The sequence below is a fragment of the Mustela erminea genome, chromosome X (genome assembly GCF_009829155.1).
Source record: "Mustela erminea isolate mMusErm1 chromosome X, mMusErm1.Pri, whole genome shotgun sequence".
Taxonomy (NCBI): Eukaryota; Metazoa; Chordata; class Mammalia; order Carnivora; family Mustelidae; genus Mustela; species Mustela erminea.
The window spans coordinates 85,376,980-85,449,068 of record NC_045635.1 but is presented as its reverse complement, the minus strand read 5'-3'; the positions used below and the strand labels follow the sequence as shown (position 1 = coordinate 85,449,068).

General features: G+C 38.7%; 2 long non-coding RNA genes across 4 annotated transcripts; both read left to right on the top strand.

The window, feature by feature from the left end:
• Window positions 1-25,357: 25,357 nt before the first annotated feature.
• LOC116583542 lies at window positions 25,358-61,911 on the top strand. Of its 3 annotated transcripts, XR_004282771.1 has the most exons (4): window positions 25,358-25,523; window positions 36,964-37,053; window positions 37,693-37,851; window positions 61,870-61,911. It is a non-coding gene; the product is annotated as an uncharacterized LOC116583542 (long non-coding RNA). The 3 variants fall into 3 exon arrangements; XR_004282772.1 differs by lacking the exon at window positions 61,870-61,911 and having other exon boundaries at window positions 25,358-25,519; window positions 37,693-37,874; XR_004282770.1 differs by lacking the exon at window positions 61,870-61,911 and having other exon boundaries at window positions 37,693-37,874.
• On the top strand, window positions 39,884-45,997 carry LOC116583541. Its single transcript, XR_004282769.1, has 3 exons — window positions 39,884-39,956; window positions 45,270-45,398; window positions 45,960-45,997. It is a non-coding gene; the product is annotated as an uncharacterized LOC116583541 (long non-coding RNA).
• Window positions 61,912-72,089: the final 10,178 nt, after the last annotated feature.

Here is a 72,089-nt window from a genome sequence, read left to right as displayed (position 1 = left end):
CAGTAGAAATTATTAACTATTTATGATCTCCAATTACTATGGGTAGTGGGACACAAGAGATAGTCACAGGATGTGGTATTGCCCTCTAGAGAATGCCACCTGTATGCCAGGAACTGTGTTAGCTACTTTATCTTACCTGGTGTGGAATTCATTTACTTATTTATTATTCTTTTTTTCCTAAGATTTTATTTATTTAGTTGACAGAGAGAGAACACAAGTAGGCAGAGTGGCAAGAAGAGGGAGAGGGAGAAACAGGCTCCCCACTGAGCAGAGATCCTGGTATGGGGCTCGATTCCAGACCCTGGGATCATAACCTGAGCCGAAGGCAGATGCTTAACCAACTAAGCCACAGGCATCCCCAGAATTCATTTATACCTGATAAAGGAACTCACACTTCAAGGAAGCAGAATGATTTATAAAGCTATATGCTTAACTCAGCATGGAATTGGAATAAGCGTAGCAGGAGGAATAAAACACAGAGATCCCACAACATAGCCAAGTATAAAGGTTTTCAGTGTGTGATAAGAATCCATCTCTGGTCAGTAGAGAAAAATAGGTTATTATGGAAATTACCTTTGTATAATTAAATAGTTAAAGAAAAAGGAAGATCCTTATTTTCTGACCTACAATCAAGTTCTTATAGGCAAGTACAATGAAATAAAAGGCTTCCAGATTACAAAGAAAGAAAAAGCTCCTTTATGTGCAGATGGTTTGACCTTGTATATAGAAAATCCCAAGAAATCCACTAAAGAGCTATGAGAACTAATAAATGAGTTTAGATCAATATATAAAAATCAATTGTATTTCTATATGCTAGGAGTGAACAATTTGAAATTGAAAGTAAAACATTTCCATTTAAAATAGCATCAAAAAGAATAAAATACTTGGAAATAAATTTATTAAAAAGTCTAAGACTTGTACACTGAAAGCTATAAAATTATGTTCAAAGAAATTAAAGAATAATTAAAGGGAAAGATATCTTATATTCATAGATTGCAAGACCTAATATTGTTAAGATGGGTAACATTTCCCAAATTGATCTACAGATTCAACACAATCTCTGTCAAAATCTCAGCTGCTTTGTTTGCAGAAATTTACAAGCTGATCCCAAAATTCACACGGAAATGCAACAAACACGGAATAGACAAAACAATCTTGAAAAAGAAGGGCAAAGTTGGAGGCCTCACACTTCCAGATTTCAAAATTTAATATAAAATTATAGGAATCAAGACAGTGTGGTACTGGCATAAGGGCTTACAACCAATGAAATAGAATTTAGAATCCAGACATGAACCTTCAGATTTATGGTCATGGATTGTCAACCAGAGTCCAAAGAAAATTCCATGGTGAAAGAATGCTCTTTTCAATAAATGCTGCTGAGACAACATGCAGAGATGAATTTGGACCTCCACCTCATACCACATAGAAAACTTAACTCAAAAATAAATCAAAGTTCTGGGGGTACCTGGCTGTCTCAGTCAATAGAGCATGCAACTCTCGATCTCAGGGTCCTGAGTTCAAGCCCCACTTTGAGCATACAGCTTACTTTAAAAAATTACATTACATTAAATTAAATCAAAGTCCTACATGTATAAGCAGAAACTATTAATCTCTTAGAAGAAAATAGAGATGTAATTCTTCATGACCTTGGATTAAGCAATTGTCTCTTAGATATGACACTAAAATCTCAGACAACAAAAGAAATATAGATAAATGGGATTCTATAAAAATGTAGAATTTTTGTAATTCAAAGGACAACATCAAGAAAGTGAAAAGACAACCCACAAAATGGAAGACAATTTTTGAAAGTAATATATCTGATAAGGGACTTATATTCAGACTATATAAGGAACTGTTGCAACTTGATAAAGAAACAGACAACCCAATTTTACTTTAGGGATTTTGAGGTTTTTAAAAATTGAAATATATTTGACCTATAACATCACTTAAATTTAAGGTGTACAACACATTGATTTAATAAAGTATATATTATACTATGGTTGCCACTGTGTTGATAATTAGCACCTCTATCATGTAACATAATTATCATTTCTTATTAGTGGTTGGAATAATTGCAATCTGGCTTCTTAGTAAGTTTAATGATTATAATCTAACATTGTTGTCTATATTCACTATATTGTGCATTAGATCTCTAGGACTTAATTACTATTCACTGTAAGTTTGTAGCCTTAGACAACATCTGTCCTATCTCCTTACCTCTTAGGCCCTAGTAAGCACCACTTTACTCTCTATTTTTACAAGTTTGGCTGTTTTAGATTCCACATATAAGTGATATTGTACAGTATTTGTCTTTCTCTGACTTGTCTCACTTGGCATAACGTCCTCAAGATCTATCCATCTTGTCACAAATGGCAGAATGTCCTTTCTCAGGGCTGAATAATATTTCATTGTATAAATATACCACATCTTCCTTTTTTTTTTTTACCACATCTTCTTTATCCCATTCATTTTCTGCACAGAAAAAGAAACAACCAACAAAAAGAAAAAACAGCCTACAGAATGTGAAAAAATATTTGCAAACCATCCATCAGATAAGGGGTTAATATACAAAATATATATAGAACTAATATATCCAAAATATATAAAGAACTCATACTATTCAAAAACAAAGAAACTCAGACAATCCTATTTAAAAATGAACAGAGGAACTAAATAGATATTTTCCCAAAGAAAATGTCCAAATGGCTAACAGATACATGAAAAGACACTCAGCATCACTAACCATCAGGGAAATGCAAATCAAAACCCCAGTGAGAAATCACCTCACACCTGTTAGAATGGCTATCATCAGGAAGAGAAGAGTTAAGTGTTGATGAGGATGTGGAGAAAAGACTTGTGCACTATTGATATAGAAATGTAAATCAGTTCAACCAGTATGGAAAACAATGTGTTAGTTCCTCAAATGTTTTCTAGAAAATTAAAAATAGACTAGCATATGATCCAGCAATTCCACTTCTGGGTATATACCTGAAGAAAATGAAAATGGGTTTATAAAGAGATATCTGCACTCACTTGTGTATCACAGCATTATTCACAATAGCCAAGATATGGAAACATCCTAAGTACCCATCAACTCAATTTTGAAATGAGGAAAGGATCTGAATATATATTTATGCAAAGAAAATATACAAATGGCCAGTAAGCACAATGTGTTCAATGTCATTAGTCATCAGGGAAATGCAAATCTAAACCACAATGAGATAACACTTCATACTCATAAAAAGACAAATAATAGCATGTGTTGACAAAATATGTAGAGAAATAGGAACCATCATACTCTGATGGTGGAAATGTCAAATGGTGCGGGCACTGTAGAAAATGGTGAAAGAACCCAGTCACAAAAGACTACATACGGCGATTTCACTTATATGGGGAATTTAAGAAACAAAGCAAATGAACAAAGAAAAGAACAAAGGGAAAAATAGAGAGACAAAAAAAAAAAAAAAAAAAAAAAAACCAACCCAAAACACCCAGACTCTTTTTAAGATTTTTTATTTATTTATGCAAGAGAGAGAGAATGAGCGAGAGAGCACATCAGCAGGGACAAAGGGAGAGAGAGAAGCAGACTTCCCTGCTAAGCAGGAAACCTGACGCTGGGCTTGATCCCAGGACCCTTGGATCATGACCTAAGCTAAGGCAGGTGCTTAACTGTCTGAGCCATGCAGATGGCCCTGGGCTCTTAAATATATGGGATAAACTGGTGGTTACCAGAGAGGAGATAGGTGGGGACAGGTGAAGGAGGTTAAGAGTACCTTATCATGATGAGCACTGAGTAATATATAGAATTGCTTAATCACTATATTATACATCTGAAACTAATGTAACAATTGTACATTAATTATACTAGAGATAAATAGATTAGATAGATAGATAGATAGATAGATAGATAATTATAACCTCCCAGGCACTCCACACTAAAACAAAAAAATAAGACGACATAGGGTATGATTCTATTAATATGAAACATCTAGACTAGGCATATTCTTAGAGACAGAAAGATTAATAGTTGCTTAGGGCTTGGTTGGAATGATGAATAATACACTTTCTTTTTGGGGTGATGAAAATGTTCTAAGATATTGGTGATGGTGGCACAACTCTGAATAACTAAAAACCAATGAATCGTGCACTCTAAATGGATAAATTATATGCTATGAGAATCGAAGCTGTTATAGAAATCTGTCATAATTTTGGTGATTTCAAAGTATTTTATTCTATAGATTTTCTATCCAACAGGTTGAATTAAGCTCACATAATTTTTTTTTCTCTACTTGGGATGTTTTTGTATTTATATACTGGTGTATTTCTCTGGTCATTTTCTTTGGATTTATTCTTTTTTTAAAAGTAAACTCTAAAAAATAAAATAAACTCTACCCCTGATATGGGACTTGAACTCATTACCCAGAGGTCAGTAGTTGCATACTCTACCAACTCAGCCAAACAGGCACCCCATCTTTGGATTTATTCTAAGAAATTGAATTGGAAGATCTAAAGTTATGAAAAATTTAAGGTTTCTTGACACACATAGCTAGAACTTAACTAGTTATTAATTATAAAAATTTCAGGGGGGGCACCTGGGTGGCTCAGTTAAGCATCTGACTCTTGATTTGGGCTCAGATCATGATCTCAGAGTCCTAAGATTGAGTCCTGTGTGGGACTCATCGTTCAGTGAGCAGTCTGCTTGCCCCCTCCCTCTACCCCTTCCCCTGCTTGTGCACTCTTTGTCTCTCTAAAATAAATAAATAAATCTTCTAAAAGTTTTCAGAAAACATAAACATATATAATGTACAAAGTAGCTCTGCATATTATGTATTAAATTTTTTATGCTTATTTCATACACATAATTTCTATATTTAGTGAAATTATATCATATATATTGTTGGACTACTTGATTCTTCCACTTAAAAGTATATCTTCAGGAAAGAAAAAATGAAAGAAGATGGGATCGGAAGGGAGACAAACCGTAAGAGACTCTTAATCTCACAAAACAAACTGAGGGTTGCTGGTGGGTGAGAGGGTAGGGAGAGGGTGGTTGGGTTATAGACATTGGGGAGGGTATGTGTTATGGTGAGTGCTGTGAAATGTGTTAACCCTGATGATTCACAGCCTGGAACAAATAATACATTATATTTTTTTAAATATTTTATTTATTTATTTGATAGACAGAGATCACAAGTAGGCAGAGAGGCAGGCAGAGAGGGAGAGAGGAGGAAGCAGACTTGCCGCCGAGCAGAGAGCCCGATGTGGGGCTCGATCCCAGGACGCTGAGATCATGACCTGAGCTGAAGGCAGAGGCTTTAAACCACTGAGTCATCTAGGCGCCCCAATATATTATATGTTAATAAAAATAATTTTTATAAAGTATATCTTCAGCACATTTGCATGTCAGTATACATGGAACTACCTATGCATTTCAATTGTTGCATGTGATTCTACTCTTTAGATTTATCACATTTTATTTAATCAAATTCCTATTAATATTAAAAATGTTTCATACTTTCACTATTAACATTGCTCCAATGAATACACACACACACACACACACACACACACACACACACGCACATAAAGATAGCCTTTTCAGAGAAAGAACTGCAGGCCATAGAAAAAAAGAACTTGGGGTGCCTGGGTAAATCAGTTGATTTAGCATCTGCGTTTGGCTCAGGTCATGATCCCAGAGTCCTGGGATTGGACCCTGCAATGGGCTCTCTGCTCAGCAGGGTGCTTGCTTCTCTCTCTCTCTCTCTCTCTCTCTCAAATAACTAAATAAAATCTTAAAACAAAGAAAAACAGAACTACATTTTACGAGTCGGCTTAATTTCTATCATACTAATTACTGTTGCTTTAAAAGGCCTATGTTTGTCAATATGACATACAGATGTTTTACAACGTTATCTGTCATATTGGTCCCACACACATTGTATTATGTAAAAAGTCATTTTAAGAACTTGAATCCATTAGGATATGTGTGTGAGGGGGGCTGCATATGTGTGTGTGTGTGTGCGGTGCATGTGTGTGTGTGCCCGCTGTGGATGTCTTGCATTTGTAATTTCAGATATCAAATGAGAGCACTAGGAGAACAACATTAAAATGCACCATAGGGATGCCTGCTGACTCAGTCAGTTGAGTGGCGGCCTTCAGACCAGGTCATGATCTCGGAGTCCTGGATTGAGCCCCACATCTGGCTCCTTGCTCAGTGGAGAGCCTGCTTCTCCCTCTGCCTGCTGCTCCCCATGTTGTGCTCTCGCTCTCTCTCACTCTTGCTCTATCTCAAATATGTAAAATCTTTAAAAAAAATAAAATGCACAGTAATTGCGCTGTGGATGGGGCACTTGGAGTGGAAGTGTGAGAGACACCTATGAAATCTGGGGAAGAGAAAGGAAGAAGAAGTTTGATGTTGAAGACCAGAGTGGGAGTTGAGTACATCTGATTATTCCTATGAGTGGATGATTGAGGTAAAAATTACCTAGTGAGCAATCATGATGTAATGCTGTGGTTATTTTTTTTAAGATTTTATTTATTTGTCAGAGAGAGAGCACACAAGGAGGCAGAGAGGCAGGCAGAGGCAGAGACAAAAGCAGGCTCCCTGCTGAGCCAGGAGCTCGATGCGGGACTCCCAGGACCCCGAGATCATGACCTGAGCTGAAGGCAGTGGCTTAACCCACTGGGCTACTCAGGTGTCCCAATGCTTATGGTTATTGAGATGAAATGAGGGAATGGCTACTGCTTCACTGACAAATTATAAGCAACAACACGGGGAAAATAGCAGTAATAGGACAGGCATATACAAATCAAACTTTTTCAATGCTATTCATATTGTGAAATTCTTTGAAAAGCATAAGCAAGGACCCAAACTCAGTATGCAAACGTCTAAATCTGAAAGTTCAAGAAACAACAGCTATTCAGGACCCTTTCCAATGGAATGCTACTCTTAACTCATTCAGTTTTATCTGACTTTGTTCTTTTCAGGTTATAAACTTTCATTCTTGAAAGGTCAGAACTTAATTATTTACAACATTATGGGTATTATGGAGCATCCAATTGAAGCAACCACATACAATTCTGAGTCGGCCTCTGGTGGACCTACAGCCTCTGAGCCACAGCCATTGGCCCTCCTATGTATGAGGAGGTGTCTTAAGATGAGCCAGTACATGTCTTCCTTGGTTATTCCACCTGGGAGACTGAGGGGGAAGCACCTCTGATTCATTCTTTCTTTCTTTCTTTCTCTCTTCCTTTCTTCCCTCCTTCCTTCCTTCCTTCCTTCCTTTCTTTCTTTCTTTCTTTCTTTCTTTCTTTCTTTCTTTCTTTCTTTCTTTCTTCTTGTTTTTTTGTTTGTTTGTTTGTTTGTTTGTTTTAACGAGCTCAACCTGTTTGTTATTAAATTCAACAGCAATAAAGGCACTCAGTCAGATTGCTATTGAGGTTTGTAAATGCTTCTTTCAATATCTGTGTTTATGCTGTTGTGGGAGGCTAACAGTTTGTGGATCCGCACCAGCCCAGCGGGCACATTTTGAGTAGCAATGTGATGGAAGATGAAGCGACTTGCCTGAAGGATGCTGGGTGTGAGCATCTGAGGAGGAGCTCAAACCCAGGTTTTCTCACTCCAGGTGCAGAAAGACTCGCTCCTCCTGCAAGCCTGCCACTGCATCCACCTGAAGCCTGTCTTGCCCTATAGCCATGGACAGAAGGAGGTCCCTGAGGTGGGTAGCAGTCCTTCAGACACAGCAACAGAGACGTCACTGTCCATTCTCCCCATCTCCCCCACTATAGGCAACCGCTGTATCTGTTTTGGGTCTCTGCAGATTTGCCTGTTCCGGACATTTCATAAGAATGGAATCACGCAATACACAGTGTTTTCTGACTGGCCCCTTTCCCTTGCATCATTATGCAAGGTTTGTCCATGTTGTAGCTTGTATCAGTCCTTCATTTGTTTTTATGGCGAATAATATTCCATTCATGCCACATCTGTTTATCCATGCATCAGTTGCTGGCCATTTGGGTTTCCCCCACTTTGGGGATATTACAAACAATGCTGTTATAACCATTCTTTTATAAGGTTTTATGTGGACATAGATTTTCATTTCTTGTAGGTATATATTTCAGAAGGAATTTCTGGGTTACATGTTAACTCTATGTTTAACCTTTTGAGGAGCTGCCCGACTGGTTTACACAGTGGCTGCATAATTTTACTTTCCCATCAGCAACAAATGAGAGTCTCATTTTCTCCTCATCCTTGATAACACTTTGTTATTATCAGTGTTTTTGACTATAGCCATCCTAGTGGGTGTGAAGTGATATCTTACTGTGTTTTTGATTTGCATTCCCAGTGACTAATGATGTTGAACATCTTTTCATGTGCTTAGTGGACATTTGTATATCTTATTTGGAAAAATGTGCATTCAGATACTTTGTCTGTTATTTCATTGGGTTATTTGTTACTTATTACTGAGTTGTAAGTATTCTTTATATGTTGTAGATACAAGTCCCTTATCAGATATATGCACATGTACTTGTAAACATTTCCTTTATATCCTCACTGACACTTCATATTTCTTGTCTTTTTAATTCTGGCCATTATGCATGAAGTAAGGTGATATCTCATTGTGATTTTGATTTGCATTTCTCTGATGATGAGTGATGTTGAGCATCTTTTCATGTGTGTATTGGTCATTGTACGTCTTTTTTGGAAAAATAGTTATTCAGGTCCTCTGCCCATTTTAAATTGGATTATTTATGGGGTTATTTTTTTTTTTGCTGTTACATTTTATAAGTTCTTTACATATTTTGGATACTAACCCCTTCTTGGAGAGCCCCGCGCGTCCCCGCGCGTCTTCTTGCATTCAATTGGTTGTCTTTTTGTTTTGTCGATGGTATCCTTCACTCTACAAAAGTTTTTTTTAATTAATTAATTAATTAATTAATTAATTTTTAAAAGATTTTATTTACTTATTTGACACAGAGAGAGAGAGATCCCAAGTAGGCAGAGAGGCAGGCAGAGAGAGAGGGGGAAGCAGGCTCCCCGTTGAGCAGAGAGCCCGATGCGGGACTCAATCCCAGGACCCTGGGATCATGACCTGAGCTGAAGGCAGAGGCTTTAACCCACTGAGCCACCCAGGTGCCCCCAAAAGTTTTTTTTTATTTTGAGGTAGTCCTGATAGTTTATTTTGCTTTTGTTTTCCTTGCCTTAAGAGATATATCCAGAATATTACTATAGCTTATGTCAAAGAAATTACTGCCTATGTCCTCTTCTAGGAGTTTTATGGTTTTAGGTTTTACATTTTGAATTAATTTTTGTGTGTAGTGTAAGAAAGTGGTCCAGTTTCGTTCTTTTGAATGCAGCTGTCCAGTTTTCCCGGTAACATTTATTGAAGAAACTGTCTTTTTTCCATTTTATATTTTTGTCTCTTTTGTCATAGATTAACTGATGATATAAGTGTGGGTTTGAGAGAGGAATGAATAAAGAAAATCCGGTATATATACAGTGGAATATTACTTAACTATAAAAAAGGGATGAAAGTTTGTCATTTGTAAGAACATGGATGGACCTTGAGGGTATTAGGATAAGTGAAATAAGTCCAACTGAGAAAGATAAATTCACTCGTATGTGTAATCTAAACAGCAAAACAAATGAATAAACAAACAAACAAAAAGCATAATCAGACCTATAAATACAGAGAACAAACTGATGATTGTCAGAGGGGAGGAGGTAGGGGGATGACAAAATGGTTGAAGAGGAATGGGAGATAGAGACTTACAGTTTTGGAATGAATAAGTCATGGGAATAAAAAGTACGGCATAGGGAATACAGTTGATGGTTTGTTTTTTTTTTAGTTAATGGTTTTATAATAGCATTGTATGGTGACAGATGGTAGGTATACTTGTGGTAAGCATAGCATAAGGTATAGAGTTGTTGAATAACTATTGTACACCTGAAACTAATATATCATTGTGTGTCAACAATATACAAATAAAAATAAATAAAATGCCCCTCTCCTCATGACTTTTTTCTGAGGTATGTATTTTTCATATTAATTTACAATTTAGCTTTATATGCTGTAATGGGTATTTTATTTTATGTTTTAAATTAATTAAAATAAATATACTAAAATTCTCAATTTTTATATTAATACAGTAAATTTTGATAGATGTAACCTACATAAAAAAAATTTAAACTCCATAATTTTTAAATCTTAAAGTGCTCTGAGACCAGAACTGCTCCAGGTATTGTTTGCAGTATAATCATATCACTTGGAAATAACTGGTCTCTTTTTCAGTGGTTTTTCTGCAGGAGGATCTGGCTATCCCATCCCTGCCCTGTAAGATAACGTTCATTTGCATATTTGTAGCCTGGGAATTATTTCCACTGCTCTCAGTTGTCTAAAGCTTGCAGTTATAAAATAGTTCCCATTGAATCAGAATCAAATAACACAGAATGGTGTACTCATAATTTTCCTTTGAAGAATAGTTTTCCCCTATCATCTCTCCTCCAGTTTTGATAAACAGTAATCTCAAAAATTATTCTTTTTTTAAAAAGATTTTATTTATTTATTCATTTGAGAGAGAGACACAGTGAGAAATGGAACACAAGCAGGGGGAGTGGGAGAGGGAGAAGTAGACTCCCCACTGAGCTGGGAGCCCTACATGGGCCTGGCTCCTAGGACCAGGAGATCACGACTTGAGCCAAAGGCAGACCCTTAACCATCTGAGCCACCCAGGTGAACCTGCATGTTTAATTTTTGAGGAAACACCATAATGTTTTCTTTAATAGTTGCACCATTTTACTTTCCCATAAGCAAAGCACAAGGTTTCCAATTTCTTCACATCCTCAACAATAATTGTTTTCTGTTTTTTTTTATAATGTCATCTTAATGGGTATGAAGTGGTAGCTCATTATGGTTCTGATTTGCATTTCCCCCATGATTGGTAATGTACATCTTTTCATGTGTTTGTTGGTCATCCGTATATTTTCTTTTTTTTCTAAAGTTTTTAAAGATTGTATTTATTTATTTTTAAGGCAGAGAGAGAGAGAGAGAGAGAAAGAGAAAGAAAGAGAGAGAGAACACAAGCAGGGGAATTGGGAGAGGAAGAAGCAGGCTCCCCTCTGAGCAAGAAACTGGATACAGGGCTTGATCCCAGAACCCTGGGATCACAACCTGAGCCAAACGCAGACGTTTAATTGACTGAGGCCACCCAGGCGCCCCCCATCTGCATATTTTCTTTAGAGAAAAGCCTATTCAAGTCCTTTGCCTATTTTTAAACCTGGTTACTTGTTTTTTGTTGTTGTTGAGTTGTAAGAGTTCTTTATATGTCCTGGATATTAGCCTCTTGTCAGATATATGGTTTACAGATATTATTTCCCATCAGTAGTTTGCCTTTTCACCCTCTTGATTACTTCCTTTGCCGCACAATTTTTAAGTTTGATGTAGTCTCATTTGTCTATTTTTGCTTTTGGTGTCATCTCTAAGAAATAATTGCCAAATCTGTGTCATAAAAATATTCTCCTATGTTTTCTTCCAGGAGTTTTATAATATCAGGTCTTAAATTTAGATCTTAGGTCCATTTTGAATTAATTTTTATATATGGTATAGGGTAGAAGTCTAACTTCATTTTTTTCATATGGATACCCAGTGTTCCCAGAACAATTTGTTGAAAAGACTATTCTTTTCTTATTGAATGGTTTTGCCATTTATGTCAAAAATCAATTGATCATATGTGTGAAGGTTTATTTCTGAGTTCTCTGTTCTATTCCATTGATCTAAAGGTCTGTCTTTATGCCAACGCCACACTGCTTTGCTCACTGTAGCTTTGTAGTAAGTTTTAAAATCAGGAAGTGCGAGACCTCCAACTTTTTTTTTTTTCCCAGAATATTTTGATTCTTCAGGGTCCCTTGAGATTCCATATGAATTTTGGGATAAATTTTTCTATTTCTGCAAGAAGTATCATTGGAATTTTGATAGGGATTTCAACAATCTGTAGTTCACTTTGAGTAGTATTGACATCTTAGCAATATTAAGTCTTCCAAACTTGATTTTTATGTATTGGTTTCAAATCCTACAACTTTGCTGAATTAGTTTATTATTCTAACAGGTTTTTTTTTTTGTGGAGTCCTTAGGTTTTTCTACATATTGGAGCATGTCATCTGTGAAGAGATGATCTTACATCTTCTTTTCCAATTTGGGTGCTTTTAATTTATTTTTCTTATCTAACTGTCCTGGATAGAAATTTCAATACTATGTTGAACTGAAGTGGTGAAAGTGGGCAAACTTTTCTTGTTCCTGGTCTTAGAGGAAAGGTTTTAGTCTTTTACCATTGAGTATGATGTTAGCTGTGGGTTTTTCACATTGTACTTTTAAAAGCCTCTTATTAATTATTTACCTATCCTAAGGCTAGCAAGAAAAGCCAAGAGACTATCTCTCCCAAACTTCACCTACAAGGTGTATAAATTGGGGAAATTCTTTTCTCAAGGTTACCAAACTATCTCAGAGTTCCTGACCAGCCTATTAGGCTGAGTTCCTTTCTCATCTAAAGACTGGAGACCCTGTCAGCCAAGTATCAAACCAGTTTTCTTCAGTGGGTTCTTTAGAGTCAACCTTAATGCTCTAACTATAGCAGGTCATACTCAATTAAATGAATATCATTCTCAAATATGGTATCCCAGGCAAGGCCTTAGTTACATAACCAAAGTTTCTAATTATATCCTGTTAAAAAGGAGCACACATTTTTTTGGCTGGTCTCCAGAGCATTTATTCTTTCCCAGTAGAGAGGGTATAAGGGTCCAGTGGTCTGAGGGATCCAGGCCCCTACATGTACCACATGAAGCCATAGTTGGCATTGAGGATCTCCTTGTTCATGTATAGCCCATGATCTCACCTGTCACGGGAGTCACCCAGTGCACTGTGTAGAAGACAGACTTGCCCACATCCCAGTCAGGCACATCCTTCAAGATGATGGCTTCCTTCTCCAGACTCTCCTGAAGCATCATCAGGACCCTCCCATCCTTCTCTGCTTGCAACAGTGGCATCAGCATGATTCAGTCCTCTAAGTTCTCAATTTTCAGTCTCCTGCCTTCCTGGTTCCACTTTGTCGTCCTATAGTATCCTAAGAGCAATGTCCCAATGCCCACAGCAATGGGTTCATCTGACGGGTTCTACTTGTAGTTGATGGGGCCATAGGGCACCCCCCCCACTGGCAACAGACAGGGGCCTGTCCTATTTCACCTTCATTGTTACCATGCTCCAAAGAGTACATGTTATTAATGAATCTGTGCAAATCATTACATTGTAATTAAAAGTAAGAAGACCCAATTAGGGTTTGTAAATTCTACATAGGGTTGGGGGGGTCAGTGAGAAAAAAAGTCATTTACAAATGTTTTATTTCAATTTACAAGTGCAGTACATAGTAAATTGTTATGGGTTGTAGTTAGTGTCAAAAAGATCTAGGGCCACATTGTATATCCAGAATATAGATGAAAACAGTATCAACAATATTCTAAACAAAAACTACAGTCATCCCTCATCAGGTCATTTAGTCCTATATAGTTAACTCTTGTTATGCTGGATCTTGGGTTAGTAGTCTCATGGACCCATCTGTTTCTGAACTAAAAAAAACATCCTGGAAGTCAGGACTCAGTCCATTGGTATGGTTTAAGTTGCTGAAGCAAAGATTTCAGAAATCCATATCCACAAATGTACTCTTTCAAGTGTCAGTAGGCTAAAATACCTAGCATAGTCCTTTTTTGGGAAAGAGCTCCTTTCTAGCACCACAACAACTTTGCATGTATCCACATTGGCCTTGTAGCCTAGACTCGAACATCAGCTCATCTGAATCACTGAAGAATGCCTTTTGTTGTTTTTCCAGAACTTGAGAGCATGGAAGCCTCCTGAGAAGCTGTTACCATAGCATTGCCCACTCACCTCCTTACCTAGCAAATTATCTTAAGAGTTTTTTCTTGCCTCCTGGATTCTGATGAGGTGTGAATCTTTCTGCCTCTCTCTTTTGAGGTAGAGCTATAGGCTATAAAACTGTTGAGCTGCAGGACAGTATTGACTCCCCAGAAACTGGGTGCCCTATAATCCATTTGCAGTTTTCTGGCCCCTTTTGCATTTTTTCCCCAATGCTAGGGACAAGAAGAACAGTTACCTGCAGCTACTCAACCTTTTAATATCTGTGTAAGTAATGCACTGTCTGAATCTTTTTCTTTACTAAGCATATTTTTATCCTCTTTGTGTTTAAATAGATTTCTGCCGAGCTCTGAAGCAGTCCCTCTTTACTGAAGACATAAACTCTGGCCTATAGCTGATTTTGGGCTGAGTCTTTGGGCAAGCATCAGAGTAAAACAAAGCCTATTTATAGATATGACATTTTGATTTATGATAAGAAATATGTATTTATTTTTTGTCTCTGTTCCAAGCACAGAGCTCCTAGAATCCTTGGAGTTTCCTAAGTGCAGAGAGCAATAATAATATCTTTTGTTATGTTAATGAGGCAACCTGGCAAGACCTGAGAAGGGTGGGCTGGTTGCTAGGGGAACTGATCCTGTGCTTAGAGCGTTGGAACTTTCTGTCCCATCCCAAATCACCCTTTGGGGAAGGGAGAGGGACTGGAGATAGAGTTGGTGGCTCGGTCAGTAGGGGAAGAGATTCTTGATCTTGGGGCTGTGAGTTCAAACTCCACATTGTGCGTTGAGATTACTAAAAAAATGATTTAATTAATCGTGCTTACATAATGAAGCCTCCATAAAAACCCAAGATAGGGCCCAGAGTTGTTTGGGTTGGTGAACACAACGGAGATTTGAAAAGGGTGGAGCACTTGGAGATGGTACCAAAGCTCTGCACCCTTTTCTCTATACCTTCCCTTATGCATCTCTTCCATCTGGCTGTTCCTGAGTTATATCCTTTTATAATAAACCAGTAATCTAGTAAGTACAATGAGTAAGTAAAATAAGTAGATAAAATGTTTCTCTGAGTTCTGTGAGCCAGTGTAGCAAATTAATTAAACCCAAGGAGGGGCTGGTTGGAACCTCCAAATCTGTAGCTTATCAGTCTGAAGAATAGGTGACAGCCTGGACTTGAGATTGATGTCTGAAGTGGAGTGGTGGTGGCTATCTACTCCAGGTAGTTAGTGTCAGCCTATAAATAGGCTTTGTTAGTGTTGAATTGAAATGTAGGACATACAGGAGGTGCTGGAGAATTGTTTCACGGTATGGAAAAAACATGGGAGTTGGAGTCAGAATTGTAGTAGATGACAGAACTTAAATAGCTGTCATTAATTCATTTAATTTTTTAAACTATTTTATTTCTTTATTTTAAAGAGAGAAAGGGCATAAGTAGGGCAAGGAGCAGAGGGAGAGGGAGTGAGAGAATCCCAAGCAGACTCTGTGCTGAGTGTGGCGCCTGATGTGGGGCTCCATCCCAGGACCCTGAGATCAGGACTTGAGCCAAAACTAACAGTTGGATGCTCAACTGACTGAGTCACCTGGGCACCCTTGTGGTTAATTTATTGATGGTAATTTGCTAAAGTGAAAAAGCTGAGGAGCTTATAATAAGAATAATATAATTGACAAGGAAATTTTATTTCTGTGGTATACAAAACAATGACAACAAAGACAATTCACAAAGTCTTAGACAAAATGTGTTTAAGGATCATTATTATGCATATTTTCAATGAAGACAATGACTGTTATATCGGATTTGCAAAAAAATAGATGAGCATAATATTTATAAAGAAACAAAAATTTCAAGATTTATAATAATCCAGGGCAACTGGGTGGCTCAATAGGTTAACTGTTAGACTCTTGATTTCAGCTCAGGTCTTTATCTCAGGGTTGTGAGGTAGAGAGCCCATGTCAGGCTTCACCCTGGATATAGAGCCTGCTTGGGATTCTCTCTCTCATTTTCCCTCTGCCCCTCCCCCATACCTGCACCCCTGCTTTTGCGCACATTCTCTCTCTCTCCCTCTCTCTTAAACCCAGGGTCCTAGAATCGATTCTGCCATCGGGCTCCTTGCTCAGCAGGCAGCCTGATTCTCTCTCTGCCTCTGCCTGCCACTCTGCCTGCTTGTGCTCAATCTCTCTCTCTCTCTCTCCCTCTCTCTGAAAAAAAATAAATAAATAAATAAATAAAATCTTAAAAAAAAAATCCCAGGACATAACATACTCAATACACCATGAATATACCAAGCATGCAGTAAAAATATACACCAAGGGAATGTCAAATAGAGAGAGAGATTCAGTAAGTCTAGAGTAGGTCTGAAACATCTATATTTTAATAAAACTTCATAGGAAAGTCTTTACATTCCTCACTGTATGTGAGGTCCAATGCTTAGTTCCTGAACCTGTTTTGAAAGCATAAGCAGAACTATAGTTGTATTAGTTGCATTATTAACTTAACTCCTCATTTTTTGTTTTGTTCCCTACTTATGCTTTATGTACCTCTTAATCTCATGCACAACCAATCATTAATTTTGTCTTTTTACCCCTGGTCCCTGTTTACCCACAGATTGTAGAAACCTAGTAGGGACTGGATAATAACATCTGTCTTGATGAATCTGATCATACAGGTCCCAAATATCACCTCATTTTCTGGGAGAATGCTTACCTCCAGATTGTTTCAAGGACTCCTCCCCCATAAAGTTTCAAGAAGCCCCTTACCCTCCTCTCATGTATATAAGCTGTCCCAAGGATCAAGGCAAGGCAGCTTTGGGAATGATCCTCTGTCTTCTCACTGGGCAGCCTTCTGATGGTAAAGTTTTCTTTACTTCAAAACCAGTGTCTCAAACACTGGCATACGGCTCATTGGGTGTACAGACAAGTTTGAGTTTTGGTGACATATGTCTATGGGTTTGCCTAGGTATCACTGCATAACTTGCAGTTTCCACTACATATTTGGTTCTGGGAGTCACCTACATTCTATTTTTGACTGGTATATTGTATCTCACTGTATTATTGTACCATGATTTATTTATCCAGAATAATCTGTTGATGGATGTTTAAGTTATTTTAAGATTTGTGCTTTTAAGGGGTGCCTGGGTGGCTCAGTGGGTTAAGCCGCTGCCTTTGGCTCAGGTCATGATCTCAGGGTCCTGGGATCGAGTCCCACATCGGGCTCTCTGCTCAGCGGGGAGCCTGCTTCCCTCTCTCTCTCTGCCTGCCTCTCTGCCTACTTGTGATCTCTGTCTGTCAAATAAATAAATAAAATCTTAAAAAAAAAAAAAGATTTGTGCTTTTAAAAAGAGTGGTGCAAAGGCCTTTCCTGTACAGGCTTCCTTGGGCACACTTGACAGTGGTTCTGGGTATACACTTTGGGGTCTATTTGAGGATAGGCACAATCTGCTAGATATGATCAAATTGCTCTGTAAGTTGATGCAAGGTTACAGTTCAACAAATTGTGTATGAGAATCCCCATTGCTCTGCATAGTCCATCTAAAGAGGAGCTAGAGTGCCTGGTTCCAAGCACAGGACTTTGAATCAAGCACATGGAGGTTATGATAGCATTTCTTTATCATAGTAGTTGTGTGACCCTGGCACATATTTAAACTCTTTGAGCCTCGCTCTTATAATCTGTGAAAGGACATCCTAATGCCAAGCAGAATATCTAGAATGTATAGGAGACACTGGCAGCAAGTGTTTGTTTCCTTCTCATTCCATCTTTTCCCCTCTTTAAGAGAGATTTCATTTTCCTCAAGAGTGTCACTATGTCTTAGAAAGCATTTTGAGGATATTAAAAGAAGAAAGAAAACAGACATCCTCAGCTACAGCTACATCATGTAACAGATTTAGGGTCATTTCTGTGATGAAGAGTGCTATAGAATGAGTTGTCTGATGGAGTGGGGTGGGAGAAAAAGACTTAGTATTTTCTACTGAATGATTATGCCTTTGCTGTGGCCTTTTTGGGTCCAGTGGGTTCAGTTCAGGTGTATTCATGAGTTGGGAGGCTGGGACCTTTTTGGAGTTCCAGATAGATGAGGCATTTGGTGGCTATGAATCTATGGGGAGGGACACTAGAGCAAGAGCCAGAAGTGCTGCCTGAGTCTCAGCGCCTGAGCCTTCACCATTGACCGGACCTTGGGTGAATCATCTCCTCTCTTCTCTCCTCAGCTACCAAAGAGAATTATACCAGGGAGCCAGGTCAAAGAGGGTGTGGTACCTGAATTGAGTAACAACTATATTCTAGGCACTATGCCATCTGTTTTACTTGCATTTTTCCCTTTTTGTCAATCACTTTTGCTCAAGTGGTCTTCATGGTGCAAAATCCAGCATCCTGTGAAAGAACAATACTGGGGACCTAATTTAGATGGTAAGGAGGTAAAAAATATCCTCTCTGAGGGTGCCTGGGTGGCTCAGTGGGTTAAAGCCTCTGCCTTCGGCTCAGGTCATGATCCAAGGGTCCTAGGATTGAGCCCCGCATCAGGCTCTTTGCTCAGCAGCAGGGAACTTGCTTTCTCCTCACTCTCTGCCTGCTTCTGATCTCTGTCTGTCAAATAAATAAACTCTTTAAAAAAATCCTCTCTGAGAAATTACATTTAAGGGTAACCTGAAGTGTGAGGAGGAGAGAGCTAGGGTGGGATAGAATCCCAGGTGGGAGAGGGGTAGCATGTGCAAAGGCCCTGGGGTGGGAAGTAGTTTGACACTTTTGGAATGGAGTGAGGCCATGGTAGCAGAGTGATTGTGAGAGAGTAAGTGACCCTAGATAGGAGTAGTAAGGAAGGCAGGGGCCAGAGTATGCGGGGCCCTCTAGGCCATGGTTGGGAGTTTGCCTTTTACCTGCAGAGCTCTGGCAAGGCACTGGAGAGTTTGTAACCAGGTGGGAGTCCACTTGCTTTTGGTAACCAGGAATGTGTTGGATTCTGAGAGTAGAAATATCATCCTTCCTCAGAGCAGAGCAGCAATGAAGAACAGCCTTGTGGATACAGCTTCTGTTGCTGAGGTGACAGGACTTTGTCCTTGTTACTATGGAAACCTGATGTATGGCTAGTGGCTAGTGATAATATGTGACAGGCTGTGGGCTGGCAAGTGAGACTCCTGATTCTCCCACCCCTGTGAATGTACTGCATAAGGTAAAGAGGGCTGGGGGGCAGCTGATCCTTCATCAGTCTATAAGCCTTGCTAAGGGAGGACAGAGGTCACAGAGACAAACAGCTCACTTTCTTTGTCTGGGTCTGAAACACCTAGAAATTCTTTTTGCAAAAAAATATTTACTTATTTATTTGAGAGAGAGAGAGAGAGAGAGAGAGAGAGAGAGAGAAATGTTGGGGCAGAGGGAGAGGGAAAAAGAGAATTCCCAAGCAGACTCCCTGCTGAGTGTGTAGCCCCACGTGGAGCTCAGTCCCATGACCCTGAGATTATGACCTGAACTGAAATCAAGAGCTGAATGTTCAATTCTGTGAGCCACCCAAGTACCTCTGAAATATCTAAAAATTCTTATGCTCATAACAAGAGACCCATATTCTTCTATGACATTTTTTCTATTATAATAACAATACTCAGGCACAGTTCCTGATCATTCGATATTCTTTAAAAGATACTATTATTATTCACTCAGGGCATAGTATTTTCTCTTTATGAATTACAATTCAAAAGGAATATAGACCACATTTATTTAAATTTTAACTGTATCCACTGAACATTTTATTTTTTGCACTTTTTTCTCTCATAAACCATGTGAAGCTAGTTATCATTTCTACATTAATTTTAGTGGAACAAAGAGTTAGACAAATATATTTTAAGTGTATATTGAATATCATTTTTATACTTCTCCTCAGTACCCTTACTTCCTGTCAGAATATCTTCCATATATGCTATTTCATAATGGATTATAAATAGAGCTAATTTATGTGCAGTTTAAAATGCCTCATAGCCACAGTGAAAGTCTTCGTCTTTTTAAAAAGATTTAATTTATTTACTTATTTGTCAGAGAGAGAAAGAGAACATACAGGCATGCAGAATGGCAGGCAGAGGCAGAGAAAGAAGCAGGCTCCCTGCCAAGCAAGGAGCCCAGTGCAGAACTTGATCCCAGGACCCTGGGATCATGACCTGAGCCAAAGGCAGCGGCTTAACTGACTGAGCCACCCAGGCGTCCCCACAGTGAAAGTCTCTTACCTGACCTTTATTTCTCCTTCCTGATCCCCAAAGGTAACCACTGCTATCATTTGATTTTACTTGGCATTCATTTTTCTATGCATCCTGAAAAATATATCTATGAATATACATATATTGCCCTTTTCATCAATTGATTTATTTTTCAGATATGAAATTGGAATCACAGAATTAACACTAATCTACTTATGTTCTTCATTTAACAAATGACTGCTTTTTTTTTTAAAGATTTTATTTATTTATTTGACAGACAGAGATCACAAGTAGGCAGAGAGGCAGTCTGAGAGAGGAGGAAGCAGGCTCCCTGCAGAGCAGAGAGCCTGATGTGAGGCTCTATCCCAGGACCCTGAGACCATGACCTGGGCCAAAGGCAGAGGCTTAACCCACTGAGCCACCCAGACGCCCCAACAAATGACTGTTTTAAAAACTTTTTTCATTAAGTTATGATTAAGAAAAAAATTCACTCTTTTTAGTATACAGTTCCATAACTCTTGAAAAATACATACAGTTGTATAACCATCACCACAGTCAAGATAGACAAGAGTTCTATCTTGTCAAAAAATTTCCCTGTTCCTTTTGTAGTCACTCATTCTCTCCATCCCAACCATGACAACAGTTTGTTTCCTAATCCTGAAATTTTGATAGTTGTAGGTTTTCATTTTGTCTTTTCATTTAAATTGTGTTCTATAGGTTTTTTTAAATTTTTCTTGAGACTTCCTGCCTTGGGCTCAGGTCATGATCCCAGGGTCCTGGGATCAAGTCCCATGTCAGGCTCCCTGCTCAGTGAGGAGCCTGCTTCTCCTCCTCTCTGCCTGGTGTTCTCACTCTCTCTCTGTCAAACAAACAAATAAATAAATTATTTTTAAAAAGTAAATAAAATTCACAATAATAGTATAATTTAAAAGTAACAGAGGTCATTATTAATAAGTTAAACAACACTTTGGGCAGCATCAAATGCCCAGAGAGATTAGAGCATTCAGAGCCTTGGCAGCTTCAGGACGCATGAGAAAAATTTTAGTGTAATTTCAGGTTTCACTGCTGGGCAGGCTTTCAGAGCAGTTTCCCTGATTTACTTAACCTCTCCTAACTTCCTATCATGATCTGGATTATAGGATTGAATAGGTAACTTGAAGAAGTGTTCAGACTAAAGGAGATACTACAGGGTGACTGGCTGGCTCAGTCTTGATCGTTGGGTCTGTAGTTCAAGCCCCATGTTGGGTACAGACTTACTTTAAAAAAGATTAAAGGAGATTGAAATTTAGAATATCACTTGTTTACATTAATTCTATAAACATTAATTTCCTACCCTCTATATCCTCTTTCCCAGAGAAAATATCTGTTCTGACTGATCCTTTTTTATTTATCATCTTAAAAACCAACAACAAGGGGTGCCTGGGTGGCTCAGTGGGTTGAGGCCTCTGCCTTTGGCTCGGTTCATGATCCCGGGGTCCTGGGATAGAGCCCTGCATCAGACTCTCTGCTTGGCAGGGAGCTGCTTCCTCCTCTCTCTCTCTGCCTACTTGTGATCTCTGTCTGTCAAATAAATAAAATCTTTAAAAAGAAAAAACCCAACAATAATTTACATACTCAATTCTCTTGACTTTAGGTGCAGGATTTCATTTCTATAATCATCATCATTATCATCATCATCACCATCACTGTCACCACCAAGAGTGATTGTTGAGTATACATGAGGAAGCTTAAATGACCTGTTCTTAATTCCTGGTGGCCCATGATATACATAAAAGGTCATAGTGTGTACAAAGTGTTGTCAAGTTTCTTTCATTATCTCCGCCCTCAAGGAGCCTTGTCAGACTTTTTTTTTTTTTTTTTTAACTGAATCACCTGAAACCCTACTCCCTGGTGGAATATGACATTTTTAAGACCACAAATGTAGTTTATCTGTTTGTATGCTGTGGTCCTTTGAAGGTTCACGGACCACTGTGATATCTATTGTAATATCTTTGAAAATTCTATCCCCAAGAACCAATCTTCAGCTCCCTGGGGGCTATATCACCTCTGTTGAGAATGCATGATGTATAGTAATTAGGGAAAAAGCTAGAATCCCATTCTTTCTTCATCCATCTCTGGATCTAGAAAATCTATCACATCTAGGTGCCCAGCCTGGATGGACCATCCACGGAGTCACACCCAGTGTTTATGGAGCACTGCTTGTGCACCTACTCTTGAAAAGACCAGTAGACCTCCAACCTCTTCCCTCTCTGAGAGAATATTTCCTTCTCTGTGTTTTCAGAGGCCCTTTCTTCCCTACAAGGTACAAGCAGCCCAATCATTTCCATAAATTTAAGTTTTCACAAAGGATGAAAGAAACACAGGCTTCAGACAGCTTCTGCTTCCAGTCCCCTCACTAACCTCCCCTGAAGAGGGGGAAGAGTCACCAAGCCTGGCTCCCTGCAGCAGGGAGGGTAAACACAAGGAGAACAGAAATTAACCACCTCAACAGAACATGTCCTGATACCTTTGTTAAAACTTGCCACCAGCAACTAACAGTACCCAGACTGCCAGGTCCCATCCCTGACTCTAGCAGTGGGCATGGGGAGCAATCTTTTTGTCATCTGTGTCTGTGCTTAGGAGCATGTACTTTGGAATAACATATATCTATGAAGAGAGAATAGTGATACCCCACTAGCAGGGCTATTGTGAGATTAAATACCACCACTAGCATGAAGACCCTGGATCTGGGCCCCTCAAAACAATCTGTTCCATAAATAGTAGCTATCTTTCCTCTTTGAATCAGGAAATTGGTCCTGACATTCTCTGTCACCCAGGTCCCCTTAACTAGATTGTACCTCAGAATCACTTTGGGGATCCATTTCTAAACCCTCACATGCATTTCTCTTGTTGGTAAAAATAAGACTTTCGTATTAAAGCCATTCAAATAATTAAGCTATAGTAATATGGTTCTAAGAAAATGAATATGCTCTTTGACAAATTCATATGTTCCTCTCCTAGGGTTGCTAGATTTAGCAAATAATGTACAGGATGCCCAGTTGAACTTGAATTTCAGATAAACAAAGTGACCTTGCATGTGAAATATTTACAGTAAAAATTATTTGTTAGCTACCTATAATTCAAATTTAACTTGGTGTCCTGATATTATCTGGCAACTGTATACAAGTAAGATGCTGTGGAGGAGAACCAAGGTGCCCCAGTGAACAGCTCCAGCTGAATCCCCCGCAACAACGAACACCAATGGCCCATGTGAGTGATTAGATGTCTCAGCTGAGTGGAAACTCCAGATGACTGCAGCCCCAGGTGACAAATATCACATGGAGCAGAAAACAACCTAGCTGAGGCCCGGTAGCCCACAGAATCCTGAGGGATAAAAATTGCTTATTGGTGGTGTTTGTTGAACAGAAATGGATATCCAACACATGTGCTTTGGGTGGTCTGTAATCATTGGGTAAAACAGGGATTTTCTTATTCTTGAAAGTTTGGTAGGACTTAGTTATAATTTTGGCTATGGTTAGTGTGTGAGTTTAAGTGTGGGTATAGAGTTTGAAAATTTCCTCAATTCCTTCTTGAATGGATTTCCAACAAAATTTTCATGATGTTTGACCTTCATCCTATTCTTGGAATTTAGAAATTTATTCCAACCCCCTTCTACAAGAAGAGACTCCCCTGCAATCATGCTTGTCAAGGAAATGACAGGGTAATGCTTCAAGCTGCTTCCTGAGATGCATGGAAAACCATATCCTCAGAAGGTGGCTTGGTGAGTACGTAATTAGAACAAGGACTATTTAGTCATCTCAAGAAGTTTTCTCAAAGAAACTGTCCCGAAAAACTTTTTCCTGCTACGGGGACAACCTTGCAAGGAACACACTCTTCTTGAATACACGCAGAACTCCTTCAACAGATAGCAGATATAGATGCATTGCAGTCCTTAACCTTTCTGAATGTCCCCATGCAGCACTGCTGGATAGTAATGTTTGCTCAGTTCTGGGGTTCATTAATAGGAAGCCTAATTCCCTTGTGGCAAACCTAAGCCACATTCTCCAATATCATCTTTATAAAAATAAAGTAGATATACTTTCCTTAATATTCTTTTTTCCCGTATTTTTTAGGTGGTTTAGAACCCAGATATGGAGAAGGGGTGTATTTTGAGCATCCCTTAAAAGCCCAAACATTTTGGACCAAGACCATAGGAACACTCGGGAAGAAAAGAAGACACAGAAGAGGGGAGAAGAGCTGGGAGTCTATTTTTAGACTCATCCTTGAGGGCAGAGGAAAATATGTGCTCCATAAGGGCAGCTTGCCAAAAGAGTTTTGAAGGGAGACTGCTTGGGTCCTACAACCCATTTGTCCTTCCAACCTCATTAATCAAGTAAGTGATTCTCTTTTTTTTTTTATTAAATATATTTTTTAAAGATTTTATTTATTTATTTGTCAGAGAGAGAGTGAGCGAGAGCGAGCATAGGCAGACAGAGTGGAAGGCAGAGTCAGAGGGAGAAGCAGGCTCCCTGCGGAGGGCAAGGAGCCCAATGTGGGACTCGATCCCAGGACGCCGGGATCATGACCTGAGCCGAAGGCAGCTGCTTAACCAACTGAGCCACCCAGGCGTCCCAAGTAAGTGATTCTCTTGAGAATGAAGCAAGTGTGTTTGGTTATAGATGTCTCTACACCTGGAAGAAAATATGGGAAATGGAGGATAAGAATTCTCCAGGAAAAAACAATGCATGGTACAACTGACTAGGTGTCTGCCTACTAATTGGCTGGTATAGTTTAGGGCTGCTTCCCTGAAATTACTCTGAGATTTCTGAAATGACATTATTTGCGTATGTATCTAGATCATTCAGTCACATTGCAGACAATCTTTCAGTTTTCTGCCTCAGATGGCTAACCGCTTAATATGGTCCTGATTTCTATATTTACCCTCCAAGGTCTAGTTTATCTTCAAGAACCCTAGGAAATCTCCCCTGGGCCTTGTGTATTGATAATACTACCCTAGTGTTTCTTCAAAAGAAGCAAAAGTCTTGAAGACAGTGACATGTTTTGTTCCATCAACAACAGCAGACTTCCACGAATTGTTCGGGTCCGAGTCTGGTGCCTCTAACTACTATGCTTTCTCACGTGGTGACCTGAAGAGCTTGCAACTCTGCGCGAGGGGGTGGAGCCGCGTGCAGAAGCTCTGCGAGTTGTGGAGGACCAGCCCACGCTTCGCGGTTGCCATAGAAACATGACGTCAATGTGGCGACCGTGACGACTTTTTAGTAGAGACGAACGTCCTTTCGATAGAAGAGCAGGGGTCCACCTTCAGGAATTTGGGGCTCTGTTGAAGGTGTTGGTCCCCGCGGTGGGGGCTGAACCGCCCCGGGGCGTGAGGAGACAAAGAACTCCAGATCCAAGCTGATTCCTTCCCGAGTTGGAAGTCGGAGCCACCGCTGTCTTGTAGGTAAAACCATGGGGATCTCGCCCCGCCCCAGTTAGTGTGAGTCCTGCTCGAGGGGATGCCATGGAGATGCTTTCATTTAAAGACAGGGGCGCGGGAGGTAAGACAAACAACGTCCCTGAGACCCAACTTTCCCGTCTGTAAAATGGGTATGAGAATGCTGCATTCACAGGATCGCTGAGAACAATCAGTGATACACACGAGCAAGCCCGTGGCCCGGTGGTTACTGTGGGATCATGAATGTATGAACTCAGGCCACTTCTTACTCCTTTTAGGCTTTGTTGTTGGAGGATAAATTAGGAAAGTAGGAGAAAAAGGCTCTTTGAGAAGCCCATTAAAACGTGGTTGTTACGATCACGATGCAGTTTGTATCAGTGTCATTGCCACTAACCCAGTGCCTGGCATGGTGCTGAGCACATACTTAAGCCAGTAAATCATAGTGATTTCTGGATCTGTCTCTTCCTGTGCAGCTCTTCATGAACTCATATCAGGTACTTGGAGAAGGCAGATTCCAAGGATCTGCGTCATGATGGCTGCTGAAGCTTCTACTCCAAATTCAAGGGCAGCAATCCTCAGGAGACCCCAACACTTCACTCTCCTGGTGAAAATTGATGCCTGGATCAAGTGAATGCATAGGTCTGAACAAAAGCATGATGTGGAATAGCTCTTGTGAGGTTCACAAACTAGTCTAAAAATAGCTATTTTGATCCCATCATGGCAGAAAAGGTTTAGCAGGTGGAATTCTATTCCTTCAGTGTCTACATGCTGTGTAGTAACTCTTGAGGTTTATCTTAAAGAAGCTTTTTTTTCCTGAAAAATAATTGTCTAGTTGATAAAGGAAGTTGGTGCTTTTTTCTTCTTCAAATTTTTACTTAAATTCTAGTTGTTAACATATAGTGTAGTATTGATTTCAGTAGAATTTAGTGATTCATCACTTAGATACAATACCCAGTGCCCATCACAGCAAGTGCCCTCTTCTTTTTTCTCTTATTCTATTTTATTTTATTTATGTATTTTTATTAACATATAATGTATTATTTGTTTCAGGGGTACTGGTCTGTGATTCATCAGTCAGCAGGTGCCGTCCTTAATACCCTTCACCCATATAGCCCATTCCCCACCCACCTCCCTCCCAACAATTCTCAGTTTGTTTTCTATCATTAAGTCTCTCATGGTTTGTTTCCCCCTCTTTTTTCCCTTCCCCTATGCTCATCTGTTTTGTTTCTTAATTCCACATATAAGTGAAATCATATTGTATTTGTTTTTCTCTCACTGACTTATTTCATTTAGCATAATACACTGTAGCTCCATCCTTGTCATTGTAAGTGGCAAGATTTCATTCTTTTTGATGGCTGAGTAATATTCCATTATATATGTGTATATGTGTATATATATATGCCACATCTTCTTTATCCGTTCATCAGTTGATGGACACTTGGGTTCTTTCCATAATTTGGCTATTGTTGATAATGCTGCTGTAAACATTGGGTGCCCCTTTGAATCAGTATTTTTGTAGCCTTTGGATAAATACCTCGTAGTGCAGTTGCTGGATCTCAAGGTAGTTCGATTTTTAACATAACGAGGAACCTCCATACTGTTTTTCTGAGTCTCTGCACTGGTTTGCATTCCCACTAACAAGAGGGTTCCCCTTTCTCAGCATCCTCGCCAACATCTGTTGTTTCCTGTGTTGTTCATTTTAGCTGTTCTGACTGGTGTGAAGTGATAGCTCATTGTAGTTATGAGTTGCATTTTCCTCATGATGAGTGGTGTTGAGCGTTTTTTCATGTGTGTGTTGGCCGTCTGGATGTCTTCTTTGGGAAAATGTTTATTCCTGTTTTTTGCCCATTTCTTAAGTGGATTATTTGGTTTTGGGGTATTGAATTTGATAAGTTCTTTGTAGATTTTGGTTACTAATCCTTTATCCAACATGTCATATGCAAATACGTTCTATTCCACAGGCTGCCTTTTAGTTTTATTGATTGTTTCCTTCACTTTAGCTTTTTATCTTGATGAAGTCCTAATAGTTCATTTTTGCTCTTGTTTCCCTTGCCTCTGGAGATGTGTCTAGTAAGAAATTGCTATAACCAAAGTATTTCCCAATATATATATTTTTCTGTATTTCCCTAAATATTTGGATATATTTCACTGGGAAATGATTATTTCTGTTTTGGTTGTATGTACCACGAACCAGTTTGACAAGACATAGTATGGTTGTGTTGATACTGTAAGAACATAATGGTGGGAATCTTTCATCTAATTAATTGCATTGCAGAATTATGAATGTATAAATATTCTACAAATACTTAATTCAGGTATGATTAACATGCAACATACTATACATATTTAAAGTTTTTGCTTTAATAAGTTTTAATATGTATGTACTTGTAAATCCAATACTACAGTCAAGATAATGAGCATATCCATCACCTTAAAAAGCTTCTTCATACCCCTTTGTAGTGCTCCATCAACCTCTCTCCAGTATTTCTGTCTTTGTTACTCTACCCCATTCCAGGCAACCCACTGATCTTCTGTCACTATGGATTAGTTATTTTCCCTATAATTTTATATGAATGGAATCATATTGTGTATTCTTTTTTGCCAGTCTTCTTTCCTTCAACCTAATTATTTCTAGATTTATCCATTTGTTACATATGTTAATAGTTCCTTCTTTTTTGTTGCCTAATACTCTGCTTTATGGATATGCCACAATTTGTTCTATCTGTTCACCTGGTAATGGATATTTGGATTATTTTCAATTTTATATTAATTTTATTTTCAATTTTATAAATATGAATATTTGGGTATAAGCCTTTGCTTGGGCATATGTTTTCTTTCTCCAGTACTTTCTCCAGTACTGAGGTGTATTTACTTAAAGAATTTGTAAAATTAACTTTGTAGGAGTGCTAAACTGTTTTTCCAACATGGTTGCACAATGTTTCATTGTCACCAGTAGTGTATGAGAGTTCCATCCTCCACAACTCTGTTAGGACTTGGTGTGGTCACTGTTTTTATTTTAGCCATTTTCAGGGTGTAGTGGGATTACTTTTCCCTAATGACTAATGATGTTCAAAATCTTTTCATTTGCTTATTTAACATTTTTATTCCTTCTTTGGTGGAGCATCTTTTCAGATCATTTGTCCACTTATTTATTGGAGTGTCTGTTTTCTTATTGACTTTGCAAGGTTTTTTTTTAAATTCTGGATACAAGTCTTTTATCAGATATAAGATTTGCAAATATTTTCTTGCAGTCAGAAGCTTGTCTTTTAATTCTCTCAAGAGTGCCTTTGAAAGAACAGAAGTTTTTAATTTTGAGGATGTCTACTTTTAATTTTTCAGTTATGGTTTTGATTTTGCTTTTGATGTCCTATCTAGGAAATCTTCATTTAACCTAAGACCACAAGAGTTTTTTCTTGTGTTTTCTTCTAGAAGTTTTATAGTTTTAGCTCTTGTACTTTTCTTAGTAATTCACTTTGAGTTGACTTTTGCATATGGTACAATATATATATGGATCACAGTTTATGTTTGTGTATATGGATACATACTTGTCCCAGAACCATTTGTTGAAAAGACTGTCCTTTCTTCTCTGAATTGCCTTTGTAGGTTTGTTGAAAACCAGTCATCTATATATGTGTGGGTATTTGTGGACTCTTCATTTTGTTCCTTTGATATACGTTTCTACCTTTGTCCCAGTATCACACTATATGGATTACTGTAGATTCATAATGAGTCTTGAAATAAGATAGCGCTTATTTTCCAACTTTCTTCTTTTTCAAAGTTATTTTCATAGTCTAGGCCCTTTGTATTTCCACATGACTTTTGAAAAAAGCCTGTCAATTTCTTCCAAAAAAAAGTAAGCTAGGATTTTTTAGAATTGTATCAAATCTGTAGATCACCATGGGGAGAATAGACATCTTAATGATAATGAGACTTCTGAACCCTGAAGATATGTCCTTCCTTTACTTAGGCTTTGTTTAATTTGTCTCAGCAATGTTTTATACTGTTCAGAGTATAGTCTTTACACATTTGTGGACATAGCTGTGCTACATAAATTACCTCAGTGTAGTTTATCCTTTTTTTAAAAAAAGATTTTATTTATTTATTTGACAAAGACAGAGAGAGATCACAAGTAGGCAGAGAGGCAGGCAGAGAGAGAGGGGGAAGCAGGCTCCCTGCTGAGCAGAGAGCCCAATGCGGGACTTGATCCCAGAACCCTGAGATCATGACCTGAGCCGAAGGCAGAGGCTTAACCCACTGAGCCACCCAGGCACCGCTAAGTTTATCCATTCTGATGCTGTTGTCAGTGGCATTATTTTTATTTTAAATCAGATTTGCCTATCCCCTCATCCCTCTCCCCTCTGGCAACTACCAGGTTTTTTCTCTGTATTTATGGGCCTGTTTCTGCTGCTTTTGTTCAGTCATTTTAAAAAAATATTCGACATATAAGTGAAATCATATGGTATTTGTCTTTCTCTGACTTACTTTGCTTGGTATAAAACTCTGTAGGTCCATCCATGTTTTGACAAATAGCAAGATCTCATTCTTTTTTATGGCCAAATAATATCTCATCGAGTGTGTGCTTGTGTGTGTGTGTTTCTATACGCCACATTTTCTTTATCCATTCTTCTATCAGCGGATACTTAGGTTGCTTTCATATCCTGGCTATTTTAAATAATGCTTCAGTAAACATAGGGATGCATATCTTTTTGAACTAGTATTTTCATTTGGGCATATAAATATCCAGTAGTGCAATTACTGGATTGTATGGCAGTTCTGTTTTTAAATTTTTGAGGAGCCTCCATACAATTTTCCACAGTGGCTGCACCAATTTACATTCTGACTAACAGTGCATGAAGGTTTCCTTTTCTCCATATCCTTGTCAATACTTGTTATTTCTTGTCTTTTTTAAAAGATTTTATTTATTTGAGAATGAGAGAGAGAGCATGAGAGGGAGAAGGTCAGAATGAGAAGCACACTCCCTGCTGAGCAGGGAGCCTGGTGCCAGACTCAATCCCCGGACTCAAGGATCATGATCTGAGCTGAAGGCAGTTGCTTAACCAACTGAGCCAGCTAGGTGCCCTGTCAATGGTAATTTTTAAAAGATTTTTATTTATTCATTTGAGAGAAAGAGTGAGAGAGAGCATAAAGAGAGCAGGGGAAAGAACAGAGGGAGAGGAAGAAATAGACTCCCCTCTGAGCAGGGAGCCAAATGTGGGGGGCTTGCTGCCAGGATCCCAGAATCATGCCAGGACCCCAGGATCATGACCTGAGTTGAAGGCAAATGCTTAACCAACTGAACCACCCAGGCGCCCCTCAATGGTAATACTTTTAAAAAAGATTTTATTTATTTATATGTCAGAGAGAGAGAGAGTACAAGCAGAGGGAGTGACGGGCAGAGGGAGAAGCAGGATCCCCGGTGAGCAAGGAGCTTGATGCAGGACTTGATCCCAGGACCCTGGGATCATGACCTGAGCCGAAGTTGGATGCTTATGTAACTGAACCACCCATTTGCCCTAATGGTAATATTTTTATTATACTTCTCAAGTATTATATTTTCACTGTACTGTCAGTAGCCAAATGTTGCCAGGAATCTTTTCAGTTGAAAACACAAGTTACTTTGGGCTGAAAAAGATACTTGATGCTTAGCACCTGTATTAGGGTTCTCCAGAGGAACAGAACCAATAGCATATTTATAGACAGAGATTTATTTTAAGAAATTGACTCATGAGATTGTGGAGTCCTGGCAGGTCCAAAATCTGATGGGAGGGCTGGCAGTCTGGGGACTCTGGAATGAGTTACAGTTGGAGTCTGAAGGCTGTCAGCTAGAGAAACATGAGAAGGTGAAGTTGTAGATAAATTCCAAAGGCAAGTCTGGCAGAATTCCTTCTGGCTCGGGGAGATCGGTCCTTTATGCTATTCAGGCCTTCAGGTGATTGAGTGAGGACCACCCACCTTATGGCTGGCTGCTTTACTGAAAGAATACCCATTTAAATGTTTATTTCTTTCAAAAGTCGTCTTACAGAAACAACCAGAATAATGTTTGATCAAATATTTGGTCATTGTGGCCTAGAGAAGTTGATGCATAAAATTTAAATTTTAAAATTTATCACCACAATATTCATTTGCCTAGATTTCCATATTAGCTTTTAGATATTATTGATAAAGTACTTAAACTGGGGAGAAAGTGTTCCAGAGAAAATTCTATAGGTCATCTCCAGAAAAATAATCACTAAAATGAAATAGATTAGTAGCGTTCAACCTTATATGTGTGGTTAAAATTGAATAGTGAAGTTTTCTTTCCCTATGCCCAAATAAATCCACCTCAATGAGTTCCTGGGTTCTTGAGTGGTAAGAAAAAGAGGGAGAGAATATGTATAACTCTGTGTGTGTGTGTGTGTGTGTGTGTGTGTGTGTGTGTGTGTGTGTTGCAGCTGGAAGGAATATTTCTTGTGAGGAATATATGTGGTGAATTACTATAAGTTATGTCAGTCCTCGGTTCCTAGCACATGTTAGGAGACAGATCAGGATGTTTGCTGTATGCTTTTTTCCCAGGTTTCCTTGGCCAGCACGGTTACCATGGTGACTCAGTGACTGCTGTGGGATTTGGTACAGCCTGAAAATCTGTTCATGATTCTCGCTTGAATCATTCATTACTATGATAGTTGTTAAATGTTGCTTTTATAATTCTATCATTCCTTCTAGATTTATTAATTGTTGTTCTGATGTTGGGTAGAGCTTCCTGCTCTCCCTTATGGTTTATTTATTTATTCATCCATTTATTTAACTACTCTGACTCATAGAGTCTTATGTTGCTGAAAAGGTCACCACCTAACATTATTTGTTTTGTTGATCATGTTGTCACAGAATTGGCCAGTGTTTGCCCCTTCAGGTTGGCTTCTGTGTCCGTTTGTTACCTCCCTAGAATTCTTTGAGCATGGACTTTGTTCTGTGAGCTTGAATATCTCCCAGTCTGTAGAAAGGAAGTAATGATGACCCCTCAGGGCATTGCTTTGAGGATTTAAAGAAAAAAAATCTGAAAATAATGACGTATAGCATGGGACATCTAGTAGACCCTCAGAATGTTAGTTCCTCATTCTAATTTTGCCTTCTTCATTCTGTCAACATAATGCCTCTGACATGAATATTCTATCATGACTACCAGATAGAATACTTGGACATGGAGCACCAAGTAGGGATGAGCCCCCATCTCCATAATGTGAGAGCTTCGGTCCCACTGCTGTGTGTGGGAGGGGGCTGTGGGATGGAGCTGGGGAAGAGGCACAGTGTCACTGCACAGCTTCTAGTGAACTGAGTGGGTATGGGCAAGCACGTACCCATTTCCCCTGTGTTTCATGTGTTTTCCCTTCCTCTTTTTTAAAAAGACTTTATTTATTTATTTGACAGATAGAGATCGCAAGTAGGCAGAGAGGCAGACAGAGAGAGAGGAGGAAGCAGGCTCCCTGCTGAGCAGAGAGCCTTATGTGGGGCTCGATCTCAGAACCCTGGGATCATGATTGGAGCCGAAGACAGGCTTTAACCCACTGAGCCACGCAGGCGCCCCTCCCTTCCTCTTACTTTTCTCTCTGTTCCATGTGCTGTCTATCCAGTGTTGTCAGCTTGATCCACCCATTATTAAATTTCCATCCATCTTTTAACTCAGTTTTTTTGTATCTTCTTAAAGATAATTGCCTAGATTTACCTTTCTTTAACAGATGTAAGGGGGTGCCTGGGTGGCTCAGTGGGTTAAAGCCTCTGCCTTCAGCTTAGGTCATGATCCCAGAGTCCTGGGACCGAGCCCCAAATCGGGCTCTCTGCTCGGCAGGGAGCCTGCTTCCTCCTCTCTCTTTCTGCCTGCCTCTCTGCCTACTTGTAATCTCTGTCTGTCAAATAAATAAATAAAATCTTAAAAAAAATTTCTTTAAAAGAAAAATCAGATATAAGGAGTAATGTTTTAATTCTGTAATTTCTTCTGCATATATTAGAATTCTATAAAACAAACTTCCTCTCAACAACTACGTGGTTACACTCAGGTATGGTCCACACAGAAGGGAAGGATGAATGCTTATTTCTTTTGTACTATTTCTGCTTTTTATAAATAATGAGTTGTTTCCCTTGGATCCTCCAAAGATGAACTGTGAATTTGCTATTTGTTTTTTATTTTTTGTTTTTCTTTAAGAGTGTCGTCATGAGTTCTAGATGCTTATATACTTGAGGTTGTAATCTACTGCAGCCATTAATGTTTTTGATGTTCAGTTGATCTATCTTAGGCCTGTGGGAGTCCCTTTGGGTTGACTTTTATCTCTTTGATATGCTTTCTGGTATGCGCTGTTTGGTCCAGGGTCATCTGCTATAATCCCTTCTTAACCCTAGAATCAGCTATTTCTTCAAGGAAGCCTGGTTCTTTTAGGGGTAAATATTTTTTTAGAGCACTCAGTCTGGGAACTAGAGATGCTCATTGCTACTGGGTTGGTCACTGTTGATTGTCCTTTTTACTACCTGGAACCTGTAAATATGTATTATATATTTTATGGGAATGTACATCATCTTCTTCCATCCTGGGCTTATAGGTTCCTCTGTCACCTTATAGGTAATCATTTTTCTCAACTGGGTTTTAACCTCCCAATTTTAAAAGATATAATAATTTACAATATATATTTATTAGTTTTTGTCCCTGTTCATTTGTAAAAAGGTGGCATATTCTACACCAGTGCTCTGCAATAAAAATTTCTGCAGAAATGAAAATGTTCTGTATCTGTTCTATCCAATTTGGTAGTCACTAGCTACATGTGGGTGTGTTTGGCAACTAAAATGTGGCTACTGGAACTGAGGAATTGAATTTTTAATTTCATTTAATAAAACTAATTTAAATATAGGGGCACCTGGGTGGCTCAGTTGGCTAAATGTCCAACTCTTGGTTTTGGCTCAGGTAATGATGTCAGGGTCCTGGGACCAAACCCTGGGTCCAGTGGGGACTCTGCTTCCCCCCTCTCTCTCCATCTGCCCCTCCCACTGCACTTGCTCTTTCTCTCTAAAATACATCTTAAAAAATTTAAATAGTCCTGTGTGTCTATGACTATCATATTGGACAGAAATAGATCTATATATTTTTCTGTACCTTGCTTTTTTTCACTAAACAATACAGCTATAGCACTATAGGGAGGGAGTCCTCATTGCTTTTCTTTTTTTTTCTTATTGCTTTTCAAGCTGCATAGTGTGCTAGGATATAGATGTGCCATAGTGTATTTATCCAGTCCCCTATTGGTGGACAGCTGTCTTATTTCTAGTTTTTTGCTGTTACGAATTTTTCAAACAAGGAATGACCTTGTTTGTAACTGATACCTTTTCATTTTTTGTATTATTTCTTTAGGATAGATTCTTTTTTTTTTAACTGCATTTTTTTATTAACATATAATGTATTATTAGCTCCAGGGGTACAGGTGTGTGCATCACCGGGTTTACACACTTCATAGCACTCACCATAGTAGGATAGATTCTTAAAAGAGAGATGACTGGTTCCAAGAGGAAATACACATGTCATTTTACTAGATAGCATCAAATCCCATCTACAGAGTTTGAACCATTTCATATTACCTTCAGTGATGCATGGGAATACTGATTTCCTCACATGCTAATTGGTGAGAAGAAATAGTTTTTTTTTTTTTTAATGTCTTATCATGAGTTAGGCTGAGCAATTTTTACATGTTTAAGACACTTTTTTTTGGTGAAATAGTTGTTTGTATGTATTGTCCCTTTTTCTTTCCTGGTGTTTTTTGGGGGTGTTTTGCCTTCATTTTTTTCATGACTCTGTATATTATGGATATAACCATTTGCGATGTAGGTTGTAAATATTTTTCCCAATTTGTAATTTTTCATTTTGCTTTTGCTTTTTTTGTTGTTTTTTTTTTGCCATGTAACTTTTATTTTTTATTTAAAGATTTTATTTATTTATTTGACAGAAAGAGAGGGTTAGAGTGAGAACACAAGCAAGGTGAGTGGGAGAGGGAGAAGCAGGCTTCCCGCTGAGCAGGGAGCCTGAAGCGGGGCTCAATTCCAGGACCCTGGGATCATGACCTGAGCCACAGGCAGGCACTTAATGACTGAGCCACCCAGGTGCCCCTGCCATGTAATTTTTAAATGAAATTAAATACATCACTTTTCCCCTAATTGCCTCTAAATTTGTAGGCATAGCTGGAAAAGTTCCCTCCACCTCCACGTTATAGAGGAATTTCAGTGGGTGTGCTTCTGTGGGCAGGAAGAGAGATGAGAGAAATGAATCATATTAGAGTGCCAGGCATAGGAGGAGCACTTAGGGGAGGTGACCATATTGTAAGAAATCTGTGAAAACCATGTTACTAAGTCAGGAGAACTAGATGGTGAAGTCAGGATCCTGGTCTTGGGCTTGTCTTCGAGAGCTCAGTCTCTCTTCTTTCTCCTGTGGATGTGTGTCCAGACCCCACACAACTGGGAGATGAGGTCTTTAGTGAAGTAGAAATTCCATGCCACCTTAGATGGATTCTTTGTAGGTCTAAATGAGAGGACCACCCTTCTAGTGATCAGGAGAAACACAAAATGATTTCCAAAATCTTCCACATAACTTGGCTATGGACTAAAGAGAAAGTAAAACCTTTAGTTTGCAACCATGAGAGAACCAATACCGAAACCACACAATTGTTATCTTGTCTTTCACTCTCTGTGAGATCTCCTCAGGAGAAGGTCGCAGTCTCTTAGTGATATTCAAGATGACGGAGGTGTGTGTTACAAATTGCCTTTTCCCAGCGTCCCAGGGAATAGCATCTCCCTGTTCAACCACCTTATTTCCTGCTTGGATGCTGGGTTTCCATCTTGACTCAGGGTCATGGTTGGGCTAAAGTTGCTTGGAATGGAGTCTGTTTAAGGCCATACCTCACCATTCCTGGGTTGGACACTAATATTCACCTTGTAGCCTGTGGGTATTTCTAGATCTCCAGTCTAGATATCAAGAGAGGGAAGATGTGGATGCAGATGTGGAATTGGATGGACAGTGCCTGTCACACAGCAGGCATCTGATTCACATTTAATTAACATGAGATGTAGGTATAAAGGCATAAGTAGGGTATAAAATGATGCATATATCCTTTCATTGTTTTTATATAAATGTTTTTATGTAAATGTTTTTCAAGGAGATTGGGATCACACCACAGTTACTGATTTTGTAATCTGCTGTGAAGAAAACATTTTTTTTCTGTTTCTAAACATTGTGTCTTTTTACTGGGAAAAAATAACCTGTAGAAAATGAAGAAAGATGCTTCTAAGTAGATGCGTGTGGTCCTGTAGTTGGTCATCTGTAAAATGGGCAAGTTGGTACTAACCTCACAGACTGCTATGAGGAGAAATGAACAAACCAACAGGAAATATCTGACATGTAATACTGTAAAACTTTGACACATATTCTGTGTTCTCTCCCCAGTAGAGGAGACGACTTTACCATGAACAACTCATAGAGACCACTGGGATTTGGAGCAGGAAAGCAAGTATATATCTTACGAGTATATATCCGGTATGTATTCTCTTTCAGAGCTTCTAAAGCAGACACACCCATTTTCTCACTTTATATGCTGTAGGAGCTCTAACAGAATCAGCAGATAGGATACTGTTTTTAGGCATATATATATATATTTTTACTCAGCTATGTTTGGTCTTGGAGTTCCCAGCCTCTGGCTAGCCCAAAACATTGTCAGGTGTCTCCTGAACCTGAAACATCTTCCCTTTTCCCAGGCCTTATTTTCAGGCTTTTATTCACATTGTTACTCACTGAGGCCTGTACATCTGCAGCCTGATCTGGGCCATCCTGGTGAGAGATGCAGTGACTGCAGGGAGTTCATTCTCTTGTATCTAGACTAATATCCACATCCCTACATTCACTGAGGGACCCATTCTGTTTTGAACTTGAGCTGATTTGTATTACATATGCTGGGCTGCATATATTTTCCTTTCCTTTTACTATTTTCATTGTGCAAAGAAGGTGCTTTAGAAGTGTTTTAATCCACGTACGTTGGTTGCCCTGGGCCCTGGGCTGAAGTAGCTGGTAACTAAACCTCCCCCCTGAATCCCGCTGGTGAAACATTTCCCTACTGGAAGCTGTGGGCTGAGAGCACTGGGCCATCTCATGCTCCCTCCCACATTCTCTCCACTGTAGGTTCCCACTTGGCTAACTGGGAGGTTAGACCCATGAGCCTGCTTTCAGTTCAAGGGGCTTTATTTGGAGAGAAGAGAAAGAAGCATGCTGTGAAACTACTTTCCTCTCATGACCTTTACCAAGTCCTGGGGAGTGGAGACATCAGAAGACTTCTCCAGTGTAAGATTTTTTTGAGCAGCATGCTCGCCTTTCCCCTAGGCATCTGTAGTGTCCCTTACACTGTCATGTAGATTCAAAAATTAGTTTTGAGACCGCCTAGTATGTAATTCCCTTGGTTTAGTGATGTTCCCCATTCTGAGGCTTAACCACTTTGCTATGGGGAAGTCTAGGGATATTTACTTATTCTTATTATTTTTTCACGCTCAAAACCAAGACAATTTTATGGTAGTTAAAAATGGATACTGCTCAAAAGGAAAAAAAATCGTTAAATACCCTTGGAAGTCTATTTTCCATGGATAAGCACTGTGATCATTTGTATTTTTTTTCAGAAATTTTACTATGCTTGTATAATCATGCATTTTTAAGCTTAGCAATGATATAACCATCTACTTACAGTTTTGTAAATTACTTTTTTATGATAAACACCATATTATTAAAGTGACTTCAAGCCAATCAGTATAAGCCCATATAATAATAAAAGTGACCCTAAGATCTCTAATGATGCATTCTGGCATGATAATAATGATAAGAAAGTCAGTATTATGACTGACTCCCTTTGTTCCCCATAGTGGTGTACATGATAAACCTATACTTACTCAGTCATCATCACAGCCTATGAGGAGGAGCTACTGCTGCCTGACTTGAAGTATCAGGGAACCGAGGTGAAGTGAGGGCAGGGCTAGCAAGTCATAAGACCAAGATTTGAACAGATTCTGTGTGGCTGCTGAAACCCTGCATTTAACCAGTGTGCATAGACCCTCAGTCTTACTGTTGATTGCATTTAAAGGGCCACTGAAGTCATACTACATGCCATATACTCCAGGCAGATTTTCTTTTTCTTTCTTTTTTTATTAAGTTAGCCAACATGTAGTACATCATTAGTTTTTCATGTAGTGTTCAATGATTCATTAGTTGCATAACACCCAGTACTCATCAGATCATGCGCCTTCCTTAATTAGGCAGGTTTTCTTATTTACTCATTGAGACAGCTCTGTGACAAAGGTCTGGTGAGTCCCATTTCACAGGTGTCCAAGCTCAGACTGACAAAGCCTACCTAAGTTACCTCTCTAGATTAGTGAAGGATGGGAATGAAGTTCCATCTCTTGCCCTCCCTAAGGGACATAGAGCAGCCTCCCTTTCAGAAGATGGGCTTCCAGGGCTGGAGAACTGATTGGATCAGCTCCCGTACTATTGTGGCTCTGCAGGTACTCATTAAGCAACCCCTCTGGTTGATGAGGATAACAGAGGAGATGAAATCTCACCCTTTGTGCTAAGAGACCTGGGTATTGGGCCACGTGTGTTGGCTGATCCTCTAAGTGCTGACTTAGGCTGGGGCAGAAGCACAGATCAGACAGGTGATTCAGAGAGAAGGGAAGCAATAAGAACAGAGCTACTTTAAGCAAATGTATTTTATATTTAATTTCCTCTAATCTTAACAGCTTTAAATATACATTATTCAAATCAGGGTACTGACTTTAAGGGAGTTTAAATACATTAGGGAAACAACTTATGTTCTTAGAATCAACAGCGAACTGGTATTATTTTCAAGTTTTTCACCTTTTGTCTTGAATCCTCCTGGGCTCTGAATGACTTAAACCCTAGGCATGGTCTCTATGTGTTACTTAATTTTTAGAATTGTGAGCTACATAGTTTTTGTTACAATATTATTGAAATTTAAAACATTCTAAATGGAGAATATACTAAGAATTGTGTGAAAACAAGGGAGAAATCATTGGCAAACTACAGCTCATCTACTGGATTAGTGTCCATAGTTTGTGAAACACACTTAGTGATAAAAATTGGCTTGTAATTTAAATAGCAAATTCATGTAAAATTATAAATGAATAGTAAACATGTAAAAATATGCCCAAATCACAAGCATTAAAAAGATGCGAGTATAAATGCTTAGATTCATGTTGAGTGGAAAATATAATATGCAAAAGATGAGAAATGTGATTCCTTTTTTGGAAAAGACGTATGTGTGTGTATGTGCACATGTGCAGGCATCTGTTTTCGTGTATCCTTCACCTACAGGGACACATCTGGAGAGGAGCACTGTTCTATGACAACAGACCCCTTTGAGTCAGGCGGTAGGACTGTGGCTGGTAAGAAATGCAGGACAATTTCCGTTTATAAATGTACTTGCATATGTTGTTTGAAATACAGTATTTAGGAAAAAAGTATTTTGATGAAAATTTGAAAGCAGAATATACTTATAAACAGATTCAGAAAAGTAATGCACACATGTATTCATTACTTTGGAAAAGCATTCATTTAAAAAAATTACTTAGAAAAATGATGTAGGAAAAAATAGAATTGAAAGTGTTTCTCCCTGTACACATGTGTGTTTATAGGTCTCTCTAGCTGTATCACCCCACATACTCACATTCACAAGTGCATCTTTATCTTCAGCTCAGACCAATGCTGGACAGCCAATCTCAGGCCGAGACAGCCCAGAAAGTGATGGTGATAGAGCTGGATGGCTGCTAGTGGGTTAAAAAGTTCCATTAAACTCTGGCTGAAACTATTAGACCAAGATCCAAACTCCCGTCCCTTTCTTCCCCTTGCCGATCCCCCAGGTTTGCAACTCTTAGTGCTGACATTCTAGATCTGGCTACCTGGTGGCGTCCATCTCCCTTTTTCTTTTCTTTCTTTCTTTTTTTCTTTTTATTTATTTATTTTTAAAATAATATCTCTTTTTTAAAGATTTTATTTATTTATTTGACAGAGAGAGATCACAAGTAGACAGAGAGCAGGCAGAGAGAGGAAGGGAAGCAAGCTCCCTGCTGAGCAGGGAGCCCGATGCGGGACTCGATCCCAGGACCCTGAGATCATGACCTGAGCCGAAGGCAGCGGCTTAACCCACTGAGCCACCCAGGCGCCCTTCCTTGTTTTTGTTATTGTTTTTGTTTTTAGAGGAAACGAGTGCATTTAGCAAAGGGGAAGAAATATCAGATGGTTTGTTTACTAAGACACACCAATTGGCTCAGTTGGTTAAGCATCTGCCTTTGGCTCATGTCATGATCCTGGGGTCCTGGGATTGAGCCCTGCATTGGGCTCCCTGCTCAGTGGGAAGTCTGCTTCTTCCTCTCCCCCTGCTTATGCTCTCTCTTTCTCTCTCTCAAATAAATAAATAAAATCTTTTTTAAAAAGTAAAAAATGGGAAAATTCATATGAATACTAAAGGAATTCCATACATAGCTGACCCTAAATCTAGTTCATGTTCATTGACGTATTTCTTCAACCCCAATATGGGTTGACATGTCCACATTGTAGAAGTTCTCTCCGAGAGAGCAGGGCATTCATCCTCCATTGTTCCATCCTTATAAGCCTTCCAAACCTTCTTCCACCCCCTGTCATCTGTCCATGACACAGCACACAGCTGTCCAGACCCTGCCCAGAGGCCCCATCCTTTCAGTCACCTCCCTCCTGCCTCAGCTGCCTCTTCACACACACTGCCAAGGCATGCTGCTGCCACCTAGTGTTTCATCATCTGCAGGACCTGGAGTATATGTTTTTGAATCTTCTACATTCATCAGTTTTCTCAGACAGAATTAGAGTCATTCTGAACGTGGATTCAAAGGCTGTATTTTAAATGAAGGTATTGTGGTTTTTTGCTCCTAGCTGACCTTTCTTTATAGAGAAATTTAATGGTGGTGGTGAGTTGGTGCCATCTTGTGACAAAAAGCTGAACTGCAGCTTGAACTTGGCAGAGCAGGAAGGTGGGAGGGAGGGGCTGTGGCCCCAAACTAACCAGACAGAGCCTTCTGGAAGTCGGGTGGAAAGGGGACATTTCCAAGGTATGGTTATTAAGGACCTTTGGACAGAAAGTGTAGTTTCCCATGTTGAAGAAAAAGCTCTATGTGAGTGGAGGCAAAAGATCCTTCTATTTTATTTTGTTTAAAGATTTTATTTATTTGTTTGACAGAGAGAGCGTGAGTACACAAGGAGGGGGAGAGGCAGGCAGAGGGAGAGGGAGAAGCAGGCTCCCCACTGAGCAAGGAGCCTGACTTAGAACTCGATCCCAGGACCTTGGGATTATGACCTGAGCTGAAGGCAGATGCTTAACTCACTGAGCCACCGAGGCACCCCTAAAAGATCCTTTTTATTTTTATTTTATTGGCCCATGAATTGGAAAAAAGGTTAATGTAACAATAGAAAATAGTGACATAAGCTCAATTACATTTAAAAAACTAAAGTATGACTAAAGCAACATTTCAAATCTGTGGAGATATAATGGATGATTAAGAAGTGTTATTGAGATAGCTAAGTAACCAAAAGGTTAAAAAATAAATAGGGGCCCAGTTTTCTATCTTGAAACAGCAGGATAGATTCCAAACAATTCTGAATGAAATGTAAAAAGAAAAGAAAATCCATACAAGTATTAGAAGAAAACATAGGTGAATTATTCTATAACCCGTGTGGAAGAAAGTTTCCTCAATATAAATCAGTATCCAGGAGCATTAAAGAAAAATATTGATATATTTGACAATATAAAAATAAAAATGACAACTCTGCATGGCAAAAACATGCTAGCCTAGCCATTTAAGGACACTGGAAGAAACATTTGCAGCTAACATCTTTAACAAAGCATTGATATCCCCCCTATGTAAATGCTTATCAATATAGAGGCATGAAAAAACAGTGCTATCAAAGACATGAAAGAAATTAACAGTTAACAGAAAGCAAGTTGTTTTTAAATGTATGAAAATTTACCTTTAAATGTATGAAGAGTTTCCACCTTGCTTTAAGAGAGATGCAATTAAAACTACACTAAGATATTGTTTCTTAACTGTTAGATTGGCAAAGATCCAAATATTTGTCAATATATTCAGTTGGTGAGAATGTGGAAAAATATGTCCTTTCACTCCCTGCTCATGGAGGTGCAAAATGGTATAATTGCTGGAGTAGGCTTAATAGTGGTCCCCAAAGATACTAGGTCCTAATCCCTGGAATCTATAAATATTGCTTATATGGAAAAGGTTCTTTGCAGATGTGATTAAGTTGATGCTTTTAGGTATAATCATTATATATATATATATGTATATGTATATAATCATTATATATATATATATATATATATATATATATATATATATATATATATAGCTGTTCACTGTGGCACTATCTGAATAGCAAGAGAATGGGAACAACCTAATGGTGGAGTTATTCTGGATTATCAAAATGGGTCCTTAAATGCAAACCCAAGTGTCTTCATAAGAGAGACAGAGGGAGAGTTGACATAGACAGAAGAAGAAAGACAGTGTGACCAAAGATATAGAGGCTGGAGTCATGAAGCCATAGCCTGAGACTGTTGGTAGATATTGAAAGCTGGAAGAGGCAGGGAAGCTTCCGTAGAGTCTCCAGGAGTGAAGCACTACTAATACCTTGATTTTGGCCCCATAAAACTAATTTTGGACTTTTAGCCTCCAAACTGTGAGATAATATTTCCATTTAATGACACTGAGTATGTGGTAATTTTTAAAGTAACTATAGGGAACAAATCATTACAGTGGGGAAATTGAAAGTATCTTACAATTTTATATATGACCTTACTTTTTGACTCAGAAATCCTATTTCCAGAATTGTCCTAAAGATATACTGGCAATGACACAAAAAGATTTTTGATAGGGGTATAATAATAAATATAGATATAGATACTCACTCTGGTACTATTTGAATAGCAAAAGAATGGGAATAACTTTATACATTAGTTGTGTAATGGATGAATAAACTATCACACAGTCACACAAGGTGTACACAAAGTACATTGTAAAAAGACTGATGAAAATCTCCACATATGACTGTGGAGGGATCTCCAGAATATAATGTTAAATGAAAAAGCCAGTGTATTCAAAGTTATAAATTGCATGGTACTTTTTATCTAGGAAAGGGGGAATGCAAATATAAAAATGTTTTACTTGTATTAAAAGTAAAAGGACTTCTCTTTTGGGGACCAGAAGGAGTAGATACACTCCCTGTTACCCCTAGGTGCAGCTGAAATCTCTGGGTATTACATGGGCAACAAATACAAGACTCTGAAAGGTGGAGAGGAAAAAGACAGACTGTCTTGGGACTTTGGAACCTAAGTAATGATACACAGTGAATTATCTTGGTTGTATTTTGCCTTGTATATGCCAGACTGGGTGCTAGAGGAATAGGGAACTAAAAAAATGCCAATAGGAAAAGATGAGAAGAACCCCCAGAGAATCTTTTCTCTGGACAAAGAACCAGAAATGGGGGAACCCAACAAGAAAGATAGTTTTTAGACAACTGCCCAAACACCACAGAATGAAGCATAGCTCCACCTCCACCATGCCAGCAAAAGTTGAGTGGGGAGCATGGATTCCATGCCCACACGATTGTAATTAGGCACCCATCCTTACCCTTGGGGGATATGAGAAAAGACTGTATGTAGAACAGAGACTTTCATTCCAACCTGGGGGAAATGAGCACCCCTCCTCATGGTGTCAGTGGAGACCATGTGGGAGCCTACCTTCCACCCCCATTCAGTGGTAATGAGGTACCTTCTCCTCTTTTAGAAGTTTTGTGACCATCCAATAAGGAGAAGGCCTCCTCCCCTCCACAGTGTCAGTGGAGATCACACGGAAGGTAGTAAGGAAGGGTCCTCCCCACCTGCCAGGGTGGTGTCAGTGGAGGCCTGGCGGGGAGTAGTGAAATCATACTTCTGCCAAACAGGAACAAGGCATTCCTTCCCTTCCACTACCATGCACAACCACCCCCCCCATGTCAGTGGAGGCTGAGAGGGGGAACCTGGACTTTTATCTTTTTGCCGTCTGTTTCTGGTTAGGAGCCCATGCTTGGAGTTGCAAACACCCATGAAGAGAGGATAGCAACACCTCATAGCAAGTTTGTGGTGAAGAACTAAATCTAGTCAACAACATGAAGAACCTTTCCCTAGGGCCTGCTTTAACTAAATGCTTCATAAATATTAGATGTCTGTACCCCCCCAAATCAGATAACTCCTGTATCTCCTTTATCTGCCGCTCAGATAGGGCCCTGAACCTGGACACAGGTCAGAATCACCTTGGAATCCTTTTCTAAACCCTCATCTGAAACTCTCTGGTTGGGAGAAATGGGACTTCCATCTCAAAGGCCGTTTAAGTTATTCATCTGTCGTAACATGGGCCTTAGGAAACAGATATGCCCATTTGACATAACGTTGTATGTGAGACTCCATTTTCCCTTCATTCCTCCAATACCAGCTTATTATTGCTAATATGGTTGCTCATTTCCCTGAACTTGCTTCATTGGAGGGGTGATCACCGGCAGCTAGTGGTGGTGGTCTGAAGAGTGAAGGTGGTTTGCTTTTGGTGAAAGGGGACCTAGTGTTGTATTAGGCACTTAGTTACTCCAGTAAAACACAGTGATTGCTGGATCTGTCTCTCCCTGTATAGCTCTTCATGGTGGATGGCCCAGCTCATATCAGGTGCCTGAAGGAGGCAGGTTCTGAGGATGTGTCCGGATGGCTTCTACTCCAGCAGTCCTCAGGAGAGCTCATCACCTTACATCCCTGGTGGAATATGGTACCTGGCTAAAGAGAGTGCATAGATCTGAAAAAAGCATGTTGTGGAACAGCTCCTTTGAGGTTCACAAACTAGCCTAAAAGTAGAGAAGCTGCTTTGATCTCATCATGGGAGAAGAGGTTTAGCAGGTGGAATTTTATTTCATCAGCAGCTATAGCCTGTGTAGTAAGCCCTTGAGGCCCATCTTAGAGAGACTTTTTTTTCCCTAAAAACAATGAATCATCCAGTTTAGGAAGAAACTTACTTGGTCTTAAACATACATTTAATATACATTAACATAAATACACCTAAATTGTTCTGTGTAAATAATCAGCAATTCTCATGTCTTTCAGATTGGTATGGAAATGTGCATTTGTTAGATCTTCCTAGTAATATGACATTGTAACAGATTTTTCTCTGGTGCCCATGATTTTTTCCTATTATATAATGAAATGTTTTAAAGAGCCAGAAAATTTCCAAGTGTTAGTTAAAGATATCAGTGACAAGAAATTATTATTATTACTGTTATTATATTATTATTGTTATTATTATTATTTTAAAGATTTTATGCACTTGTTTCAGAGAAAGAGAGAGCAAGGGGAGTAGCAGAGGGAGAGGGACAAACAGACTCCTCACTGAGTGCAGAGCCCAACGTGGAACTCGATCCAAGGACCCCAAGACCACGACCACAGCTGAAACCAAGAGACAGACTCTCAAACAACTGAGCCACCCAGGTACCCCTAGAACTTAACATAAAGAAGATAATTATTACCCTAGAGTTTGCCCTCTTATAATGATACTCGGCTACATTCCCTAAAATAACCAGTTACACTTAAATATCATTATGATTATTTTCCTAGAATAGAATATTTTTATTTCCATACTTTAGAAGGATATGGACATCAGCTTTCCCTAAGTATTTGGATATATTTCACTAAAATGATTATTTCTATTTTGGTTATATGTAGTATGGAAAATTTGGTAAGACAGTGTGTGGATCTGCTAATGTTACAAGAACACAGTTGTGGAAATCTTTTCCCTGATTTATTTAATTGCATCAGAGAATTTGAATATATAAATATATGTAAAGTACTTTATTGATGTATGATTGACATACAGTACACTGCATATTTAAAGTATATGCTTTGATAAGCTTTGATACATGTATGTACCTGTGAATCTAATACTAATACAGTCAAGATAATGAACATATCCATCACCTTAAAAACATTCTTTGTGCCCCTTGGTAATACCCCCATCTACTGCTTTCCATCCTCTCTCTCTCCACATCACTCTACCCCATTCCCAGGCAACTACTGATCTTCTGTCAGTATGGGTTAGATTTCTTTTCTTACAGTTGTATGTGAATAGAATATTCAGTGTGTATTTTTTGTGTCTTGTTTCCTACAATCTAATTATTTCTAGATTTATCCATTTGTTGCATGTATGGATAGTTCCTCCTTTTATGATTGACTAATATTCCATTATTCCATTGTATGGATGTATCACAATTTGTTCTGTCCATTTACCTGGTCATGAATATTTGAGTTGTTTCCGATTTGGGGCTCTCTGCATTGGTGGTATAGTGGTGAGCATAGCTGCCTTCCACTTTGGGGCTCTTATAAATAAAGCTGCTATGAATATTTGTATATGAGTCTTCATTTGGACATAACATTTTCTTTCTCTAGGGTAAATACTTAGGAGTACAATGGCTGGGACATATAGTAGGTGTAAGATTGACATTTTAAGAAACTGGCAAACTGTTTTCCAAAGTGTTGGCACCATTTCTCATTGCCATTAGCAGTGTATGAGAGTTCCATCCTCCACAACCCTGCCAGGACTTGGTATGGTCAGTTTTTTTAATGTTGGCTGTTCTTAGAAGGGTGTAGTGGTATGTTGTAGTTTTTATTTATATTTCCCTAATGGATTTGAATATTTGAGAAAAGTTTGTTTAGCATCTTTTCAAGTGCTTATTTAACATTTATGTATGTTTTTAAAAAATATTTTACTTATTTATTTGACAGACAGAGATCATAAGTAGGCAGAGAGGCAGGAAGAGAGAGAGAGAGGAGGAAGCAGGCTCCCTGTGGAACAGAGAGCCCTATGCGGGACTCGATCCCAGGACCCTGAGATCATGACCTAAGCCAAAGGTAGAGGCTTAACCCACTGAGCCACCCAGGTGCCCAAACATTTATGTATCTTTTTTTTTTAGATATTAAATTGATTTATTTATTTTCAGAAAAACAGTATTCATTATTTTTGCACCACAGCCAGTGCTCCATGCAATCCGTGCCCTCTATAATACCCACCACATGGTTCCCCAACCTCCCATCCCCCCCGCCACTTCAAACCCCTCAGATTGTTTTTCAGAGTCCATAGTCTCTCATGATTCACCTCCCCTTCCAATTTACCCCAACTCCCTTCTCTCTAACAGTGTTTATTCACATTTTTTTTGCCCATTTATTTGTTAGAGTAACTGTTTTCTTGTTAATGACCATTGTGAGAAATTCTGTATTCTGGATACAAGTCCTTTATCAGAGTTCTAATTTACAAATATTTTCTCCCGGTCAGTGGCTTATATTTTAATTCTCTCAATAGTGTCTTTGGAAGTGTAGAAATTTTTAACTTTGAGGAAGTCCAGTTTATTGATTTGTTCACTTATTAATTATAGTTTCGATTTCGCATCTATGAAATCTTCACCTAACCCAAGGTCATAAGGATTTTTTTCCTTTCTTTTTCTTTTCTTTTTTTTTAATTAAGATTTTATTCATTTATTTGACAGAGAGACAGTGGGATCAGGAACATAAGCAGAGGGAGTGGGAGAGGGAGAAGCAGGCTTCCCGCGGAGCAGGGAACCCGACACAGGGCTCCATCCCAGGACCCTGGCTGGGATCATGACCTGAGCCAAAGGCAGATGCTTAACGATGGAGCTACCCAGGTGCCCCTCTCATTTGTTTTCTTTTAGAAGTTTTGGGTTTTATATTTAGGTCTATGATCCATTTTGAGTTGATGTTTGTATATGGTAAGATACATGGATAACTGTTTGTGCATATGGATATGCACTCATATTGTACTCAATATGTCTCAACTCCATTTGTTGAAAGACTCTCCTCTCTCCACTGAATTGCTTTTGCAATTTTGTCAAAAATCAGTTGTTCATATGGGTGTGAACTCTGGACTCTTAATTCTGTTCCTTTGATCTTCTTCCTGTCTACCTTGATGCCAATACCACACTGTTCTGGTTACTGAAGGCTTTATCATAACTCTTGAAATCAGGTAGTTTTGATCTTCCAGCTTTGTTATTTTTTTAAAAAAAATTTGAGTAGTTGACACACAATGTCACACTAGTTTCAGGTGTACAGCATTTTGATTCAAGAAGTTTATACGTTATTCTGTGTTCATCACAAGTGTAGCTACCATCTGTCCCCATACAAACACTATTACAAAGCTGTTGACTATGCTGTGCCTTTTATTTCTGTGACCTATTCACTCCATAGCTGGAAGCCTGTATTTCCCATTTCCCTTCAGCCATTTTGTCCATCCTGCAACCCCCTCCCCTCTGGCAACCATCAGTTTTGTTCTCTGTATTTATAGGTCTGATTCTGCTCTTTGTTTATTCATTTGCTTTTTTAGATTCCACATATGAGTGAAATCATATGGTGTTTGTCTGTCTTAGTCTGACTTGCTTCACTTAGCATAATACCCTCTGGGTCCATCCATGTTGTAAATAGCACAATCTAATTTGTTCCTTTTCAAAGTTGTTCTTATAATCTAGGTCCTTTACATTTCAACATGAATTTTAGAATCAACTTCTTAGTTTCTTAAAAACAAAATGTGTGCTAGGATTTTTATTAGGATTACAGTGAATCTGTAGATCAGTTTGAGCAGAACAGAATCTTAATAATACTAGTGTTCTGACACATGAAAATGGTATATCCCTCCATTTAGTTGGATCTTTAATTTCTGTCAGCAGTGTTTTGTACTGTTCAATGTACCTACCTTTACATATAAGTAGAGAGATGATTCCCAAGTATTTTATACTTGTTGGTACTATCAGCAGTGTTTTGTACTGTTCAATGTACCTACCTTTACATATAAGTAGAGAGATGATTCCTAAGTATTTTATACTTTTTGGTACTATCATGAATGATAGTATTTTTTTTTTAGTTTTTATTATTTTTTAAAGATTTTATTTATTTGACAGAAAGAGAGATAGCCAGAGAGAGAACACAAGCAGGCGGAGTCGGAGAGGGAGAAGCCAGCTTCCCGCCGAGCAGGGAGCCTGAAGCGGGGCTCAATTCCAGGACCCTGGGATCATGACCTGAGCTGAAGGCAGACACTTAATGACTGAGCCACCCAGGTGTCCAAATGACACTATCTTTTAATTGCAATTTACACATATATTTTCACTAAACTCTCAGAAGCCAAAATGTTGAAAAATAGCCATCGAGGAATCTTTTTGGTTGAAAGCTCAGGCTACTTCCTCTGCAGTGGAAAAAGTACTTGATGCATAACATGCATTTGTTTGTATTTTTATATCAGCTTTTAGAGGTTATTGGCAATGTATTGAAACTAGGGAGAAAAATGTTCCAAAGACAAGTCTACAGTTCATCTGAAAAAAATAGTTTAGTAGTTTTCAAGTTTGTATGTGTATTTAGAATTGAATCCATTGAATTGTAGTGTTTTTCTTTTTTACTCCCCAGATATTCTACTATAATGAATTCTTGGGATCTTGAGTGGGGAGAGAAGAGGAAGAAGCATATGTGAATGTGGTACATATGTATGCACATATGTATATATTACTAAAGCTGCTGGGAATATATTGTCAGGAATACTTGAGGGGTGAATTACTGTGTGTTAATGTCAGTCCAGCCCAATTCCTAGCACATGTTAGGAACCAAATCAGGGTGGTTGCTGTTTGCTTTTTCCTAGCTTTCCCTGGCCAATATGTTTACCATGGTGACTCAGTGACTGCTGTGGGATTAGATGCAGACTGATGCACTCAGATCTGTTGCCTGGATCATTTGTTACTATGATAGTTATCAAGTGTTGCTTTCCTTTTTTTTTTTTTTAACAAACTAAATGTTATTAATTTCTTACCTTATATAAAACTTTACACACTTCATAGCACTCTGGAGTGATGTCCCTCAGCGGAACAGTGCTATGAAGTGTGTAAACCTGGTGATTCACAGACCTGTACCCCTGGGGATAGAGTATTATGCCTCCATCAGAAAGGATGAATACCCAACTTTTGTAGCAACATGGACGGGACTGGAAGAGATTATGCTGAGTGAAATAAGTCAAGCAGAGAGAGTCAATTATCATATGGTTTCACTTATTTGTGGAGCATAACAAATAGCATGGAGGACATGGGGACTTAGAGTGGAGAAGGGAGTTGGGGGAAATTGGAAGGGGAGGTGAACCATGAGAGACTATGGACTCTGAAAAACAATCTGAGGGTTTTGAAGGGACGGGGGGTGGGAGGTTGGGGTACCAGGTGGTGGGTATTATAGAGGGCACGGATTGCATGGAGCACGGGGTGTGGTGCAAAAATAATGAATACTGTTATGCTGGAAATAAAAAAAAAAAAAAAAAGCTTAAAAAAAAAAAAAAAAAAACTTTAATCATTTCATTTTATTTTTTTCATCTGATAAGTGTACTCTTTAATCTCCATCTCCTATTTCCTCCACCCACATTGCCTCTGGTAACCATCAGATTGTTCTTTATACTTACAAGTGTATGTCTTGGTTTGTTTTTCTCACTTTTTTCTTCATTTGCTCATTTGTTTCCTTTTTAAAAAAGATTTTATTTATTCATTTGAGAGAGAGACAGAGAGCACAAGCAGAGGGAGAGTCAGAGGGAGAGGGAGAAGCAGACTCCCCGCTGAGCTGGGATTCAGATGTGGGGCTCAATCCCAGTACCTGGCAAACATAACCTGATCCAAAGAGAGATGCTTAACCATCTGAGCCACCCAGATGCCCCTCTTTTGTCTCTTAAACTCCATATATCAGTGAAATCCTATGGTATTTGTCTTTCTCTGACTTATTTTGCTCAGTGTTATACTCTGTAGTTGTATCCGTGTGGCAAGTGGCAAGATTTCATTCCTTCTTATGGCTGAATAATATCCATTGTATATGTATGTATATATCACATCTTCTTTATTTATTCATATGTTGATGGACACTTGGGCTGCTTCCCTAGTTTGGTTATTGTGAATAGTGCTACAGTAAACATAGGGGGTGCATCATTCCTTTGAATTAGTGGAGTTTTTTGTTTTGTTTTGTTTTTCTTTTTAAGTAAGCTCCACACCCAACATGGGGCTTGAACTCACAATCCTGAGATTAAGAGTCAGATGATCTACTGACTGAGCCAGCCATGTACCCCTGTTTTTGTATTTTTTTGGTGGAAATAGCCAATAGTGTGATTCCTAGATTGTAGGGTCGTTCTATTTTTAATTTTTTGAGGAAGCTTCATACTGTTTTCCGTAGTGGCTATACCAGTTTGCACTCCTACCAGTAGTGCAGGAAGTTTCCCTTTTCTCCACATCCTCACCAATACTTGTTTCTTCTGTTTTTGATTTTAGGCATTGTGACAGGTGTGAGGTGATAGCTCGTTGTAGTTTTGATTTGCATTTCCTTGATGATGCATGATGTTGAGCATCTTTTCATGTGTCCGTTGGCTATCTGGATGTGTTCTTTGGAGAAATGTCTATTCATGTCTTCTGTCTATTTTTTAATTGTGTTATTTGTTTTTTGGGGTCTTAAGTTTTATATGTTCTTTAATATTTTCACACTAACCCTTTATCAGAGATGTCATTTGCAAATATCTTCTCCCATTCCATTGGTTGCCTTTTAGTTTTGCTGATTGTTTCCTTCATTGTGCAGAAGCTTTTTATTCTGATGTAGTCTTGATAGTTTATTTTTACTTTTGTTTCCCTTGACTCAGGAGACATATCTAGAAAGAAATTGCTATAGCTGATGTCAAAGAAGTTACTGCTTGTGTTCTAGGATTTTTATAGTGTCAGGTCTCACATTTAGGTCTTTAATTCATTTTAAATTAATTTTTGTGTATGGTGTAAGAAAGTGGTCTAGTTTCATTGTTTTGGATGTTGCTGTCCAGTTTTCCCAACACTATTTGTTGAAGAGCCTGTCTTTTTCCCGTTGGATATTTTTTCCTGCTTTGTTGAAGATTGACCATATAATTGTGGGTTTATTTCTGGGATTTGTATTCTGTTCCTTTGACTTGTGCCAGTATCATACCATGTTTTTTTCTTTTTATTTTTCAGTAGACTCCATGCCCAACATGGGACATGAACTCATGACCCTGAGATCAAGAGTCCCACACTCTATTGATGGAGCCAACTAGGTGCTCCTCATTACCATACTGTTTTGATTAGTATAGCTTTGTACTATAGCTTGAGGTCTGGAATTGTGATGCCTCCAGCTTTGCTTTTCATTTTCAAGATTGCTTTGGCTATTTGGGATCTTTTGTGGTTCGAAACAAATTTTAGGATTATTTGTTACAGTTCTGTGAAAAATGCTGTTGGCATTTTGATAGGGATTGCATTAAGTGTGTACATTTCTTGGGGTAAAATAAACATTTTAACAATATTTATTCTTCCAATCCATGAACGTAGAATGTCTTTCCATTTCTTTGTGTCATCAATTTCTTTCATCAATGTTTTATAGTTTTCAGAGTATAGATCCTTTACCTCTTTGGTTAGGTTTATTTCTGGGTATCTTATTGTTTTGGGTATAATTGTAGATGGAATTGTTTTCTTAATTTCTCTTTCTGCTGCTTTGTTTTTGGTGCATAGAAATGAAACATTTCTGTACACTGATTTTGTGTACGGTGACTTTGCTGAATTTGTTTTTCAGTTCTAGCAGTTTTTTGGTGGAGTCTTTAGGGTTTTCTATATATAATACCATATCATCTGCAAATGGTGAAAGTTTTACTACCTTCTTGCCTTTGGATGCCTTTTATTTCTTTTTGTTGTCTGATTGCTGTCGCTATGACTTCCAGTACTATGTTAAATAACAGTGGTGAGAGTGGACATCCTTGTCTTGTTCCTGACCTTAGGGGAAAAGCTCTCAGTTTTTCCCATTAAATGTGTTAGCTTTGGGTTTTTCATAGATGGCCTTTACTATGTTGAGGTATGTTTCCTGTAAACTGACTTTGTTGAAGGTTTTTAACGTGAATAATACTATATTTTGCCAAATGCTTCTTCTGCATCGGTTGAAATAATCTTATCCTTTCTCTTATTGATATGATGTATCACGTTGATTGATTTATGAATATTGAACCAGCCTAGCAACCCAGGAATAAATCCCACTTGATTGTGGTAAGTGATTTTTTGAAATGTATTTTTGGGTTTGGTTTGCTAGTATGTGGTTGAGAGTTTTACATCTATTTTTGTCAGAGATACTGGCCTATAGTTTTTTGTTGTTGTTGTCTTTATCTGGTATCTGATAATGCTTGCCTCATAGATTGAGTTGGGAAGCTTTCCTTCCTTTTTTATGTTTTGGAATAGTTTGAGAAGAATGGATATTAACTTTTCTTTAAATGTTCAGCAGAATTAGCCTGTGAAGCTCTCTGGTCCTGAAGTTTGGTTTTTGGGAGTTTTCTGATTAGTGATTCAATTTTTCTGTTCCAATTTTCTATTTCTTCCAGCTTTACTTTTGGTAGTTTATATATTTCAAGGAATTTATCCATTTCTTCAAAGTTGTCCAATTTGTTGGCATATAGGTTTTCATAATACTATGTTACAGTTTATATTTTTGTGTTGTTAGTTGTTATTTCTTTTTTTTTAAATTTTATTTATATATTTGAGAGAGAGAGAGAGATCACAAGTAGGCAGAGAGGCAGGCAGAGAGAGAGAGGGGCAAGCAGGCTCCCTGCCCAGCAGAGAGCCCAATGCGGGGCTCGATCCCTGAGATCATGACCTGGGCCAAAAGCAGAGGCTTAACCCACTGAGCCACCCAGGCACGCCCCGTTGGTTGTTATTTCTCCTCTTTCATTAGTAATTTTGTTTGAGTCGTCTCTCTTTTTAAAATGACTCTTGCTATAGGTTTCTCAATTTTGTTGCTCTTTTCAAAGAACCAGCTCCTGGTTTCATTGATCTATTCTGTTGTTTTCTTTTTAAATTTCTATATCATTTATTTCTGCTCTGATCTGTTTTTTCCATCCTTTTGCTGGTTTGGGGTTTTGTTTGTTCTTTTTCTAGCTCTTTTAGGTATAGGGTTAGGTTGTTTATTGGAGATTTTTCTTGCTTCTTGAGGTATGCCTGTGTTGCTATAAATTTCCCTCTTAGAACCACATTTGCTGCATCCCAAAGATTTTAGACTGTTGTGCTTACATTTTCATGTAATTTTTTATTTCTTCTTTGATTTCTATGTTTACTCATTCATTGTTTAGTAGCATGTTATTTAACCTCCATGTATTTTATGATCTTTCCAAGTTTTTTCCTGTGGTTGATCTCAAGGCAGAGGCTTTAAGCCACTGAGCCACCCAGGCGCCCCTCCCCTTAATTTTAATCTGTAGGTGTGCTTTGGTCTGAAACAAGCCTCTTATAGTCAGTACATAGATGGTCTTTTTTTTTAAGTAGGCTCCATACCCAGCATGGAGCCCCATGTGGAACCTGGACTCAACGACCGTGAGATCAAGACCTGAGCTAAAATCAAGAGTTGGACACTCAACTGAATGAGACACCCAGGAACCCCAGGTCTTGTTTTATTTATCCACTCTGTCACCCTGTGTCTTTTGATTGGAGTGTTTAGTCCATTTACATTCAAAGTAATTATTTACAGTAAGTATTTATTAGCATTTTGTTACTTGTTTTGTGTTTTTTTTTCTATAGATTTTCTATGATTCTTCTCTTGCTCTCTTTCATGATTTGTTGGCTTTCTTTAGTGATATACTTGGATTCCTTTCCTTCATTTTTTGCATATCAATTACTGGTTTTTGATTTGTGTTTGCCATTAGGTTTGTATGTAATATCTTCTGCATATAGCAGTCTGTATTATCTTGATGGTTGCTTAAACTCATTCTTTACTCCTCTTCCTCCCATGTTTTAGGTATGTCATGTCACATTTTATATCCTTTTGTTTTATGAATTCTTTGCCTGATTTTTACAGTAATATTTATTTTATTGCTTTTGTGTTTTTTACTTTTTATACTCTCACTTATTATTTTCCTTTCTACTCAGAGTCCCCTTAAATATTTGTTGAAGGGCTGCTTAGTGGTCATGAACTCCTTTAGTTTTTGTTTGTCTGAGAAACTCTCTATCTCTACTTCTATTCCGAATGATAGCATTGCTGGATAGAGTATTCTTGGCTGCAGATTTTTCCCATTCAGCACTTCGAATATATCATAACACTCCCTTCTAGCTTGGAAAGTTCCTGCTAAAAAATTCACTGATAAGCTTATGAGGATATCCTCTTTTTTTCCTTAAAAGATTTTATTTATTTATTCATGAGAAATGGAGAGAGGGAGGCAGAGGTAGTGGGAGAAGCAGGCTCCCCACAGAGCACGGAGCCCAATGTGGGACTCAATCCCAGGACTCTGAGATCAGGACCTGAGTGGAAGGCAGATGCTTAGCTGACTAAGCCATCCAGGCGCCCCATGGGGATTTCCTTTTATGTAACTGTCTTCTCTTGCTGCTCTAAAATTTTTTTCTTTATCGCTCTTTTTTTAAAAAAAAAATATTTTATTAATTAATTTAAGAGAGAGTGAGAGAGAGGGCATGAGCAGGGAGAAGGAGCAGAAGCAGAGGGAGAAGCAGACTCCTCACTGAGCAGGAAGCCTGATGTGGGACTTGATCCCAGGACCCTGAGATCACAACATGAGCCGAAGGCAGACGCTCAACCAGCTGAGCCACCCAGGCACCCTGTTGCTCCTTTTTGACCTTTTAATTACTTTGGTCTCTTATTGTGGCTTGATCCTGTTCTTTCATTTAGGAGATGTTTCCCTATCTCCTCATTTTGTCTCACTTTCTGTGTGTTTCTGTATGTTAGGAAAGTCTACTAATTCTCTTGTTCTGAATGATAATAGCCTTATATTACAAGGTGTGGACCTCCTTGGGGTGAATTTGGAGGGGAGTGGATCTCTATGCCTCGTGGATCTAGATATATGCTTCTTTCCCCAGACTAGTGAGATTTTCAGCTATTATTTCTTCACATAAAATTTCTGCCCCTTTATCTCTCTTCTTCTGCTGAGATCCTAATAATGAAGATGTTATTACACTCGATGGAGTCACTGAGTTCCCTAAGACCATTCTCAATTTGCATAATTTTCTTTCCTCTCCTTTGTTCAGCTTGGTTATTTTCCATTACTCTGTCTTCCCGGTCATTAATTCACTTGTTCCTCTGCTTTACCTTGCTTGCTATTTATTCAATCAAGTGTATTTTTAATTTTAATTTCTTTTATTGTGCACTTGATCTCTGATTGGTTCTTTTTTTTTTTTTTATCTCTGTGTAAAGGGTCTTCCTGACGTCCTCTACTCTTTTCTCTGTTCCAGTGAGTATCTTTACAATCATTACTTTAAATTATCTATCAGGCATACGACTTGTACCTGTTTCACTTTGGTCTCTTGTTGTGGTTTGGTCCTGTTCTTTCATTTAGGAGATGTTTCCCTATCTCCTCATTTTGTCTCACTTTCTGTGTGTTTCTGTATGTTAGGAAAGTCTACTAATTCTCTTGTTCTGAATGATAATAGCCTTAAAAAGAAGAGGTCCTGTAGTGCCCTGCAGTGTAGTGTCCCCTGCTCCCCAGGGCCTGGTGCTTCTGCTTGTGTTTCCTGTGTGTATTGTATGTGTTCTGCTATTGAGTCTTGGCCTCTTTTTCCTTCAGTCCAGTAATCTGCAGAGGCTCCCTTTGCTTATTTTGGGTAGCAAGTTGTGCAGTGGTCTGCTTGCTGAAGCTGAGGTCCCGCCATCCGAAGCTTCTTCAGGTTGGCTTCTCTGTCTGTTTGTCATTTCCTTAGGAGTCTTTGAGCATGGACTTTTTACTCTCTGAGCTTGAGTATTTCCCTGTCTATAGAAAGAAAGCAACGTTGCCTATGTTAGAGCAATACTTTGAGGATTTAAAGAAAAAAAGTCTGAAAATAATGACTTATATTGGGTGGCATTTAGTAGGCCCTCTAAATGCTAGTTGCCTCTTCCAACTTGGCCTCCTTAATTCTGTCAATGTGATCCCACCTCTGACATAAACCTCATAGTATAACTACCAGAGAGAGTACTTGGACATGGAACAGTAAACAGGGATGAGGCCCCATTTCCATGATGTGAGAGCTTCAGTGTCACTTGTGTGTGTGGGAGGGGGCTATGCATCATTGCACAGCTTTCTGTGAACTGAGTGGGCACAGGCAAGCTTGTGCTCACCCTTTCCCCTGTCTTTCATGTGCTTTCCCTTCCTCTCATTTTTTCCTCTATTCCAACTGCTGTCTGATTACTTGCCTTTCCCTTCTAGTAGAACATCAGAGAAAGGTGTGGAGTGTAGGCCCTCCAAACAGGAGCTGATAGAGAAGAACCAAGTATAATTTCCAGTGTGCTAGTCAGTTTCCTGGAGCAAGAATGAAGACATCGGGTTCCCATCATTGGGAAACGTTAGGTAAGTCACTACCCTTCCACCAGCCTCATCTATACTTTAGTAAAGTGATACCCAGTTCCTCCCCCTACACAGGAATATTGTTGAGTTTAAGTGTGATTTTATGTGGGGAAGCAATCTGTGGTCATAGGTAGGAGGGAAGGACCAGTGCCCCCTTTGAGTAATTATATTAATGGAGATGCCCTTCATATCACATAATCTGCATGGTATGCATTAATGTTACACAAATATCAGATGTTTAGGTCAGGATTTTGCCAAGTGTGGTTCATGGACCACTTCATCAAAATTGTCAGGGAGTGTTGGTGGAAACTTAAGATTCCTGGGCTCATCCTAGGTCTGCTGTATCCCAAACAGGGAGGTAGGTGGGAAGGGTTTAAATTTTGAATAATTTGGTTCAAATAGTTGGTTCTGGCTCATTCCAATTTGAAAAGAACTCTGGATTTACAACAAAATGTTCTTAAAATTTTGAATCTTTGGCATCTAATTTCTTTGTCAAATATCTGTGTCTGCTCCTGTGTGTCAAATAGGTAATAATTCCTTCATTTAGGTCATACATTCTTAGTGATTTATATGTGAGGCCTTAAACTAGGTACTGGGAATATAGCACAGAGAACAAGATAGGCAGAGTCTCTGGAGCTTTCATTCAGATTCGGGAAAACTGGCAATAAGCTGTTAGATCATAAGTGGGTCAGTTCCATATGGGCTTTAGGAAGGTAAACACATACACAGAAGAGAAAATGATGGGTCAGGGATTACTTAGATTGGGCTGTCCATAAAGTTCTTTCTCAGGAAGTGGCATTTGAGGTGAGTCCTGAAGGACAAGAGGCTACTAGGCCTAGGCTGGCTTCTTGATTTGTGATATGTGTGGCATCATTTGTTCCAGGAGCTGATGATGAGCTTGAGTGGCTGGAACCTGGCAGATAGAGTACAGATGGTAGGAAATGAGGTCAGAAGGGGAGATGGGAGCCAATCCAAGGAGAAGTAAAATATTCACACTCACACTTTGTAAATGGCAGAACTAGGGTTTGGCCCTAGTCTGTCTCCAGAGGCTACATTCCTAACCAGTGTACTTAAGAAGAATTAAGAAAACATGTGTTGGGGGTGCCTGGGTGGCTCAGGTGGTTAAACATCTGTCTGCCTTCAGCTCAGTTCATAATCTCGGGGTCCTGGGATTGAGCCCCGTGTCGGGCTCCCTACTCAGTGGGGAGTCTGCTTCTCCCTCTCCTCCTCCACCCCCCAACCACCAATCATGCTGTCTCTCTCAAATGAATAAATAAAATCTAAACAACATCAAGAACAATAACAAAAACATGTGTTGAACTATGTCAGCTCATACTGGGTGATGTTAGGCTGGAGCTATATGGTTTTTTTAAAGTTTATTTATTTTTTTAAGTAATCTCAGCACCCAATGTGGGACTCAAAACCATGACCCCAGGATCAAGAGTCACATGCTCTACTGACTGAGGAAGCCAGGTGCCCCCAGGGCCATGTCTTTGGGTGAAAGCTATGCTTCAGTGTGCATTTTTTAAAAAATACATAGGGGGTATTTATTAAAGAAAAACGAGAAGGTAATAATTATAAAAAACAAAGAAAATAATTATCATAGTTACTATGCATTGGACAACTTGTCTATAAAAATAATACCTTGGGCTTCCACTATGAATTCTTTCTATAAATTCAGAGTGCTCTTCAAGATGAGAATGACATTATTTTGTGTCTGAGGCCTCGGTTGTTGGGTGGGAGGTATGATCTGACCCCTTTTGACTGGTGAGGCAAGCAGAGCTGTCTTAACTTACCCAAGGTCACCTAGAATTAGTGGGTTAGGTCTGGTGCAGGTCAGATATATCTCCTGCTAATACTCAGTTTTCTTTCCATCAGATATGGTACTCTGTGCAGTGCACCACTTTTCAAGAGCTCAGAGGATATGTGCTTCTCTGAGGTTATTCTGAAGGTAATATAAGGGGACACTAAATACTTTCAAATGAAAGGAAATGAGGTGTTGATTTTCCTCTTCTTTCTTAAACTCAGTAGGGAGATTCGAAGAAAAAAATTTCTGGAATTATACAGCATGTACTCTTTTACGTTTGGCTCTTTCAAATCAACATAATAGGGGTGTGTGTGTGTGTATGTGTGTGTGTGTTTGAGTATGTGATTTATATTATCATTGTAGTTGCAGATCATTCTCATTGGTGTATAGTATTACATTGTAGATACTTTAATCTATATATCTGTTATGGGGATTTGGGTATTTTCTAGTTCTTTTACTTAATGTTGCTATGGATGTCCATACTTGTACCTACCTTTTAGATGGATACTTACTTTACTTTCTCTTGGGCACATACCTAAGACAGGCATTTCTGAGTCATAGTATGTGTGTGTGTATGCTGAGCTTAGTAGATACTACCAAGCACTTTTTCAAAGTGGTTGTTTCAGGCTATATTTCCAATCTCAGCAACACTTGGTACCTTTCGTCTTTTTCATTTTTGTGGTTTAGGTAAGCTTGTGGTAGTATCTCATTGTGGTTTTAATTTTAATTCTCTGAAGTCTTCAATGGCATTTTTAAAAATTTTATTTTTTTTAAAGATCTTATTTATTTATTTGACAGAGAGAGAGATCACAAGGGGGCAGACAGGCAGACAGAGGGGGAGGGGGAAGCAGGCTCCCCAGTGAGCAGGAAGCCCGACACAGGGCTCGATCCCAGGACTGTGAGATCATAACCTGAGCTGAAGGCAGAGGTTTAACCTTCAGTGGCTTTTATTTTTATTTTATTTATTTATGTGTTTAAAATTTTCATTTTTAATTAACATATATTATTAGCCCTAGGGGTACAGGTCTGTGAATGGCCAGGTTTACACACTTCACAACACTCACCAAAGCACATACCTTCTGCAATGTCCATAACCCTACCTCCCTCTCCCTACCCCCCTCCTCCTGGCAACCCTCAGTTTGTTTTGTGAGATTAAGAGTCTGTTATGGTTTGTCTCCCTCCCGATCCATCTTGTTTCATTTATTCTTTTCCGACTCCCCAAACCCCCCACATTGCCTCTCAACTTCCTCAAAACAGGGAGATCATATGATAATTGTCTTTCTCTGATTGACTTATTTCGCTAAGCATAATACCCTCTAGTTCCATCCATGTTATCACGAATGGCAAGATTTCATTTCTTTTGATGGCTGCATAGTATTCCATTGTATATATATACCACATCTTCTTTATCCATTCATCTATGGATGGACATCTAGGTTCATTCTGTACTTTGGCTATTGTGGACATTGCTGCTATAAACATTCTGGTGCACGTGCCCCTTCAGATCAATACATTTGTATCTTCTGGGTAAATACCCAGCAGTGCGATTGCTGGGTCGTAGGGTAGCTCTATTTTCAACTTTTTGAGGAACCTCCATGCTATTTTCCAGGGTGGTTGCACCAGCTTGCATTCCCGCCAACAGTGTAGGAGGGTTCCCCTTTCTCTGCATCCTGGCCAGCATCTGTTGTTTCCTGACTTGTTAATTTTAGCCATTCTGACTGGTGTGAGGTGGTATCTCATTGTGGTTTTGATTTGTATTTCCCTGATGCCGAGTGATGGGGAACACTTTTTCATGTGTCTGTTGGCCATCTGGATGTCTTTGCAGAAATGTCTGTTCATGTCCTCTGCCCATTTCTTGATTGGATTATTTGTTCTTAGGATGTTGAGTTTGAGAAGTTCTTTATAGATTTTGGATACTAGTCCTTTATCTGATATGTTGTGTGCAAATATCTTCTCCCATTCTGTCAGTTGTCTTTTGGTTTTGTTGACTGTTTCCTTTGCTGTGCAAAAGCTTTTGATCTTGATGAAGTCCCAATAGTTCATTTTTGGCCTTGCTTCCCTTGCCTTTGGTGACGTTCCTAGGAAGAAGTTGCTGTGGCTGAGGTCAAAGAGGTTGCTGCCTGTGTTCTCCTCAAGGATTTTGATGGGTTCCTTTCTCATATAGAGGTTCGTCATCCATTTTGAGTCTATTTTTGTGTGTGGTATAAGGAAATGGTCCAGTTTCGTTTTTCTGTGTGTGGCTGTCCCATTTTCCCAACACCATTTGTTGAAAAGACAGTCTTTTTTCCATTGGACATTCTTCCCTGCTTTGTCGAAGATTACTTGACCATAGAGTTGAGGGTTTATTTCTGGGCTTTCTATTCTGTTCCATTGATCTATGTGTATGTTTTTGTGCCAGTACCATACTGTCTTGATGATGACAGCTTTGTAATAGAGCTTGAAGTCTGGAATTGTGATGCCACCAACTTTGGCTTTCTTTTTCAACATTCCTCTGGCCATTCGAGGTCTTTTCTGGTTCCATATAAATTTTAGGATTATTTGTTCCATTTCTTTGAAAAACAAAATGGGATTTTGATAGGGGTTGCATTAAACGTGTAGATTGCATAGACATTTTCACAATATTTGTTCTTCCAATCCATGAGCATGGAGCATTTTTCCATTTCTTTGTGTCTTCCTCAATTTCTTTCATGAGTATTCTATAGTTTTCTGAGTACAGAACTTTGCCTCTTTGGTCAGGTTTATTCCTAGGTATCTTATGGTTTTGGGTGCAATTGTAAATGGGATTGGCTCCTTAATTTCTCTTTCTTCTGTCTTGTTGTTGGTGTATAGAAATGCAACTGATTTCTGTGCATTGGTTTTATATCCTGACACTTTACTGAATTCCTGTACAAGTTGTAGCAGATTTTGGAGTGGAGTCTTTTGGGTTTTCCACACAAAGGATCATATCATCTGCAAAGAGTGATAGTTTGACTTCTTCTTTGCTGATTTGGATGCCTTTAATTTCCTTTTGTTGTCTGATTGCTGAGGCTAGGAGTTTTAGTGCTATGTTGAATAGCAGTGGTGATAATGGACATCCCTGCCGTGTTCCTGACCTTAGCGGAAAAGCTCTCAGTTTTTCTCCATTGAGAATGATATTCGCGGTGGGGTTTTCATAGATGGCTTTGATGATATTGAGGTATGTACCCTCTATCCCTACATGTTGAAGAGTTTTGATCAAGAAAGGATGCTGTATTTGTCAAATGCTTTTCAGCATCTATTGAGAGTATCATATGGTTCTTGTTCTTTCTTTTATTAATTTATAACATTGATTGATTTGCAGATGTTGAACCAACAACCTTGCAGCCCTGGAATAAATCTCACTTGGTTGTGGTGAATAATCCTTTTAATGTACTGTTGGATCCTATTGGCTAGTATTTTGGTGAGAATTTTTGCATCTGTGTTCATCAAGGATATTGGTCTGTAATTTTCTTTTTGACGGGATCTTTGTCTGGTTTTGGGATCAAGGTAATGCAGGCCTCATAAAATGAGTTTGGAAGTTTTCCTTCCATTTCAATTTTTTGGAACAGTTTCAGGACAATAGAAATTAATTCTTCTTTAAATGCTTGGTAGGATTCTCCTGGGAAGCCGTCTGGCCCTGGGCCCTTGTTTGTTGGGAGATTTTTGATGACTGTTTCAATCTCCTTACCGGTTGTAGGTCTGTTCAGGTTTTCTGTTTCTTCCTGGTTCAGTTGTGGTAGTATATATGTCTCTAGGAATGCATCCATTTCTTTCAGATTGTCAAGTTTGCTGGCATAGAGTTGCTCATAATATGTTCTTATAATTGTTTGTATTTCTTTGGTGTTGGTTGTGATCTCTCCTCTTTCATTCATGATTTTATTTATTTGGGTCCTTTCTCTTTTCTTTTTGATAAGTCTGGCCAGGGGTTTATCAATCTTATTAATTCTTTCAAAGAACCAGCTCCTAGTTTTGTTGATTTGTTCTATTGATTTTTGGTTTCTGCTTCATTGATTCTTGCTCTGATCTTTATTTCTCTTCTCCTGCTGGGTTTAGGCTTTCTTTGTTGTTCTTTCTCAAGCTCCTTTAGGTGTAGGGTTAGGTTGTGTATTTGAGACCTTTCTTGTTTCTTGAGAAAGGCTTATATCACTATATATTTTCCTCTCAGGACTGCCTTTGCTGTGTCCCACAGATTTTGAACCATTGTGTTTTCATTATTATTTGTTTCCATCAATTTTTTCAATTCTTCTTTAATTTCCTGGTTGACCCATTCATTCTTTAGAAGGATGCTGTTTAGTCTCCATGTATTTGGGTTCTTTCCAACTTTCCTCTTGCGATTGAGTTCTAGCTTCAGAGCATTGTGGTCTGAAAATATGCAGGGAACGATCCCAGACTTTTGGTACTGATTGAGACCTGATTTGTGACCCAGGATGTGATCTATTCTGGAGAATGTTCCATGTGCACTAGAGAAGAATGTGTATTCTGTTGCTTTGGGATGGAGTGTTCTGAATATATCTGTGATGTCCATCTGGTCCAGTGTACAGTGTATCATTTAAGGCCTTTATTTCCTTGTTGATCTTTTGCTTGGATGATCTGTCCATTTCAGTGAGGGGGGTGTTAAAGTCCCTTATTATTGTATTATTGTCGATGTCTTTCTTTGATTTTCTTATTAATTGGTTTATATAGTTGGCTGATCCCACGTTAGGGGCATAGATATTTAAAATTGTTAGATCTTCTTGTTGGACAGACCCTTTGAGTATAATATAGTACCCTTCCTCATCTCTTATTATAGTCTTTGGCTTAAAATCTTATTGATCTGATATAAGGATTGCCACCCCAGCTTTCTTTTGGTGTCCATTAGCATGGTAAATTGTTTTCCATCCCCTCACTTTAAATCTGGGGGTGTCTTTGAGTCTAAATTGAGTTTCTTATAGACAGCATATTGATAGGGTTTATTTTTTATCCATTCTGATATACTGTGTCTTTTGATTGGGGCATTTAGCCCATTTACCGTCAGGGTAACTACTGAGAGATATGAATTTAGTGCCATTGTATTGTCTATAAGGTGACTGTTACTGTATATTGTCTCTGTTCCATTCTGGTCTACTACTTTTAGGCTCTGTCTTTGCTTAGAGGACCCCTTTCAATAATTCCTGTAGAGCTCATTTGGTGTTTACAAATTCTTTAGTTTTTGTTTGTCCTGGAAGCTTTTTATCTCTTCTTCTATTTTCAATGATAGCCTAGCTGGATATAGTATTCTTGGCTGCATGTTTTTCTTGTTCAGTGTTCTGAATATATCATGCCAGTTCTTTCTGGCCTGCCAGGTCTCTTTGGATAAGTCTGCTGCCAATCTAATATTTTTACCATTGGATATTACAGACTTCTTGTCCTGGACTGATTTCAGGATTTTCTCTTCATCACTAGACTTGTAAGTTTTACTATTAGGACCTAGTCTTACTGATTTTGAGTGGGGTTCTCTGCGCCTCCTGGATTTTGATGCTTGTTCCCTTTGCCATATTAGGGAAATTCTCTACAGTAATTCACTCCAATATACCTTCTGCTCCCCTCTCTCTTTCTTCTTCTTCTGGAATCTCAATTATTCTAATGTTGTTTTGTCTTCTGGTATCACTTATCTCTTGAATTCTCCTCTTATGGTCCAGTAGTTGTTTGTCTCTCTTTTGCTCAGCTTCTTTATAGGATAAATGAGGCAGAAGAGAGAATTAGTGATTAGTCTTCTATATCACTAATTCTCTCTTCTGCCTCATTTATCCTAGCAGTAAGAGCCTCCATTTTTTATTGTACCTCATTAATAGCTTTTATCATTTCAGCTTGGTTAGATTTGAGTTCTTTTATTTCTCCAGAAAGAGCTTTTATTTCTCCAGACAGGGTTTCTCCAATATCTTCCATGCCTTTTTCGAGCCCAGCTAGCACTTTTAGAATCGTCATTCTGAACTCTAGATCTGACATATCACCAATGTCCATATTGATTAGGTCCCTGGCCTTCAGTACTGCCTCTTGTTTTTTTTTTTTTTTTTTTTGTGGTGAGTTTTTCAGCCTTGTCATTTTATCCAGATAAGAATATATGAAGGAGAGAATAAAGTACTGAAAGGGTGGAAAAGACCCCAGAAAAATGTGCGTTAACCAAATCAGAAGAGACCGCAAATTGTAGGGGGATTTATGATTGAGTTCATCTTTTAAAGCATTGTGGTCTGAAAATATGCCTAGTATAATCTCAGTTTTTGGGTAGCTGTGAAGACGTGATTTGTGACCCAGTATCTGATATGTTTTGGAGACTGCTCCATGTACACTCAAAAAGAATGTATATTTTGTTGCTTTAGAATGAAATGCTGTGAATATAACTGTGACGTCTATCTGGACCAGTGTGTCAATCAAAGCCATTGTTTCTTTCTTGATCTTCTTCTTAGACCATCTGTCTATATCTATGAATGGCGTGTTAATATTCCCTACTATTATTGTATTATTATCAATGAGTTTCCTTAAGTTTGTTATTGATTGATATATTTGGCTGTTCCCAAGTTGGGGGCATAAATATTTAAAGTTGTTAGATCTTGTTGTTGGATAGACCCTTTTATTATGATATAGTGTCCTTCTTCATCTCTTATTACAGTCTTTGGTGTAAAATCCAGTTTATCTTTCATAAGGATGCTACTCCAGCTTTCTTTTGATGTCCAGTAGCATGATATGTGGCTCTCTACCTCCTCACTTTCAATCTGGAGGTGTCTTTGGCTCCAATATGAGTCTCTGTAGACAGTATATGGGTGGGTCTTGTTTTTTTATTCAATCTGATACCCTGTGTCTTTTGATTGGAACGTTTAGTTCATTGACATTCCCTGTAGTTATTGAAAGATGAATTTAGTGCCATTGTATTACCTGTAAAATTACTGTTTCTGTAGATTGTCTCTATTCCTTTCTGGTCTTTATTACTTTTGGGCTCTCTCTTTGTTCAAAGGATCCCCTTTAATATTTCTTCCAGGGATGGATTAGTGCTCATGAATTCCTTTAGTCTTTGTCCTGGAAACTATCTCCTTCTGTTCTGAATAACAGCCTTGCTGGATAAAGTATTCTTGGCTGCATGTTTTTCCCATTTAGCACATTGAGTATAACATGCCAGTCCTTTCTGGCTTGGCAGGTCTCTGTGGACAGATCTGCTGCCAACCTTATGTTTCTATGCTTGTAGGTTAAGGACCTCTTGTCCTGAGCTGTCTTCATGATTTTCTCATTGTCTCTGAAATTTGCAAGCTTCACTCTTACATGTCAAAGTGTTGACCTATTTTTATTGATTTTGAGGGGGGTTCTCTGTGCTTCCTGGACTTGAATGCCTGTTTTCTTCTCCATATTAGGAAAGTTCTCAGCTATAATTTGTTCAAAGAAACTTTCTGATCATCTCTCACTCTTTATCTTCTGGGACCCCTATTATCTGGATATTATTTCACTTTATGGTATTGCCGATTTCTTGCAGTCACCCCGCGTGATCCAGTAGTTGTTTTTTCCTTTATTCTCAGCTTCCTTATTTGCCATCATTTGTCTTTTAGATCACTGACTCATTCTTCTGCCTCATGTATTCTCACCGTTAGAGCCTCCATTTTTGACTGTATCTTAGTAATAGCATTTTCAATTTCAGCCTGATTAGATATTAGCTCTTTTACTTATATAGTAAGGGATTTTCTAGTGTCTTCTATGCTTTTTTTCTTAGCTCAGCTAGTATCTTTATAATCATTGTTTTGAATTTTTGAATTCTAGTTCTGACATCTTACTTATATCCATATTAATTAAATCCCTGGCAGTGAGTACTTCCTCCTTTTCTTTCTTTTGGGGTGAGTTTCTCTATCTTATCATTATGTCCAGAAAATAATAGAAGAAAGAGAGAGAAAAGACAAAAATAACAAGGCCAGAATTTTAGAAACAAAACTAACTAGAAGAAAGCAGAAACAAAACAAGGTAAGAAAAAAATAAAGCAAGAAGTAAAACAGAACAAAACAATAAACCAGATCTTGGGTATATTTTGGTCAGTTGTTAAAAGAAACTAGATCCCAAAATAGGAAAGAAAGTAAAACTTATAAATATATACAAAAATAAAATAAAAGACAATGGAAAGAAACAAAAAATAAAAATATATATATATGTGTGTGTGTATGTGTGTGTATAATGTATACATAAAAATAAACATTAAAAATAAGAGATAGAATTGAGAAAGTAAATAAATAGTTGGAAAAAAAATAAAACCGAAAGACTAAAGAATAATAATAAAACCTGTGGGAATTTGTAATACCTGGCTAGGTAAGTTTTAATAAACATATGCCTCCCTGGGTGAAACTAGTTGAAAAGCAAAGAACGAGTGTCCATAAAACTTCGCCTTTTTAAAGGGTTTTGGACTAAAAACAGCTAGATTGTTGTTGCGGCTCAATGTACCCATCCAGGGAGTAAATCCTTAGGAGAAAGATTTATCTTTGGTGGTCACGTACTCCCTGCCTGCATGTGCATCAAGAGCACAGCTCACTGTAATGACATGATACTCCCCTATATCGCTGTCCTGATTACTAAACCTTTGCACTCCTTTTTGTTTCTCTTATTCCTCTGATATATTGATAACATTCCTAATAAAAGTGGAGGCAGTGCTTAGCTCGGGCCTTTGCCACTAGAGCATCTGGTCCCCCTGCCCTCTCCTTTCTTCTACTTAGGTGTCTGGAGTGATCTTTTCATTTACTGCCTCAGGATTTGCTGGCCACACCTAAGACCTGGCCAAAAACCATGTCCGCTATATACCTTTTTCCCCAAGGGCTGAAATTTTGCAGTTCTCTGATCGGCAAACTCGGTGCTAGCTGATTGTTCCTGCTGGTCTTCTGGGAGGTACGTGTGTGCTGATTCTTGATGCCCTTGCTCTGGTGGAATTGCATCCCCCTTGCCAGGGGGCCAGGTTCAGTGCAAGAGGCTCCAGATTGCAATATGTAGCGCAGTTTTGCTCCCTGATGGCTTTTGGCACAGAGGTGTGGGATGAAAATGGTGAGGCCTTGATCTCTAGCTCTGGAGCCGAAAGTTCATGCTCCCCACTCTTCAGTGAGCCCTCACAGAAAAGCAGTTATCTTGTCTCTCTGGTTTCTGTCCAAACTATTTTTCCCTAGCCCGTGACTGAGAATTTTTATCTCAGGCACACAACTGAGTTTCAAGTCTCCAAACTTTACAACTCCTGTGGCATGGACCTGCGCTATTCTTCCCGGGTAAATGTGCTTCTGCATTTTACCGGGCCCCTGCTCTGAGAGCAGTCATGCAACCATGCACTGGTTCTCAGTTTATGGCAACACCAAGCAGAAAGCTGGTGCCTAGACTCACTGTTTACAACTGGTTCCCTACTCTGATGCCTGGCATCACTGCCACACTCAGCTTCCCCTCCCCCTGTTCTTATGACCCCAGGGATCCTGATACCTCGCTTTCCCACCTGGTTTTCTGCCCTGTTTCACCACCTGAGAACCTTTAAGCCAGAGACATGCCCCACTGTAGCAGACCTAAAAGTTCTGATTTTATGTTCCACTGCTTATAATACTTGACAGTAGCCTCCTTAAGAAGGTTCCCTCCCCTTGTAGTATCCTCTCACATCCCACCCCAGATTCATGTCTCTACACCTCCTACATTGCAAAAAGTGGTCACTTTTCTATTTTTAGAATTGTAGCACAATTCTTTTCTTAGATCTTTGATTGATTTTGTAAGTCTTCAAAATGATTTGATAACTATCCAGTACAATTCCTGGGACCAGATGAACTTAGGGACCCCTACTCCTCTGCCATCTTAACTCTCTAAATGCACCTTGCTTTTTTCGCTTAATGATGTATCTTGGATACCATGCTATATCCCTACAGAGAAGGAGTCTTCATTGCTTTATTTAAATAATTATTAAGTTAAAACACACATTTTTATATTTTTATATTTTATATTAATTTATATTTTATATTAATATAAAACACCATTTTTATATTTTTAAAGATTCTATTTATTTATTTGACAGAGATCACAAGTAGGTGAAGAGGCAGGCAGAGAGAGAGAGAAGAGAGGGGAAGCAGGCTCCCCGCTGAGCAGAGAGCCCGATGCGGGGCTTGATCCCAGAACCCTGGGATCATGACCTGAGCCAAAGGCAGAGGCTTTAATCTACTGAGCCACCCAGGCGCCCCAATCTTAACAATTTTTAAGTTTATAGTAGTGTTAACTATATGCATATTGTTGTGCAACAACAATAATTATAGAACTTCCTCATCTTATAAAACTGGAAACTCTGTTTCCATTGAACAGTGCTTTCTCCTTCCTCCAAGACCCTTCCAACCACCATTCTACTTTGTGTTTCTATGAATTTGACTACTTTAGACACTTGTATCTGTGGTATCATGTTGTATTTTTATCTTTTTGTGACTGGTTTGTTTCACTTAGCATAATGTCTTTAAGGTTCATCAATGTAGTAGCATATGACAGGATTTCCTTCTTTTTTAAGGGTGAATAATATTCTATTTTATGGATATGTCACATTTTGTTTATCCATTGGTAGTTGGACAGTTGCTACCTCATCGTTATTGTGAATATTGTTTTGGTGAAAAATAGTACAAATACCTCTTTAAGATCTCGTTTTCGGTTCTTTTGTATCTATACCCCAAAGTAGAATTGCTGGATCATATATTAATTGTATGGATTTTTGAAAAGATTTCATTTATGTATTTGACAGAGTGAGAGAACACAAGCAGGGGGAGCAGCAGAGGGAGAAGGAGAAGCAGGATCCCTGCTGAGCAGGGAGCCTGATGTGGGGCTCAATCCCAGGACCCCGGGATCATGACCTGAGCCAAAGGTAGGTGCTCAACTGACTAAGCCACTAAGGTGCCCCTAATTGTATGTTTTAATTTTTGAGGAACCTCCATACTGCTTATGATAGGGGCTATAAACCATTTTACATTCTCACCAACAGGGCACAGGCTTCTAATTTCTTTACATCTGTATCAATACTTGTTATTTGCTGTTTTTTTAATAGTGGTCATCCTAGTGAGTGTGAAATGATATCTTATTGTGGCTTTTATTTGCATTACCCTGATGATCAGTGATGTTGAACATCTTTTTATAGACTTCTTGGCCATTTGTATATCTTCTTTGAAGAAATGTCTACTCAAGTCCTTTGGCCATTTTTTAAATCTAGTTATTTGTTTTGTGTTGTTGACTTGTAGGAACTCTGTATATTCTGGATATTAACTCATTATCAGATACATGATTTGAAAATATTTTCTCAGGGCACCTGGGTGGCTCAGTGGGTTAGGCCACTGCCTTCGGCTCAGCTCATGATCTCAGGGTCCTGGGATCGACCCTGCATCGGGCTCTCTGCTCAGCAGGGAGCCTTCTTCCTCCTCTCTCTCTGCCTGCCTCTGTGCCTACTTGTGATCTCTCTCTCTCTGTCAAATAAATAAAGAAAATCTTTAAAAAAAAAAAGAAAATACTTTCTCTCACTCAGTATGTTACCTTTTCAGTCTGTTATTTCCTTTTGCTGCACAGAGGTTTTAAAAATTTTTAAGATTTCATTTTTAAGTAATCTCTATACCCATTGTGGGGCTTAAACCTACAACCTCAAGATCAAGAGTACGCACCACCAATTGAGCCAGCCAGGTGTCCCAGAAGTTTTTAAATTCGATGTAGTCTCATTTGTCTATTTTTGTTTGTTTCCTGTACTTTCAGTGTCATGAAGAAATCATTGCCAAGTCCACTGTCATGAAGGTATTCCCCTATATTTTATTCTAGGAGTTTTATCGTTTGAGGTTTTTAATACATTTTGAGTTAATTTTTCTATATGGTGTAAGTTAAGGGTCCAGCATCTTTTTCTTTGCATGTGTATAGCCAGTTTTCCCAGTATCATTTGTTGAATTGACTATATCTTTTCTTCATTGTGTCACCTTGACAACCTTATCAAGGATCATTTAACCATGTATGCAAGGGTTTACTTCTGGGCTCTCTAGTCTGTTTGGTCTATATGCCTGTATTTATGCTAGTGCCCTACTGTTTTGAGAACTATAACTTTGTAATATGTTTTAAAATCAGGAAGTGTGAAGCCTTCAACTTTGTTTCTTTTTCTCAAGATAGACTTTCCCAAGTTTTGCCTATTAGCAGGTCCTTTGAAGCTCCAAATGAAGGTTAGGATTATTTTTTCTATTTCTGCAAAAGATGGCATTGAGATTTTGATAGTGACGGCCCTGATTCTGTAGATCACTTTGGGAAGTATGGATATTTTAATAATTTTAAGTCTTCCTGTCCATGAACCTGAGATGTCTTTC